General features: G+C 45.7%; 1 protein-coding gene and 1 pseudogene across 2 annotated transcripts; both read right to left on the bottom strand.

Moving 5' to 3' along the window:
* Positions 1 to 38,553: 38,553 nt before the first annotated feature.
* LOC123131539 (probable LRR receptor-like serine/threonine-protein kinase At3g47570) lies at positions 38,554 to 41,986 on the bottom strand (annotated as a pseudogene).
* Positions 41,987 to 44,513: 2,527 nt separating this feature from the next.
* LOC123131825 (disease resistance protein RPM1) lies at positions 44,514 to 48,692 on the bottom strand. Of its 2 annotated transcripts, none has more exons than XM_044551506.1 (2): positions 48,404 to 48,692; positions 44,514 to 47,471 (listed from the first exon to the last, which is right to left on the bottom strand). In XM_044551506.1, the coding sequence occupies exon 2, from the start codon at positions 47,381 to 47,383 to the stop codon at positions 44,801 to 44,803; it is 2,583 nt and encodes an 860-aa protein (XP_044407441.1). In that variant the 5' UTR covers positions 47,384 to 47,471; positions 48,404 to 48,692; the 3' UTR covers positions 44,514 to 44,800. The 2 variants fall into 2 exon arrangements, with proteins under 2 accessions (XP_044407441.1, XP_044407440.1); XM_044551505.1 differs by having other exon boundaries at positions 44,514 to 47,468.
* Between the last annotated feature and the right edge of the window lie 23,397 nt (positions 48,693 to 72,089).

Here is a 72,089-nt window from a genome sequence, read left to right as displayed (position 1 = left end):
ATAGATACGTTGGAGACATATCAAGGAGCAATAAGGGCTGCCCTAGTGGCGTACCCTTTGGCGAGAATCCGAAATATCACATTAAGGACTGTGATAGGACAGAATTGTCTAATGTCCGCCACTCCCGGCACCTTGGGAATCAAGGAGATAATCCCATAGTTAAGTCGGGACATGTCTAGGGTGCCCCTAGAAAACTCGTTGAAAAGATCAAGGATGATATCCTTGACCATCGGCCAGAAGGCCTGGAAAAAGCGAACCGGCAAGTCATCGGGGCCTGGGGCCGACGTCGTGTTCATAGCTTGGACAAAGGTCTCCACTTCCGCAGCATCAAAGGGGGCCAGCAGGGTCGCATTTTCCTCGGGGGAATCTATTGGTCGCGTGACCAGATGTGGTTGGCAAGGGCGACACCATTCCGCGGACGACCCTGAAACAGTGACTTGTAGAAGTCGTCAACTAGCAAGCGGATAGCCTGAGGGTCTTGGAACAACTGTCCACCCTCCCAAAGGAGGGGGATGGAAGAACGTCACCTACGGCCATTAGCGATGGCCTGGAAGTAAGCAGTGTTGGCGTCCTCGAATAGCACCCAGTTAATGGAACCGCGTTGGCGCCAAAACTCTTCCTCCTTGGAGTAAATCTCCATAAGGAAGTCCTCCAATTTATATCTATGCATCCATTCCTCCGCGGAGATCCCTGCGATATCTGCATGGAGGTCAAGGTCCCGGATATCCCCGAGGAGGGAGGCCTTCTGAATACGAAGATCTCGCCCAATGTTTGCCCCCCATCCCTTCATAAACTGTCGGGATCGTTTGGACAAATGATGCCATTCTTCGAGGATCAACATCTGCCTATGGGGCTCGGCACGAGCCGAGACCCAGTGGGTCTGGACGGCTTCCACAAAGCCTGGTTGCCGGAGCCAGAAGTTCTCGAAACGGAACCGCGGGGGAGGGCGCGGTCGTTCATCCATAGAAGCTAAGAGGAGAGGGACGTTGTCAGATCCAATACAGGTAATAGCCTGGAGAGAGGCCAAAGGGAACTGAAGTTCCCAGTCGGGGGAGACAAACACCCGATCAAGCATGCTAAGGGTCGGGGAAACCTGTCGATTAGTCTAGGTAAATCGTGCCCGGCCCTGTCTAGCTCAAGAAGCCCCAGATCCGCGACCCAGTCATTGAAACGACGCATCTCGGCCAAGTCCACCCGTGAGTTATTCTTCTCTTTGGCGGATCGAAGGAGGTTGAAGTCGCCTCCAACCACGACCGGGAGAGTCGCCGAGGAGATCTTGGCATGAAGCTCCGCCAAGAAGGCGGCGGATCGACTGTGATCGGCCGGGCCATAGACCACTATGATCTCCCATTTGAAGTTCACGTCGCGTTCCCAGACTTCCATACTAACAAAGTGGGCTCCACGGTCCATAGAGCCCACCTCAAAGGTGGCATCCTTCACTACTAAAAGGATGCCACTGGAGTGACCTGTCACCCCACTAGATGGCAACCAGTGCCAGGCGAAAAGGTGTCTGCTAAGACGCTCAAGTGCCACTAGAGAGAACTCAATGCGCATTGTCTCTTGGATCGCCACCACATCTATGGCTTCCTCACGCATGTATTCTATGAGCTGCCTGCGGTGGCCATCAAGGCCAAAGCCCCGCAGGTTCCAAAAAAGAGCGCGCATGGTCACTCACCTAACGGGTCCTCCCTGGACCCAACAGTGGAAGCAGCGCTAAGAGCACAGCGTAATTGAGCAGTACGAGACCGAGTCCGGCCACGAACCTCACCTAGGTCAGCCTCAGGATGGACACGACCATGGGGACGGCGAGGTGGAGGGGTGGGGGCTTCCGCAGCTGCTGCCGCCTCGCGAGCCCTAATGGCTGCAAGGTGGCCCTCCAGGATCTCTTTTGCCTGGAGGGACGCAAGATGCTCAAGGGTTGGGCCCTTCTCGCCACGGAACACAATAGCTGAATCAGCCGCAACCTTGGCAAGGTGACCAAGGGGGGCCCAGCAAGAGCGGAAAAGGAAGCATCACATAAATCATCGGAATCGGAACAAGGGGCCTGGGAGGCAGACGGACCAGTGTCGAGGTTGCGGATGGCGGCACGTCGCGAAGCCTTCTCCACCGTGTTCGGGGACGCCCCGGAAAGTCCCGATGCCGCCCCAAGCCTGACACTATTCCGGGCAAAAGAAACCGGAGTAGAGGCCGAATGAGGACGACCCCGGGACCTGGGGAGCCTGGAGGACGGGGGAGGATCGGCGTCGAAGGAGCTATGACCCACATCGTGAGTGGTCGAGGGGTGGGAGGAGCCAGCGGGAGGACCATCATCCTCCGGATCAGTCGAGTCGTCGTCGGAGGCCTCATAGTGGGGAGAGCGGCGATGAGGACCACGGGGGGAACCCGGAGCATCAGCCCCCCCATCTGATCCTGGAGTAGCGCCACCTCCCGCCTCCGGGTTGAGGGGATCAGTGGGAGTCCCACCCTCAATGGAGACGTGCAGGTCGTAGCCAACGTCGTTGAAGAACATGCGGATCGTCGTCTTGAGCTTGGAGGCGTCGGGGGATTTGATCTGCATCCGCAAAGCCGGGCCCTTGGGTAGAGAGGTACTGTCAATGGCCACAAACTTGCCCAGCAGGCGGGACAAGCCACGGAGGACACCCTTGTCGCGGGGAGCGGCGGGGATCCCACAAATCTGCACCCAAACCGTGGACAGGGAGGCCACAGCGAGAGGGTCCACCGAAGGGACCGAGATGCGGACTGGAAGCTGGTTGAGGGCGAGCGTGAGTCTGGCGCTGTGGGTGCCATACCGAAGGCTGACGGGGTCGGGGAAGATCACCAAGAACTCCCGGTCTGAGATCGGGGTGACCTCCCAATCCCAGTCCGGGTTGAACAGGTGGCGAAGCTCGTCGGAAATGATGGTCGGGGACGCCGTCTTGCCGTCCAGGACCGAGATGAGAGCGGACATGGGCGGAGCGGCCCGGGCCTCGGGGAGGTCCATCTGGAAGAAGCCCAGATCGTCAAGTGCGTAGTCGAACAGCCCAAACACCCCAATGGGCTGGTGGTCGGGGCAAAGTGCGGCAGGGTGGTCCGTCCTCGAGCAATGGAAGCAGGACAGAGGCTGAGTGCAATCCACCTGGCAATGCCCGGTCACCCTGCAGTTGAAGCATGTAGCCTCCGACGCGACTGGTGGAGGGACGGCCGAAACCGGAGGGTGGGTGACTGAGGAGGCCGGACCACCCGGCTGGGGCTGCGCAGCATGCTTCTTCTTCTTCTTGGCAAAAGCTCCACGACCATTATGGTTGTTGCCGTTGTTGGGGCCAGCTGGAGGGAACTGGGCCTGGCGGCGGGGAGGGTCATAGCGCCGCGGCGGGGAGGCCTCAGAGCGACCAGACCGAGGCGGGGACCGAGACCGACGGGGAGAGCGATCCCGATCCCGGCCGCGGCCGCGCCATGACGAGGGGGAACGCTCCCGGGGACGCGCCGCACGCCAGTCAGCGCCCTCGGCCGGAGCCGCATCCTTGCCGCGCACCAGGGAATCCCGCAGCTCGGCCTCCCGACGCAAGCCCTTCGGCGAAGGCCGAGCGGCCACATCGCGGCCCGGCGCGCGGCGTTTGGGGCGAGGCGCGCCGTCACCGGCATCGCGAGCCATCGGGGGCTGGCAGACGAGAGCTGGGGCGAGGCCGTGAGGTGCGGGAGCCGGAGCGGGCGTTGCGGGGAGGGAGGAGGAGGCGAGATGGGGTGGCGGCGGGGAGGAGGCGGAACAGGGCTGGGACGAAGAGCCCACATCTCAGGGTAGCCCTAAAAAGGGTGGCTGGGTTGGGCCGGGGGAGGGGGAAGGCCCGCTCGGCCTAGCATGGGCCAGCCCAACCGAGGAGGGCCTAGTAGAGGGGAGGAGCGCCCCTGATGTGGCCGACCCACATGGCCCACATCGGCCCAGCCCACCACACAGGGACTCGTGGGGGGAGGGAAGGGTTTCCACCAGAGGGTACGGCACCGCCGCCGTTGCCGAAGGACGCGGCACAACCATGATCGGCCAGAAAGCGCGGAACTTAGGACCCCCACGCACCGTGACGACCGGAGCCGAGCAGGAGGGGGCCAATCCCGGCAGCAAAGACCGACAAGCACCGGAAGGATGCCGCCAAGAAAGCGCCACCACCCGCAAATCGGCCCGTCCGGCCACACCCCAGTTCAAGGACCGGGCCCCATGCCCCCGACGACCAGCACCATTGCCGGCGCCAAGGGGAGGTGAGGAAGGTGGTGCAGACGGGCGGGAGCCGCCGCGCTGCAAGGGACAGGAAGGGGAGGGGATAGGGGAGTCCCTCGGGGGTGCAGGGAGGCGGAGGTCGGACGAGGGTGCCGCGCCACGAGCCGGGAGGGCGGCGGGGAGAACGGCGGCGACGGCCTCGGCCTCGGCGAGGCGGTCACCGAAACGCCGGGGAGGGAGGGGGGCGCCAGCCACGGGGAGGGCTGGGGCGGCGTCGCGGAGGAGCCGGGAGGAGCGCGGGGGCGGGCCGCCGGACGCCGGCGAGGGAGGCGGGAGCGGGGCCGGCGCGGTCGCCCATCTCCTCGCCGATTCGGCCCCCCTTTGGACTTTCTTGGACTGCCGTTTCGTCTATGATTACGCCTGCTCAGAGTCGCTATTATCCATAGGTCGAGATCTATACTTATGGACCCCGCAGATTAACCTAGTACGATTGTTTCTCTTGACAGTGACAATTTGTGGATGATTTGACTAATACTAGTTTTGTGCAGGGATGAGAGAGACCCCAACTCCATCGTCCACGCTCGCAGTCACCATCACCAAACCTTGCCACAGAGCCTATGTTTCCTATCTGAATTCTGAACTGAACCCCTTTCCAAACTCACTCGCTGTTCTTGTCATTTTGGATGATCTTGCTCTCTCACACTATAAAAAGCATATGGCCCAGCAATCATCAGGACATCGCCACACGATCGAACACCATTCATCAATCATCAAGCCACAACCTCCCGTGCTACTAGCTACGCAACACATAAGCAGAACAGAGCAGCAGCAGCAATGGCCGCCTGGCTGAGGAAGGAGACCTACGCATTCGATATCGCCTATGAAATAACTGAGTTGGATATGTTCGTACCTCAGCGAAGTAGTCCTTCATGAGCATCTTATCGCCGAGAGCTCGGTTGCGAGGAATGCATAGCTGGCCACGGTGGATCCACATCCCTTTTTCTTTGGGCCCTTCTCAAATTCTTCGACGAGATGCAACAAAACTAGATTGTGGACATCGTCGTTGAGGATCATCCCTTCTATGTCCGATCATCCGACGAGGACGAACTCCAATCCATCTAAAAAATGCACGCCCGTGAATTTCATCGGGACCTCACCTATCAATATTGAATGAAAATAACCGGGAAATGCATAGGCAGGCGTTGAACATACCTTCCCCGAAACAAAGTCGGCCGCCCTTTTCTTCTTCCCCGTCGGCCGAAGCAAATCCGGCAGTCCTTTCTTCTCCCGCAATCGCTGAAGCAAAACCGGCTGAAATCCCGTCCTCTGGCGCGCACGGGCGACCCCGACCATTTTCGAGGCTCACCAGCGCCGGAACCAACCGGATCCGCCGGCTACAAGGCTGCGAGCCCGCAGAGACAGATGGCCACCGCAAACCGGCGGTTATTTTGCCGGATGGTTTCGGTTTATGGGATCTGCTAGAGTCGCTCTTATCCATAGGTCGAGATCTATACTTATGGACCCGCATGCAGATTAACCTAGTACGATTGTTTCTCTTGACAGTGACAATTTGTGGACGATTTGACTAATACTAGTTTTGTGCAGGGATGAGAGAGACCCCAACTCCATCGTCCACGCTCGCAGTCACCATCACCAAACCTTGCCACAGAGCCTACGTTTCCTATCTGAATTCTGAACTGAACCCCTTTCCAAACTCACTCGTTGTTCTTGTCATTTTGGATGATCTTGCTCTCTCACACTATAAAAAGCATATGGCCCAGCAATCATCAGGACATCGCCACACGATCGAACACCATCCATCAATCATCAAGCCACAACCTCCCGTGCTACTAGCTACGCAACACATAAGCAGAACAGAGCAGCAGCAGCAATGGCCGCCTGGCTGAGGAAGGAGACGGCCGAAGCATACTACCTCGCTGCCCCTAGCGACGGAGGAAAGGTCCCAAAGGGGTACCTCCCGCTGGCGCTGGTGGGCAAGGAGGGTGACGGCGACGAGCGGGTGCTGGACGAATGCATTTGTGGTCCTAATTGCACCTCTTTACATGCAACCTTCCCTCATGCTCATCCGCTGCATTAAGACACTGCCAGATTGTTGCGATGAAAAGTAATGTCATCAATATCTTGCAATAAAAATAATATGTTGTAATGATCGCATGCTTAGCTTGATGTCATTTGAATGGGAAAATATTTTACTTTGCATGATTAAGTTTCCCTACTGGAGGCTGGAGTATATGCATGAACTATTTGGAATGTGATTTCTTTAAAAATTAATTTTCTAATGAGAATAAGAAAACATTAACCGGTCTGTGCATGAACTATTGGGAATCTGATTTCTTTTAAAATTAATTTCCTGATGGTGATAAGAAAATATTAAGAGAAATGATTCACATCAGTCGACAGATTATCACGCTCACGTCCGCCGACTCGGTTGCGCGCCACATGGCCACCTGGACCACCCACGTCTCTCTCCCTCTATCATCTTATTTCTTCCTCAACCTATATTCCATACGCAATTGCTCAGCCTTATCTAGTGGAGCAACACGAGGTGTCTTCTCATAGTTGTTCTCTTTCCTTTGACTTTCTCAATCTCTCTCTTCCCACACAACCCAAGTACCCAACTCACTGCCAAGGCACTATACAAGGTCGCAAAGGAGCGCTGCTGCAGATGACCGCTGACACCATCTGACACCAACGCTCTCCTCGGCCATGGCCGGCCTTGGCCGCCACCATCTCAAGCTCTTACGTCAACACCCGTCTCATTGGATCTAGCCTCGGTGAGGTGACAGAGCGGACTGAGGCGATGAGGCATTGGCAGGGTGTCGTCGCCCCAGAAAATGATTGACCGGAGATGTTTTATTTTGCAACAAAGGGCGTGTTGCAACTGCAACAAGCCTCTTGTTGCAAACGGGCACTGTTTTAGCCTCGTAAAAAAATTCCACCATTTTTTCAGCAACAAGGTCTTTATTGTGAAAAATTTCTACAACAAGATGTTTGTTACGGAAATTTTCCACAACAAGGCCTCTCTTGCAAAAAATACTGCAACACCACCATTGTTGCAAAAGGGTGGCTATTCACGTGGGCACATCGAACGGCCAATAGAGTTTCCATCCAATGCTCAGCGAGGCGACGGATCTTTTCTCATTATCCGCCAGCCGATGCATAGCTCTGCCCAAATATTAAGCATTCTAGATGCGCAAAAAGGGTTGCACTCCGCATTGCGGCTTTTCAAATGCAATCTCCCAGATGCCTACCTAGGACACGCTTGCAGGAATGCCTATTAGCGGCGGGAATAAATTACGCAGGTTACCACTACTGGGCGCCCTGCCCGCCACCGGTAACTTGTTACCAGTAGCAGGCTACTTCCCACCCACCATTGGTTTCTAAAATACCAGTGGTGGGTAGAGGTAACAACTGTTGCCGGTATGTGTCAATGTCTTTCCAATGTCGGGCACATGTCCCTACCAGCCAATAGTAAACTCTGCAGGCAAAAGAAAAAATGTTGCCACGACAATGGTTTGATGTCAAGGACATGCTTTTAAATAGCGGATTGTGGACTGGTTGTGGATTGGAATCGGCGATGCGGGATGCAGATTACATGCGATATTGCGGACTCTATGTCTGTATAGAGGATTTGTAAAAACACTCCTAAATTTGAGATCATTGTGTATATTTCTTGGCATTGACATATAACGAAAGGGATGGAGTTTTTCTCGCTTTTGACGTAGTAGGCCTCCCTTTGGGAGGCCCGCGCGACAGGCTATTAACTCAGTGGTAGAGCGCGCCCCTGATAATTGCGTCGTTGTGCTTGGCCTGTGAGGGCTCTCAGCCACATGGATAGTTCAATGTGCTCATCAGCGTCTGACCCGAAGATGTGGACCATCCAAGGCACATTAGCATGGCGTATTCCTCCTGTTTGAATCGGAGTTTGAAACCAAACAAACTTCTCCTCAGGAGGATAGATGGAGCGATTCAGGTGAGATCCCATGTAGATCTAACTTTCTATTCACTCGTGGGATCCGGGCGGTCCCTTGAGCAACCATTATTTATATGAGCGTATAGACTATAACTAAACAATATTCAATCGTACAACCATGCAAGAAAGACACAATTAGACAAATAGATTACACGGCTGAATATTAAGCACTTAATAGCCGAACATTTCGCGGATTGCAGGGGATATTGTGCTTTGTAAACCGATTTTGCATCTGAATCATGACAAAGAACTAGCACATCCCGAGACTAAGAGTGGCAAGGTGGCACTACCGTTATTGCGTCTGCAATAGCGGTGTGACCGTGTGAGCTCTGCTATTTAAAAGTTTGGCCATGGCAACTTTTTACTGTTGTGGCAGCATTTGGGCCAGCAACTACCACAAGTGCTCGTACAACAACATTTTTCTATCCTGGCAGTACTTTTGGACAATTTTTGGATTTTCTCAATATTGAACATCACATAATTAAATAGCAACAAAAAATAGACAAGTAATCATAAACGAGTAACAAACAATACATAGTCGAGAAGTGTGTAGCAAAACAACAATGGACAAGTGTATTTTTTATTAAAGTAAATGTATCTAAGGTTGCATGTCTTGCCAGTTGCGCTCTTGATCGGGGCAAGCGGTGAGTGACTGGGTCATACAAGGCCAGCATATCATTGTCAGGTGCCTTCAAGCGCGTCTCTCGTTTGTTCGGCTCATCTTCACCTACTTGTAGGGGCGGACCCACGACAAAAATGACCCGGGGTCCTATGGCTATCACATATACGTAGATGTCATAATATACATAAAAGTAGCACACTTAGCAATACAATATACCTAGAATACGATATGACCATGAAAATGATTACCAAAGTTTCTCAAGTACAATATACCTACAATATAATATCACGGTGAATATGAATACGATTTGCCTTGGGCCTTTTGTCTAAAAAGATTATGTTAATATGCCTTGGGCCTTTTGTGTAAAAAATATTATGTTAATGTGGCATGGTTCTCCTCTTTTTTAGAGTCCTTTCCATAGAGCTTCTCTAATTTGTAATTATTTAGATAATTATATTTTCCGCAAATGGAATCATGTGCACATACATAACATGAATTGCAATTGCACCACTGTAAAATAGAACTTACTTGACATGTTGCCGCTGCTTCCAACCGTCCTTGTCTACTAGAGTAATTGCAATATTGTTCTCCACTGACCACTACAAGTCTACAATAGCCAAATAGTCCAATATCCAATATAATCAAAATTTATAGTCTTATCCACTAGCCCTAATTTCCTAGGGTTAGAGAAATAAAGCAAGAACTGATCCAAGATACCTATTCTTTCTTTCTTCACAGATTGGGCGAATTGGGGCGATCTGGCGATAGTCGGCGACTGCGAGCACGTACGAGGTACAGGCGGCACGCGAAGGCATCGTATGTATTGATGAATTGATCCATTGATGTACGTGATGGGCCTTTGCCAGGGCAATGCGCGTTGCTAGTCAGCTGGGCTGTATGGGGACTAGTTGGCTAGTTGTGGCCTTTTCGTCTGCACGGGGTGTTCCCGCGAGATAATTTTTTACCCGGTGTCATGGGCTACCTGCAGGGCTAATATGGGCCCGCCCCTGCATACTTGGGCATGGAAGAACACGGTTGATGAGTGGACAGGGCCGGCCCTGGGTAGGGGCAAGAAGGGCGATGCCCTAGGGCCCAGCCTGCTGAGGGGCCCCGTGCATAGCCTCTCATTACTAGGAAAAGGCCTACTAATGGCGCATCACTGATGCGCCATTAGTATCACGCCACTAGTATTTATTACTAATGGTGCATCACTGGTGCGCCATTAGTATCTGGTATACTAATGACGCACCACCTAGTGTGCCATTAGTATATAACACCATGCGCCATTAGTATGCCTCCCAGGGCCATATTTAATCATGTGCTTTGACACACTAATGGCGCACTCTGTAGTGATGCGCCATTAGTATGAATATTAGGTTTTTTTACTTTTCTGTTTTTTGCATAGGTTACAAAATATATTATTTGGCAGAATATAGGCAGTAGCACACAGCAACAACAGATTCATCGAATACAATAGAAGATTAGTCTCCGAATATAATTCATCATATTAGTCTCCGAATTCAAAAGACCAAACAAAGATAAAACATTACAAGTCTCGTGACCGCGAGTATCGAGTTTGTCGGAAGTAATACTAATCCTAACAAGTCCTACTAATCATCATCATACAACTTCTACTCGTTATTCATAACAAGTCATGCGATCATCATCTTGATATTCATCGAACCAACCCTACTAAATTGATCTTAGCACATGATCATCAGTATTAGGCAGGACCTAAATACCCTATTTAAGCTAAAATAGCATAAAACAATATAGACCCCGACTCTCCATTATGGAGAATGGAGAACATCTTGTCTCCAATTCTTGCGCTTCGTTTCCTTTTGCTTCCAAGAAGCTCCTTACGACTGTCCATACATTTTTTTCATCCTTTGATTTTCATGTCTCCACTTCTTTTAGAAATCTCGTATGGACAGTTGAGATTCGTAGGATGACCTGGCTGTATGTTCAACACATTAAGACTACCTTTCTGATACATCATATGAGGCACACAATTCTCTAGGATTATTTGTTGAAAAACATAATAATAACTTCATAGTTAGCAATGATGTACTAATTTTAAAAGTATGCAAAAGATGCACGGATGTCGTAATAGTAAAAATCTTACCAGGGTATCTCCATAGTAGTTACCGTAGTTGAACACATGCACTAGTGGCATGTATTTACCATAATGTTGAGGAGTTTGATTGTGGATATTGTAATTCTCAATGTCAGTACAAAATCCGAACAGATGATTTTTCTCCTTGTAAGTTGTTAATTCGGAGCTATCGATGTAGTGGGTTTTGTCTACCATATCCTGCACATTCTTTGAACAATAAAAATAAGCTGTCAATGCAAATAAGCAGTCAACTATTTTGAAATAAACAATATAAATTAGCTAATAACTATGTTTGAGAAACTCACATAGCGGTAGAACTGGAGGCGTATCAACAAGGACCCAAATGTCAATATTGTCTTGGTTGATGTCAAGATTGCCCAGATCCATGGTGATAAGCATACCCTCATCAAAACCATACATCTTGCAAAATGCTTCCCAATTTTTGCAACCAAAATGGGTTATGCTCTCAGAATTATATAGATTTACTTCAAAGTCCACATCGTGATGAATCCTTAGGTGAATTTTCTTTGTTTCAGAAATTTCATGGTCTTCAAAATCCATTCTCTCCAAGACATAGAGTCTTGCATGGCATGGGATAAGCTATACTCGAATTATAAAAGATAAAAATTACACGTTGAAATAGTTGAAGTCATGCTTAATTATGAAAATAACACTTGTCGTCGTTGTGTACCGTTTCAACTTCAAAGGTCTCCTCGAGCTTAATGCTGAAGCGCCAATCATCGTCCAGGTGAGGCATGTCGCACAGACCTCGATCGTCGTGGCACCAGTTGCACTCCCCCGGGAGACTTTCGTCGTCCGATGATGATGACGACATATCCTATGTTCATAATTCAAAACTACATCATTTAGGGTTTGCCGACACCGAGGCATCCTAAAAGCTAAGCTTTTATCATTTAGGGTTTGTCAACGCTGAGGCACCCTAAAAGCCTAAGCTTTCATCATTTAGGTTCTTATCAACACCGAGGCACCCTAAAAGCCAAGGTTTTATCATTTAGGGTTTGTCGACGTCGAGGCATCCTAAAAGCTAAGCTTTTATCATTTAGGGTTTGTCGACGCCGAGGCACCCTAAAAGCCTAAGCGTACATCATTTAGGTTCTCATCGACACCGAGGCACCCTATAGAAGCCAAGTTATGTTTTCATCATTTAGGGTTTATCGATGCTGAGGCACCCTAGCTAGGTTGGGCCTAATCACTTGGCACTAATCACTTGGCTCTATTGCCACCTATGTTGGGTTTATCATCTAGGGTTTATCGATGCTAAGGAGAATTCTAAGTTGGGCCTAATCACTTGGCTCTATTGCCACCTATGGTTTAATGCAGCAAGAATGGCGGGGCAGTTGATCCTACTTAACTAAGTACTACGATACCCCAGCCCATGCATTAGTCGCAAGTACCCCATATGTCCTATTTTTAGCAAAGTCATGCTAAAATTCACGGAAAATTTCAGCATGACCTTTGCTGAAAATAGGACATATGGAGTACCCGAATTTGCCGGAACAGAAGTTAATCGACATTCCGGCAAACTCAAGGGCCTCTCGGGGTACCTGCAAATTCATCACGACACAATGGTCGGAGACAAAACCCAGCCATAGACCATATGGTCCTCTGCTTTCATATGGAAAAAAATCAGCTCAACTTATGTGAGCTTCCATTCTAGATATAATAGGTCACCAAACAAAAAATCATCCAGATTTAATGGTACAGCAAAGAAACAGCTTAATCCATGCCTCAGCTTATGAACAGTCATTACTTCAAATACAGAAGAAGGAACAATTTATTTGTGACATAGTTACAAATGATGACAGAATAAAGCAACACCCTGCACTAGCCTAAAAACAAGTGAAGTTTCACCCATATAAGAACAACTTTATAAAATCAGAGAAGTTGCTAAATTTTTTGTATCCTTCATATACACTGGAGTACAATGCTTTATAATGTTCCATCATCATTACAGAAAATTGACAATTGTCCATAACAGTTAACTGAAATTTTTGCCTCATAGCTTGGGTGGGTTAAGTACTAGGAGACTTTCTAATGTGCAGTACAGGTGCAGTAACAGGCTTCTGAGTTAAGAAAACATTTTTGTTTGATTTTCAAACCACACACTTACTTTCAACTATAAACAAAACTGACTTGTTGTTAATGAAACTCATGGTGGAAGTAACTACTAGCAGCATGTCATTATCATGGCAGTCCACTATATATTTTTATGACAAAATACATCATTATCAGGGCACATTATGGCCATTTTCTTACATGATGCTAACTGTACCTAACTGATTTTTTTGACAATAGCTCAAGTTTTTGACAGTAGCTCCTAACTGTACCTAACTGAATTTTTTGACAGTAGCTCAAGTTTTTGACAGTAGCTCCTAACTGAATTTTCTGCTTAAAGGGAAGGCATCTTAATATAACACCATCTCCTAACAGAAATAGTATCCAGATCTACTAGGGGGCAAAGTAGAACTGATATTCTTTTGCTGACCTCTAGTACAAGGTATAGAAGAGGAGGTAAGAGAAGAAATAGTGACATTTCTCTTAGCAGGAGACTTTTTCTTTCTTCTAGAAACTACAGTAAATTTCTCCTCCTCTTCCACTACAGTATCATGCCAACTTAGACACAGGGAGGCGACATTTCCATTCGAGTCATGAATATCTAAACAGTGTTCAGTTTTCTTACTAATTTGTTCCCTGGATAATTCCAATTCCTTAAGAACATGAATAAAATCAAAATTATCCAGAGGTATATGTCAACACCCATCATTGATGCTCTAAACATAATCTCCTTAGCTACTTAATTCCCCAACCCTAGCTACTTAATTCTCCAACCCCTTTTCTTGTCCAAAATTCTCCAACCCTTAACCCTAGAACACATCAGAAGGAAATCAAGAGGGGGAAGAGGGGGAAGCGGCTCGGGTGCTCACTGGGGAGGTCGAGGGCGACTCGGGGTAGCCGGAGCTAGTCGAGGCGGCGCGAATTCAGCGTCGAGCGGTGGCGATGGTGGCCGAGGCAGAGGAAATCGGCGGGCGTCCGAGCTCGTCCGGGTCCTCGTAGTCGAAGAGGAAGACAACGACGGTCCTCCTGGGCAGGCCGCACGGTGTTGGACGTCAACCACGAGGTTGACGCAGGCGGGGCCGCGGGGGAGGGGGCACTTGGGCGGGAGGACGTCGAGGGCGCGGGCGCGGGCAGAGGGGGGACGACGAGGGAGGCGGCGCTCGGCTCGAGGAGGCGCGGGGGCGGCGACGGAGACGGAGGTGCGGGGGACGGCGGCGGCGTGGGTCGGGGCAGTAGGGGGAATTAGCTAGGGGGGCGAGGGAGAGGGACGAAGGGGATCTGGCGAGGGGGAGGGAATTAGCTAGGGGGGAATCTTACTAATGGCGCACCCGCGGTCGGTGCACCATTAGTAATCTTTTTTTTACATAGCAATGGCGCACTAGGCAGAGGTGCGCCATTAGTAATCTTTTTTACATAGCAATGGCGCACCAGGCAGAGGTGCGCCATTAGTAATCTTTTTATATATATATAGCAATGGCGCACCAGCCAGAGGTGCGCCATAAGTAATTTTTTTTGTTGCATGTAATAATTTTTTAGAAAATGAATATGAAACAGTAATATTTTTTTATAAAAACAGTAATAATTGTTGTTTAACAACAATTGTAGTCTACACTTTTTTATTATTATATTTTAAAAAATGAAGAGGGAAGAGGAGGCGGAGCTCACCGGGGAGCGGGGGAGGGTGCGGGGGGTGCTCGTCGCTGGTGGTGAAGCGGGGGAGGGTGCGGGGGGGGGGGGGGGGGTGCTCGTCGGCGGTGGTGGAACGGGGGAGGGTGCGGGGGGTCGGCGGTGGCGGCGGTGGTGGAGCGGGGGAGGGTGCGGTGGGTTGTCGGTGGCGGTGGAGCTAGCGGGGAAGGGTGCGGGTGTGATCGAGATCGAGATGGAGGGGGAATCGAGATCGAGATGGAGGGGGATCGAGATCGAGTGTCCTCATGAATATTCAATATTTTATCATATTGAATATGAAAAAATATCATCAAATTTGAAAAAATATTCATGAATTCAAAAAGTGCCCATGAAATTTAAAAATATTCATGATATCAAAAAGTGCCCATGAAATACAACCAAGAAATGAAGGCTACGATTTAAATACAGTCGATCTTAGCTAGCTATCTGTTCATAATCTTCTTGCCCTTCTTTTTTCACAAATAGAGTTCTTATGTGGAACGGACGTCCTTTAGGTAGGGTGGTCCTGCTTCTTCTTGTGGTGTATGCTGCTACTTCATCGTTGTCGTCATGTTCGATCTTCGTGTCACCGTACTTGTCGAAGTCTTGCTCATTGGCTACTCCATCCATTCCGATGATCTTCCTTTTGCCTCTCCTCACGACAACACGACTGGGCTTTGATGGGTCGGTAATGAGGAAGCATTGGTCCACTTGGGAAGCCAGTACCCATGGCTCATTTTTCGCGGTGACATTTGCGCCAGGCCCGGCCCATAGGTCGGGCAAACGGGGCGCCCGCCCTGGGCCTCCAGAAGGCAGGGGCCCCAGCCCAGCTAGTGTTTCCGTACGTAGGAGGCCCCACAAAAACAACGAGCAGATTCAGCGTCTTCCGGTCAGTCCATGCTCATCGACTCCTCATCATCCCCAAATCCAGACTCCTATAACTGCGCCGCCGTTCCCCTGGGTCTCGTTGCCTTCGATTCCAAGGTCGCCGCTAGCCATTAATGAGGCTAAAGGCGCAAATCTGCTCCCCAATCAGCTCTCCTTCCTTTCTCGATGTTCTACTCGTTCCCCATCAACTAGACATTGGAGAGGCGGTACCTGTTCTTTTTGAAGGAAATATGCCCTAGAGGCAATAATAAAGTTATTATTTATTTCCTTATATCATGATAAATTTTTATTATTCATGCTAGAATTGTATTAACCGGAAACATAATACATGTGTGAATACATAGACAAACAGAGTGTCACTAGTATGCCTCTACTTGACTAGCTCGTTAATCAAAGATGGTTATGTTTCCTAACCATGAACAGAGAGTTGTTATTTGATTAACGAGGTCACATCATTAGTTGAATGATCTGATTGACATGACCCATTCCATTAGCTTAGCACCCGATCGTTTAGTATGTTGCTATTGCTTTCTTCATGACTTATACATGTTCCTATAACTATGAGATTATGCAACTCCCGTTTACCGGAGGAACACTTTGGGTACTACCAAACGTCACAACGTAACTGGGTGATTATAAAGGAGTACTACAGGTGTCTCCAATGGTAGATGTTGGGTTGGCGTATTTCGAGATTAGGGTTTGTCACTCCGAGTGTCGGAGAGGTATCTCTGGGCCCTCTCGGTAATACACATCACATAAGCCTTGCAAGCATTATAACTAAGATGTTAGTTGTGAGATGATGTATTACGGATCGAGTAAAGAGACTTGCCAGTAACGAGATTGAACTAGGTATTGGATACCGACGATCGAATCTCGGGCAAGTAACATACCGATGACAAAGGGAACAACGTATGTTGTTATGCGGTCTGACCGATAAAGATCTTCATAGAATATGTAGGAGCCAATATGGGCATCCAGGTCCCGCTATTGGTTATTGACCGGAGACGTGTCTCGGTCATGTCTACATTGTTCTCGAACCGTAGGGTCCGCACGCTTAACGTTACGATGACAGTTATTATGAGTTTATGCATTTTGATGTACCGAAGGTTGTTCGGAGTCCCGGATGTGATCACGGACATGACGAGGAGTCTCGAAATGGTCGAGACGTAAAGATTGATATATTGGAAGCCTCTGTTTGGACACCGGAAGTGTTCCGGGTGAAATCGGGATTTTACCGGAATACCGGGAGGGTTACCGGAACCCCCCGGGAGCCAAATGGGCCTACATGGGCCTTAGTGGAAAGGTGAGAGGGCTGCCCACAAGGGCTGCGCACCTCCGCCCTCCCCCTAGTCCTATTAGGACTAGCAGAAGGGGCCGGCCACCCTCTCTCTCTCTCCCCCCTTTAAGGAATCCTAGTTGGAATAGGATTGGAGGGGGGAGTCCTACTCCCGGTGGGAGTAGGACTCCTCCTGCACCTCCAAGCTTGGCCGGCCAGCCCTCCCCCTCTCATCCTTTATATACGGGGGCAGGGGGCACCTCTAGACACACAAGTTGATCCTTGAGATCGTTCCTTAGCCGTGTGCGGTGCCCCCTGCCACCAAATTCCACCTCGATCATACCGTTGTAGTGCTTAGGCGAAGCCCTGCGTCGGTAGTACATCAAGATCATCACCACGCCGTCGTGCTGACGGAACTCTTCCTCGACGCTTTGCTGGATCGGAGCCCGAGGATCATCATCGAGCTGAACGTGTGCTAAGAACTCGGAGGTGCCGGAGTAACGGTGCTAGGATCGGTCGGATCGGGAAGACGTACGACTACTTCCTCTACGTTGTGTGATCGCTTCCGCAGTCGGTCTGCGTTGGTACGTAGACAACACTCTCCCCTCTCGTTGCTATGCATCACCATGATCTTGCGTGTGCGTAGGAAATTTTTTGCAATTACTACGTTACCCAACAGCGGCATCCGAGCCTGGTTTTATGGTTTGATGTTATTTGCACGAGTAGAACACAAGTGAGTTGTGGGCGATACAAGTCATACTGCCTACCAGCATGTCATACTTTGGTTTGGCGGTATTGTTGGACGAGACGACCCGGACCAACCTTGAGAAGGTTAAAACGGAGTCTATTTGACGAACTATCGTTGTGGTTTTGATGCGTAGGTGAGGTGAGTTCTTACTTAAGCCCGTAGCAGCCACGTAAAACTTGCAACAACAAAGTAGAGGACGTCTAACTTGTTTTTGCAGGGCATCTTGTGATGTGATATGGTTAAGGCATGATGCTGATTTTATTGTATGAGATGATCATGTTTTGTAACCAAGTTATCGGCAACTGGCAGGAGCCATATGGTTGTCGCTTTATTGTATGCAATGCAATCGCGACGTAATGCTTTACTTTATTACTAAGCGGTAGTGATAGTCGTGGAAGCATAAGATTGGCGAGACGACAACGATGCTACGATGGAGATCAAGGTGTCGCGCCGGTGACGATGGTGATCATGACGGTGCTTCGGAGATGGAGATCACAAGCACAAGATGATGATGGCCATATCATATCACTTATATTGATTGCATGTGATGTTTATCTTTTATGCATCTTATCTTGCTTTGATTGACGGTAGCATTATAAGATGATCTCTCACTAAATTATCAAGAAGTGTTCTCCCTGAGTATGCACCGTTGCCAAAGTTTGTCGTGCCCAGACACCACATGATGATCGGGTCTGATAAGCTCTACGTCCATCTACAATGGGTGCAAGCCAGTTTTGCACACGCAGAATACTCAAGTTAAACTTGATGAGCCTAGCATATGCAGATATGGCCTCGGAACACAGAGACCGAAAGGTCGAGCGTGAATCATATAGTAGATATGATCAACATGACGATGTTCACCATTGAAAACTACTCCATCTCACGTGATGATCGGTTATGGTTTAGTTGATTTGGATCACGTGATCACTTAGAGGATTAGAGGGATGTCTATCTAAGTGGGAGTTCCTAAGTAATTTGATTAACTGAACTTAAACTTATCATGAACTTAGTACCTGATAGTATCTTGCTTGTTTATGTTGATTGTAGATAGATGGCTCGTGCTGTTGTTCCGTTGAATTTTAATGCGTTCCTTGAGAAAGCAAAGTTGAAAGATGATGGTAGCAATTACACGGACTGGGTCCGTAACCTGAGGATTATCCTCATTGCTGCACAGAAGAATTACGTCCTGGAAGCATCGCTGGGTGCCAGGCCTACTGCTGGAGCAACGCCAGATGTTATGAACGTCTGGCAGAGCAAAGCTGATGACTACTCGATAGTTCAGTGTGCCATGCTTTGCGGCTTAGAATCGGGACTTCAACGACGTTTTGAACGTCATGGAGCATATGAGATGTTCCAGGAGTTGAAGTTGATATTTCAAGCAAATGCCCGAATTGAGAGATATGAAGTCTCCAATAAGTTCTATAGCTGCAAGATGGAGGAGAACAGTTCTGTCAGTGAGCATATACTCAAAATGTCTGGGTATAATAATCACTTGATTCAGATGGGAGTTAATCTTCCAGATGATTGCATCATTGACAGAATTCTCCAATCACTGCCACCAAGCTACAAGAGCTTCGTGATGAACTATAATATGCAAGGGATGAACAAGACTATTCCCGAGCTCTTCGCAATGCTGAAAGCTGCGGAGGTAGAAATCAAGAAGGAGCATCAAGTGTTGATGGTCAACAAGACCACTAGTTTCAAGAAAAAGGGCAAAGGGAAGAAGAAGGGGAACTTCAAGAAGAACAGCAAGCAAGTTGCTGCTCAGGAGAAGAAACCCAAGTCTGGACCTAAGCCTGAAACTGAGTGCTTCTACTGCAAGCAGACTGATCACTGGAAGCGGAACTGCCCCAAGTATTTGGCGGATAAGAAGGATGGCAAGGTGAACAAAGGTATATGTGATATACATGTTATTGATGTGTACCTTACTAGAGCTCGCAGTAGCACCTGGTATTTGATACTGGTTCTATTGCTAATATTTGCAACTCGAAACAGGGACTACGGAATAAGCGGACGCTAGCAAAGGACGAGGTGACGATGCACGTGGGAAACGGTTCCAAAGTCGATGTGATCGCGGTCGGCACGCTACCTCTACATCTACCTTCGAGATTAATATTAGACCTAAATAATTGTTATTTGGTGCCAGCGTTGAGCATGAACATTATATCTGGATCTTGTTTAATGCGAGACGGTTATTCATTTAAATCAGAGAATAATGGTTATTCACTTAATGAAACACAAGTCTGAAACATTTGAAAAGTTCAAGGAATTTCAGAGTGAAGTTGAAAATCATCGTAACAAGAAAATAAAGTTTCTACGATCTGATCGTGGAGGAGAATATTTGAGTTACGAGTTTGGTGTACATTTGAAAAATTGTGGAATAGTTTCGCAACTCACGCCACCCGGAACACCACAGCGTAATGGTGTGTCCGAACGTCGTAATCGTACTTTACTAGATATGGTGCGATCTATGATGTCTCTTACTGATTTACCGCTATCGTTTTGGGGTTATGCTTTAGAGACGGCCGCATTCACGTTAAATAGGGCACCATCAAAATCCGTTGAGACGACGCCTTATGAACTATGGTTTGGCAAGAAACCAAAGTTGTCGTTTCTTAAAGTTTGGGGCTGCGATGCTTATGTGAAAAAGCTTCAACCTGATAAGCTCGAACCCAAAGCGGAGAAATGTGTCTTCATAGAATACCCAAAGGAGACTGTTGGGTATACCTTCTATCACAGATCCGAAGGCAAGACATTCGTTGCTAAGAATGGATCATTTCTAGAGAAGGAGTTTCTCTCGAAAGAAGTGAGTGGGAGGAAAGTAGAACTTGACGAGGTAACTGTACCTGCTCCCTTATTGGAAAATAGTACATCACAGAAAACTGTTTCTGCGACACCTATACCAATTAGTGAGGAAGCTAATGATGATGATCATGAAACTTCAGGACAAGACACTACTGAACCACGTAGATCAACTAGAGTGAGATCCGCACCAGAGTAGTACGGTAATCCAATTCTGGAAGTCATGCTACTAGATCATGATGAACCTACGAACTATGAAGAAGCGATGGTGAGCCCAGATTCCGCAAAGTGGCTTGAGGCCATGAAATCTGAGATGGGATCCATGTATGAGAACAAAGTATGGACTTTGGTTGACTTGCCCGATGATCGGCAAGCAATTGAGAATAAATGGATCTTCAAGAAAAAGACTGACGCTGATGGTAATATTACTGTCTATAAAGCTCGACTTGTCGCAAAAGGTTTTCGACAAGTTCAAGGGGTTGACTACGATGAGACCTTCTCACCCGTAGCGATGCTTAAGTCCGTCAGAATCATGTTAGCAATTGCCGCATTTTATGATTATGAAATATGGCAGATGGATGTCAAAACTGCATTCCTGAATGGATTTCTGGAAGAAGAGTTGTATATGATGCAACCAGAAGGTTTTGTCGATCCAAAGGGAGCTAACAAAGTATGCAAACTCCAGCGATCCATTTATGGACTGGTGCAAGCATCTCGGAGTTGGAATAAACGCTTTGATAGTGTGATCAAAGCATTTGGCTTTATACAGACTTTTGGAGAAGCCTGTATTTACAAGAAAGTGAGTGGGAGCTCTGTAGCATTTCTGATATTATATGTGGATGACATATTGCTGATTGGAAATGATATAGAATTTCTGGATAGCATAAAGGTATACTTGAATAAAAGTTTTTCGATGAAAGACCTCGGGGAAGCTGCTTACATATTAGGCATAAAGATCTATAGAGATAGATCAAGACGCTTAATTAGACTTTCACAAAGCACATACCTTGACAAGATTTTGAAGAAGTTCAAAATGGATCAAGCAAAGAAAGGGTTCTTGCCTGTGTTACAAGGTGTGAAGTTGAGTCAGACTCAATGCCCGACCACTGCAGAAGATAGAGAGAAAATGAAAGATGTTCCCTATGCTTCAGCCATAGGCTCTATCATGTATGCAATGCTGTGTACCAGACCTGATGTGTGCCTTGCTATAAGTTTAGCAGGGAGGTACCAAAGTAATCTAGGAGTGGATCACTGGACAGCGGTCAAGAACATCCTGAAATACCTGGAAAAGACTAAGGATATGTTTCTCGTATATGGAGGTGACAAAGAGCTCACCGTAAGAGGTTACGTTGATGCAAGCTTTGACACTGATCCGGACGATTCTAAATCGCAAACCGGATACGTGTTTACTTTAAACGGTGGAGCTGTCAGTTGGTGCAGTTCTAAACAAAGCGTCGTAGCGGGATCTACATGTGAAGCGGAGTACATAGATGCTTCGGAAGCAGCGAACGAAGGAGTCTGGATGAAGGAGTTCATATCCAATCTAGGTGTCATGCCTAGTGCATTGGGTCCAATGAAAATCTTTTGTGACAATACTGGTGCAATTGCTTTGGCAAAGGAATCCAGATTTCACAAAAGGACCAAACACATCAAGAGACGCTTCAACTCCATCCGGGATCTAGTCCAGGTGGGAGACATAGAGATTTGCAAGATACATACGGATCTGAATGTTGCAGACCCGTTGACTAAGCCTCTTCCACGAGCAAAACATGATCAGCACCAAGGCTCCATGGGTGTTAGAATCATTACTGTGTAATCTAGATTATTGACTCTAGTGCAAGTGGGAGACTAAAGGAAATATGCCCTAGAGGCAATAATACAGTTATTATTTATTTCCTTATATCATGATAAATGTTTATTATTCATGCTAGAATTGTATTAACCGGAAACATAATACATGTGTGAATACATAGACAAACAGAGTGTCACTAGTATGCCTCTACTTGACTAGCTCGTTAATCAAAGATGGTTATGTTTCCTAACCATGAACAAAGAGTTGTTATTTGATTAACGAGGTCACATCATTAGTTGAATGATCTGATTGACATGACCCATTCCATTAGCTTAGCACCCGATCGTTTAGTATGTTGCTATTGCTTTCTTCATGACTTATACATGTTCCTATAACTATGAGATTATGCAACTCCCGTTTACCGGAGGAACACTTTGGGTACTACCAAATGTCACAACGTAACTGGGTGATTATAAAGGAGTACTACAGGTGTCTCCAATGGTAGATGTTGGGTTGGCGTATTTCGAGATTAGGGTTTGTCACTCCGAGTGTCGGAGAGGTATCTCTGGGCCCTCTCGGTAATACACATCACATAAGCCTTGCAAGCATTATAACTAAGATGTTAGTTGTGAGATGATGTATTACGGAATGAGTAAAGAGACTTGCCAGTAACGAGATTGAACTAGGTATTGGATACCGACGATCGAATCTCGGGCAAGTAACATACCGATGACAAAGGGAACAACGTATGTTGTTATGCGGTCTGACCGATAAAGATCTTCGTAGAATATGTAGGAGCCAATATGGGCATCCAGGTCCCGCTATTGGTTATTGACCGGAGACGTGTCTCGGTCATGTCTACATTGTTCTCGAACCGTAGGGTCCGCACGCTTAACGTTACGATGACAGTTATTATGAGTTTATGCATTTTGATGTACCGAAGGTTGTTCGGAATCCCGGATGTGATCACGGACATGACGAGGAGTCTCGAAATGGTTGAGACGTAAAGATTGATATATTGGAAGCCTATGTTTGGACACCGGAAGTGTTCCGGGTGAAATCGGGATTTTACCGGAATACCGGGAGGGTTACCGGAACCCCCCGGGAGCCAAATGGGCCTACATGGGCCTTAGTGGAAAGGTGAGAGGGCTGCCCACAAGGGCTGCGCACCTCCCCCCTCCCCCTAGTCCTATTAGGACTAGGAGAAGGGGCCGGCCACCCTCTCTCTCTCTCCCCTTTAAGGAATCCTAGTTGGAATAGGATTGGAGGGGGGAGTCCTACTCCCGGTGGGAGTAGGACTCCTCCTGCGCCTCCAAGCTTGGCCGTCCAGCCCTCCCCCTCTCATCCTTTATATACGGGGGCAGGGGGCACGTCTAGACACACAAGTTGATCCTTGAGATCGTTCCTTAGCCGTGTGCGGTGCCCCCTGCCACCAAATTCCACCTCGATCATACCGTTGTAGTGCTTGGGCGAAGCCCTGCGTCGGTAGTACATCAAGATCGTCACCACGCCGTCGTGCTGACGGAACTCTTCCTCGACGCTTTGCTGGATTGGAGCCCGAGGATCGTCATCGAGCTGAACGTGTGCTAAGAACTCGGAGGTGCCGGAGTAACGGTGCTAGGATCGGTCGGATCGGGAAGACGTACGACTACTTCCTCTACGTTGTGTGATCGCTTCCGCAGTCGGTCTGCGTTGGTACGTAGACAACACTCTCCCCTCTCGTTGCTATGCATCACCATGATCTTGCGTGTGCGTAGGAATTTTTTTGAAATTACTACGTTACCCAACACTTTTCTTCCTGCCCATAATCATGTTCTTTGTCGATTAAATAGCTCTGCCCTCTTAGAGATTACACATCTGCTTGGCCTGCTCCCCTGCATAGTTCTTCTTCTGTAGTTCACCTTTTCGATAGATCTACGTGTGGAAGAGTGTTTAGGAGTCAGGGTATTAGGAGAACTGGAGATGGGGGGGGGTCATTCGTGTTGACTATTACGTACAACATGTGGATCTGCTGATCTGCCCACCTACATCCACATCAAAATCTATATCCAGGTGCGTTTGTTCCCTGTATTGATCGTTTTATGCTGCTTTTTCTTATTTAGTGGCATGTCCACTAGAAAGTATTTATCCGGTAGTAATAAAAGGAAGAGAAAAAAGCAAATAGATGAAGGGGTAAAATCCCTAAAGGGAGCACTTGACAAAATTTTTAGAACTAGTATTGAGAAAGATAAGTTAGATGACATAAATATTGATGCAATAATCGACGAATTTGCTTCTAGAATTGATAGATGAATTTCCAAGTTCTAGTATAGACGTGAAATCAGTTTGCTTTACAATGCCTTGTGCAAGAATGTTTGGAAGAATTGAGTTATTATCTGATTGAGGAAATTTGGAGTGAAGGACATGGCCAATTGGGGAGGATCCATAAACAAATGCAAGTTCATGCCTAAATTTTTATCTGATGGTAACACAAAAGATCTAAGTAGCAACCAATTTTGACAGGATTTTTTGTTTTGCAGAACAAAATGAAGTCTCCTTTCAAATTTAGGAATGCGGGCTTTTGTGGAAAGAGAGCTTTTGTCGAACTGCATCATTTCATTACTATCCTAGTTCACTTGATCATTTCATTTCAAATTGTACTGTCAGTTTTAGAGTCCAAATGAAGATCATCTGGCTATGTTGTGTACTGGATATTTACTTTGCTTTTGAAATAGAAAATGTTTTGAGTTTTTGAGTAAACAAGGCCCCCTTCTTACTGTCTTGCCCTTGGGCCCTATATATCTATGGCCCGGCCCTGGTTTGCACCCGCGGTCTTGGATTTGGCTTCGGGTATAATCATTGCGGTGAAATACCGGTCTTATTTTAGGACGCTCTTGGCCCATCTGACACGGAACATCGAGACCTTCTCTCCAGCGTAGCTCAGCTCCCAGATCTCCTCGATCCTTCCGTAGTATCTGTCCTTGTCGTTACCGGTGTAGGATTCCATCGTTACCCCAGAGTTCTGATAACCATCGGTCTTCATGTCCTCGTCCTCGGTGTAGAATGTGTAGCAGTTGATATCGTACGCCTCATAGGTCATCAGGTTGTGCTCGGCGCCCTATGACAAGGCGAATATGAGTTGTTCTTCCGCGGAAGAATCCTCATGTAAAGGGTACGACCGAAGCTTCTGCTTGAACCAACACGTGAAACATGAGTTGTGCTCTTTGATTATATCTCCGTCCGTCCTCTGTTGGCCTCGGTCATTGTACGTCTTCTCAATAAAGGTTTTGTGCTCTAACACCCAAGGATCGACCACGTCTATGTGTTGTAGCACGACTAGGTTTGCTCTTTCAAAGTCGGCGAGTCGACCCTCAAAGTCGACATGCATTTCACGGCGACCCTCACGGTGACCCCATCCAGCGAGCCTGCCGAGGTGCCTGTTGACGGGCAGACCAATGGGGTTCTCGATGCCTAGATAATTCGTGCAGTAGGAAAGCCCCTGGCTATACTTCCCTCTAGACGTGACATGTTGCGAACGTATCCTTTGATGACACCATTCATCCTTTTGAACGGCATCATGCTGTGCAGGAACGTCGGCCCGAGTTGGATGATATCCTCCATGATATGGACCAGCAGATGCACCATAACGTCGAAGAATGCGGGCGGAAAGTACATCTCAAGCTCGCATAGTATCACCACGATCTCTTCCTGTAGCCTTCTGAGTTGCCTCATGCCAACCGACTTCCGAGAGATGACGTTGAAAAAGTTGCATAGGCCAAATAGCGTTTCGCGGATGTGCGTGTCCATGATCCCACGGATTGCAACTGGAAGTATCTGCGTCATCAGCACGTGACAGTTGTGAGACTTCATCCCGCTGAACTTTTGCTTCGCTGGGTCTAGGTATCTGCTTATCTTCCCCGCGTAACCGTAAGGAAGTTTTACTCCTACGAGGCAGGTGAAAAACTGCTCGATCTCCTCCTGACTTAGAGTGAAGCACGCAGGAGGGTAGTTATTCCCGGTCTTCTTGGCCTTTTTGCCTTTGCGACAACTTTCTGTGTCCTGCTTCACCTCATCATCATCATCATCATCATCATTAGCATGAAGCTCCTGCCTGATGCCCATTGATTTCAAGTCTGCCCTTGCTTTCGGCCCATCTTTGGTCCTCTCTGGCATGTTGAGCAGGGTAACAAGCGGACTCTCGCACACGTTCTTCGTGATATGCATGGCATCAAGGCTGTGAGGCACACGGTGGATCTTCCAGTACGGCAAGTCCCAGAAAACAGACCTCGTTTTCCATACCTTCAGCAGCGGCTCTGGCGCCTTTCGCTTCTTTCCCGGCTCTGGCGCCTTTTGCTTCTTTCCCGGCAGTGGGCAATCTTTCCAATTTTTCAATAGCCCGTCTATTTCCTCGCTGCTCCTCGTACGCGGGCGTCTTCGGAGTTCGGTTTCACCATCGAACAGATCCTTGCGTTTCCTCCACGGGTCATCGTCGTGAAGCCACCTTCGATGTCCCATGAACATGGTTTCCGAAGACCCGGGATCTCTATCTAGCTGGCGATACGTTGTGTCATCCATGCACCTGACGCATCCAGAAAATCCATGGACCACCTGCCCCACGAGATATCCGTAACCGAGATAGTCGTGCATCGTCGTGAGCAGTGCGGCTCTCATAGGGAAATATTCTTTCTCTGCGGCGTCCCACGTATTGGCTGGCATTTTCCACAGCGTCTCTAGCTCCTCTTTCAGCAGCCCCAGATACAGATTGATGTCGTTCCCTGGTTGTTTCAGCCCTTCAATTAGCATACTCATGTGAATGTACTTCATCTTCATGCACAACCAGGGGGGAAGGTTGTACATCCACACAAACATAGGCCAGGTGCTATGTGTGCTTCTCTGGCTGCCAAACGGATTGACTCCATTGGTTCTCGCGCCCAGCACGATGTTCCTTGGATCCTTCCCAAATTCTGGGTGTTCGAAGTTCAACGCTTGCCACTGGCTCCCATCCTTAGGGTGACTCAGCATCTTGTCTTTTTTATTTATCTCCGGATCATTTGCGTCATCTTCTCGCTTCTTGTCCTCCCTATCTGCGTGCCAATGCAGGAGTTTTGCTACCTTAGGGTCCGTGAAATACCGCTGCAGACGAGGAGTGATCGGAAAGTACCACACCACTTTTCGAGGAGCTTTCTTCCTCTTCTTGTATCGAGTGACGCCGCACACCGGACATATGGTAGACTCCGCGTGCTCGCCCCGATAAATGATGCAATTGTTCATGCACACATGGTATTTCACGTGCGGTAAATCCAGAGGACACACGACTTTCTTCGCCTCCTCGAAACTGGTCGGGCACTTGTTCCCCTTGGGAAGACATTCGTGCCAGAATGACATGTTCTCGTTGAAGCATGTGTTGGTCATTTTGTGTTTTACCTTCATCTCCAAAGCCATGAGAGTTACTTTCAGGCGGGTATCCTCGGTTCTGCATCCTTCATATAATGGAGTAACCGCGTCTATCTTCAGTTGATCCAGCTTGGCTTTCTCTCGGGCGGCAGCTCTTGCGTTATCCGTCTGCTTAAGAAGAAGCTCTTGAATATGAGGGTCCTGCACCCAGCCCATCGATGGTCCATCGTCGTCTGCTCCTCCGACATCTAGATCTTCATGATCATGCCCTTCGTCTGCTCCGGCATCTTCCTCATCATCATGTCCGGCATCTTCTACATGATGACTGTGCACAGCATCACCGTCGTGATCATGTCTTGGAGATTCTTCGTCTTCTCGCCCGCCCAAGCCGCGGTGGTTGTCTTGCTGCCCTTCCTCATTTCTTGCCCGGCCCCCATGGACGACTTCATAGTCATCTTCATCACCTTGCCACCGATAGCCATCCATGAAACCACGCAAGAGTAGGTGGTCCCGCACCTGCCCGAAATCTGGGTCCGCAATAAGGCTCTTCAGCTTGCATATTCGACACGGACATCTTATCTCCGTCTCGTTCTTTTGAAGCATCTCGGCCTTCGCGGAGCTCAAAAACCTATTCACAATGCCTTCGGTCATCGTGCGGACCATGGTCGCATGGAGGGTAGAGCAAAACGATATTTTAGAACCAAGAAAAAATTTGGCATGACTTTCCCTAAAAATAGGACCAAAAAGAATGCATAGTGCCAAAATTCTCGCCAAAACGGAAATGAATCAACATTCCGGCAAAATATTGGCAACTATCGCATTTTAAATACCGGTACCTGCAAACACAAACATATATGCAACACCACAAACATATGCAACACCACAAACATACATAGATCTAGCTAGGCCACACAAAGCGCATGTGCACGTTGTTGGAGCGAGCTAGGAACAAAAAAAGTAGATCTACAACATGAAGATAGCTTTCCTCTTACTTGCCTATAAAAAAGGTAATTTCAACACTTAATTTTGATGAATCTATGGTGCAAATGAGGTGAGGAGGAGGAGGCAGCCGACAAGCTTAGAGAAGGAGGTGGGGGGAATGAAGTGGGGAAAGTGAGTGTGTAGATGTGGCTGTCCAAAAATATCTAGCTGGTCCCAGGTTACTAATGGCGCACCACAGAGACATGCGCCATTACTAACCCAATATACTAATGGCGCACCACAGAGACATGCGCCATTACTAACCCAACATACTAATGGCGCATCACACAGACATGCGCCATTAGTAGTTTTGCAAAAAAAGTAAAAAATAATAATTTTTATACTAATGGCGCACCGTGGCATAGTGCGCCATTACTAGTTTAAATTAGTAATGGCGCACTATGGTGCGCCATTAGTAGTTTTGCAAAAAAGTAAAAAAAAATACAGTAGTGGCGCACTCTATGGCTGGTGCGCCATTAGTAGTTCTAACTACTAATGGCGCACTCTGCCCGGATGCGCCATTAGTATGCTTGAAAAAATGAAAAAAAAAACATTTTATTACTAGTGGCGCACCGTGTGCCTGGTGCGCCATCAGTGTCTTTCACACTAATGGCGCACCAGCGGATGGTGCGCCATTAGTATATGGCGCACCATCTGCTGGTGCGCCATTAGTGTCAATTCCATCTATATCCCTTTTTCTAGTAGTATCTAGCCCAACAACTAGCTTATTATTAATAGGTCACCTGTTTCTGAAAAAAAACAGCTATTAGGTTCTTTATTGTGGAAGGCACTAACCCAATTTTGATTCGATGGATTCATGTCGTAACACCAGCCGCCGTCGTTTCTTCTTCCTCTGTCTCTTCGTTCCCCATTCTGCTCTTACTCCCGAAGCACGCAGCATGCCTAGCAAATTACTAGTAATGGCTACTGCCGTTGTAGCTGAGTTTTTTTATCCACTTTCAATCTCTCCATCTCACTCCCTTAGGCCCTTCCCAGTGCTCCACCATGGACAGGTGCTAAGCATGCCACATAAGCGGAAAAATGACATGGCACATCATTTAAAGAGGGGAGAGAGCACTTTGGTGACCTCAGGAAGAACCAATGCCAAGCGCGAGAACCTAGGCAAACCACTTAAATGAAACAATTTGACCAATGCATGAAAGACTTTAGGTGTTAACTCATTAAATAAAGTATGCTTAGCAACAACAAGTTAAGCACCTATGCATTGGGGAGTTGAGTTGCTAAGGTATTTAATGCACTTAGCACCTCATCTAAGCACCATTGCATTGGGAGAGGTCTTATGGATTAGCCTATAAGTATTCTGCTTGACCAGTGGACGGCAGCACGCTGAGGCAACACTTCATCAGCTCAGTCACTTTACAAGTTGCAACTTGACAGTTTCTTGGGTCAAAGGATTACTAATTTCTTGTAATTTCTGAGTCTTTTTCCGCTTGATCTTTGTACTGTTTTTTTGGTTTCCTAGTGATTCCTTGACCGATCTTTTATTTTCTGTACAGGTTGCTCATTTGAGGATACGAGGACCCTAGCTGCCTATCAAGATCCGGCATGCTTGGATTTGGATAGCTGTATTTCTTCTATTTTTCCTCTGCCAAATTCAGGTATTAACGCTCCTTTCTTGTAAAAATGTTGCCTAAAAACATTCATCTCGTTTTGATAAAAGAAGAAAGAAAATGCTAGCAGATAAGTTTTGGTAATGAAACAAAAAGATACTTTGAAGAGAAATAAAACATTGCGCTTTGTATCAATATAATTGATTTTTTTCACTATTGGGCCCACTTTTTAAGTTCGTCCCGGGCCTCTAAAAAGTCAGGACCGGCCCTGCGAGCAGACGTATTTGTTGATGACATTCACAAACATATTATGGATGGATTCAAACTCTCTGCGTGGGTCGAACAACGCCTGCTCTAGGCATGTACTCCACTTGATGGCATCATCATGATGATTAAACGTTACGCTTGGTCATATGCACTCCTCGGTGAGGAGGCATACGTATAGAAGCCATGGGTCAATGTACCATCCATTTGTTGCCTGCAACAGAATTAAGTGTTGTGCTGGAAGGGGATCCGTCTATCGATATGGTAGATCCTTATGTTTTTCCCCTTCGATGGAACCCTAGTCTAAGAAACAATCATCTAGAAGTTCCTTCAGATACGCCCAGTTTTTGTCCGGGCTCTTTAGGGAATCCATGAAGTAAGAATGGGGCCTCTTCGGCTCTACCATGAGAGGATCTAGTGGTCGCTGCGTCAACAGGTGGAAGTATCATGACACTGCTGCAAAATTGGTTACTAGCAGTGGCATGTGCAAAATGCCCATTAGTGGTGGTAAGGGCGCTCGCCACTGGCGCCCAGCGACTCATAATACAGTTATTAGTGACAGGCAATTTTTTGCACTCGCCAGTGGTAAGTTAGGTACTAGTTGGCGGGAAATTCCTTCCACCAGCGACAGTCTATTGGCCTACCATCGGCAGGACCTTAAAAAATTGCCTGCCACTAATAACTGTATATATATATATATATATATATATATATATATATATATATATATATATATATATATATATATATATATATATATATATATAATTACCTGCCACTAATAACTATATATATATATATATATATATATATATATATAATGTTGTTACTATTCATCATCCGGGGTGCAGAATAAGTTATTCTTCACCCGATGTAATTTTACAAATCATTTCATAATTAACTTACGTTCATATTTCAAATAGTTACATTTCTATTGATTCATTACGTAAAATTTGGCATAAGAAAATAAAAATATAGGTCATAAAATAAGAAAATTTGCAGTTTATGTGTATTTTACACTATATTTTTACGTTTGTAATTTTACATACATAAAATATTTTTTATTATGATTATATATTTTATTACGGTCTCTTTTTACGTTAGAAATAAGATAAAACTTACGAAACGTAAAATTACGGTGCACTGATGGCAATATATATATATATATATATATATATATATATATATATATATATATATATATATATATATATATATATATATATAGTGATGCTATTCATCACCCAGGGTGCAGAATAGGTTATTCTTCACCCGAGGTAATCTTATGATCACTTCATAATTAAATTACGTTTAGAATTCAAATAGTTACATTCCTATTGATTCATTAAGTAAAATTTGGTATAAGAAAATAAAAATATAGGTCATAAGACAAGAAAATTTCCAATTTATGTGTATTTTTCACTATGTTTTTACGTTTGTAATTTTACATAACATAAAATATTTTTTACGGCGATTATATATTTTCTTACGGTCTTTTTTTACGTCAGAAATAAGACAAAACATACGGAACGTAAAATTACAGTGTATTGATGGTAAAATAGAGGGGGGTGAAGAATAACTATTCCTCACCCAGGGTGACGAATAGTCAATCCTCAATATTATGTATGTAGTCCCATCCTCAATATACCTCATATACGCATTAATTATACCTCTTTATTACTCTCAATATACTTCATTAAATATTCTAAGATACCCCAATATGAGTTTAGTTGAAAAAATATCATCTGCGACGTACTTTTTGTAATATACCTTTTCATGTACAAACACATCAGTATATACGTAAATATTTAAAAATACGTAGATTCACATGAATTTTTTCATGAAACTCATTTTGGGGTATCTAATAATTACTAATGAAGTATATTAAAAATAATAAAAAGGTATAAAAGATTCATCTATGTGTAACATGAGGAGCGGGAGTATGTACTCCCAGGAGTACACAACCATTTTCTATATATATATAGGAAAATTGTTGTATAGTCTTGAAAGTACGTACTCCCGCTCCTCATGTACCACATAGATGAATCTTTTATACCTCTTTATTATTTTTAATATACTTCATTATTAACTACTAGATAACTTAAAATGATTTTCATGAAAAAAATTATGTGAGTCTACATATTTTTAAAGGTTTATGTATATATACTGATTTGTTCGTATGTGAAAAAGGTATATTGCAAAAAGTACATCAAAAATGATATTTTTTCCATAAAACTCATATTGGGGTATTCTAGAATATTTAATGAAGTATATTGAGAATGATAAAGATGTATAATTAATGCGTCTACAGGGTATATTGAAGATGAGAGAGAGAGAGAGAGAGAGAGACATTTGATATTTGAAATACATGCATCACATTACATTGATGGTATTCATTTTTTCGATAAAGGGTGAGTTTTATTGGCTCAAATTAATGGTATATATTCATCATTACATCATCGACTACAAATGCGAGGACCGATGCCACGAGGACCAACTAACATGACTCCTATTCCGAAGCCCCCCCCCCCCCCCACCCACACCAACCCGGATTTCCCAACAAACTACTCCCTCCGTTCCGAATTACTTGTCTTGGATTTGTCTGAGGACGATGGTATGCTTCGTTGTAGCCTTAATACTTTGCTGGAGCATCAACAATTAATTTTTTACCATTTAGCAAACAATTTCATCGGACCCCATCGCAAGTCCTCCTCGTCGAAGGGCACGTTGTGAGTGATGTTTTTGCTCTCCTCACGTTGTTGTTTAAACCGGATAATCTCAAAATTTTCGAGAAAATCACTTTGTTGATAATTATGACTGATGAAAGGAATGTGAGAGATCACGAAATTCTTTGGTTATTATGTTTTCGCGGGAAAAGGACCTAAATATGGAAAGGAATCACCCATCCCTCCTACACCTGTGGCGCCTACCACTCCCACTCCTCCAGCCACACCTTGAACTCAGCTTGTGCTTTTAGCTCCTGTTGGCCCTCGAGTCACCAACAACACTCACTCCATGTTTACGCATGGAAAGCGTGGCATGTCTTTACCCATTGATCGTCTTAATCTTCTTGCTGATATCCTTAGTCTACTAACCAAGAGCTACCGAAGTGCTCTAAAAGATACTCGCTGGCACTCTGTTATGGTAGAGAAATTCGGTGCCCTACAAACAAATCAGACATGTCATCTTATTCCCGGTCCGGCCGGTGCCAATGTCGTTTCTGTCAAGTGGATCTTTCGGCAGAAGCTTAAGCCGGATGGGTCCATGGATCACTACAAAGTACGATAGGTCCTCCACAGCTTTACCGAGCGCGCCGGCATCAACTATGGCTAGACTTTCAGCCCCATTGTCAAGCCGACAACAGTTTAGACTGCCCGTTCTATTGTCGTCTCTCAAGACTTGCCGGTTTACCATCTCGACATCAACAATGCTTTTCTACATGGTACCCTCGGCAAGACGGTCTACTATGCACAGCCATTGGGGTTCGTCGACGTCTCCAAGCCCACGACCATGTCTACTGCTTCAATAGTCTCTCTATGGGCTTAAATAGGCGCCGCGTGCGTGGTACAGCCGTTTCGACTTTCGCCGACCATCTTCCTTGGCTCGGCTTCGTTGGTTCTCGTGCGGACCCCTCGCTCTTCATCTAGAACCGCAACGCTGAGATTGTCTACCCGCTACTATACGTTGATGATATAGTCCCGACGACCTCATGGCTCTCAAGTGCGAGTTCTCTCTCAAAGACCTTGCAACACTACACTGCTTCCTCTGTGTTGCCATCACTCGGTCCTCCGCCTCCATGTTCCTCTCCCAGTGATAGTACATCGTCGACATCCTTGGTTGTGCGGGCATGAGCGAGCTTAACCACTACTCCACTCCCATCGACACACAGTCCAAGCTCGATGCCGCTGGCACTACCGTCGATGATCCATCCGCCTATCGGAGTCTGGTGGGTGCTCTCTAGTACATGTCCTTCACCAGACCAGACGTCGCCTATGTCATGCAACAAGAATGCCAGTACATGCACCACCCACGGGAGCCGCACCTCAATGTGGCGAAGCAGATTCTCTGGCATCTTCGCGACATCATTGACCATGGATTTCATATACGTCTAGTGAGCCAAAATCAAGGAGAACTTTTTAATATTCCGTTTCGTTTATTTCTTTATCTATAACCTCCTTGTACTATATAATAATCTCATCAAGGGACTCAATCAATCTAAGTCCAACAATTACAATTGCCTTCAATGTCCACTCGGTGATGATGAAGATGGCCGTGCAGCAGTTCGGGTACGGCCAGCGGGGCGTCCTCAGGATACCTTGAGATGGCCGGCAGTTCCACGGCATGTGCGCCATGAACAAAGCAAAGCCAGCAGAGCAGATGCTTGTGATTTGTTTATGGCCCCGCCTACTAATCAGTTGCCTGAGAAGAAAAACTAAGTTTGAGCAGATTGTTTATGAACCGTTGGATTGAAATTCAGTGGCTGGCACATCGTCTTCCTCCTCTAGTAGATGGTCTTGTAATTCGGGTTTCCTGCGCTCATTCGGTGTTCGGGTATTCTGCGCTATTCGGTCTTTGGTTTCCGATGGCCAGCATTGATTTCCCTCGCCACTAGCGGTGCGACGCCCCAGAATCGGTCACTCATTCCCCTACCCAACAAGAGTACAAGATAGAAGCCGTGTTGCAACCTTCACGCCCACCACCTATGTGGCCATGAGCTGCAGTGCAGCCTCGTTTAGTAGTTTGGCGCGGCCGCCGGGGAGGAGTTGGTCGGCATGACGGATGACACCCCTCTACCTCGGCGCGGTCATTGGGAAGACCCCGAGCCAATCGAGATGGATGATGCCATCCCACCTCTCTCTCTCACACACACAGACACACACATCGTTGTCCCGACACCCTTGTCATAGAGCCGGTCGTGCCGGTTGTTGTTTGGGCACGAGCATGGCCATAGGTGGGGAGTTTTCGCTACTGCCAGACAACATGAAGGAGTGCACAGAAACCATAAAGCTATCGCAAAGGTTGGCGAGAGTGACACAACCCTAGCAGCAACTACAAGTGGGTAGCAATTGGACATTGTGCGATGTGTCGTTCTGCTACTGTGGGGTCAGGCTAAGATGATCAATCTACTCTCCTCGCTGGAGCTCAAGCCATCATGCCACTAATGGCCTACAAATTCGAAGTTATAGGACTGAACTGACACACATCCAATAGTTTTAGGACCTAAAACTTCAGTTTTCAAGTTATAGGACTGAACTTACACACATCCAATAGTATTAGGACCTAAACTGCAGTTTCAAAGTTATAGGATTAAACTAACACACAGTCAATAGTTTTAGGACTTATGATTCATTTTACTCAAATATAAATCTAGTCTTATAACTTTGCTCATGTGTTAAAGTCTCCTATGGCCAAAATGAGGAAATTAGACTGCAAACAATGCATAGCTACAGCCTAGATCAAAATTTTACTGTTCAACATCCAAGTTTCAATTGTTTTGGATCAAGGTCCACCGGAGACACCTCTGAGATTTGGGAACCAGCTCCCACGGCTCACGAGGCGACAGCCGCTGCCGCCCCAACAACCACCTCCTTCGTGCTCCCCTTCCTCGTCGTCGCCACCAGCGGCGGTAGGGCGACCCGTCACCCGCCTCCTTCTTCTTCCCTGTGCTGCTCCCGGGTGTGCCGTCTTCCTCACAAGCAGTGACTCGCCTCCCTCCCTCCCCGTCCTGTCCTCCGTGGCCTTGCTTGGGGGTGACGCGGCCGTAGGCGGGTGCAGGGACGGTGCGGGTGGCGGCCTAAGCCCTGGTGATGCGGCTCCTAGCGTGGGGGTCGCCGGTCGTGGATGGGTTCCCGCTGCTGCCGGATTTGGTGCTTCTTGTTGGTCTTCATGGGCACGGCCCTCTTCTCGTCAGTGGCCCTTGCGGCTGCTATTTTGGGCATCCAACAGCACAGATCTTGGTCGTGATTCGTCTCCATGCGGGAAAGGTGCGAGTTTCTCTTTGGGTGGCCGTGGTAAGTGGAGTGGCGCTAGTGCGGCAGCAGGGGAGGCTAGCTGCGTGCTTGCGGTCCACCACCCATGGGTGCTGGGTGAGGGTGGATCCCCTCGGCCGTCAGAGCGGAGGCTCTGGATGGTAGGTGTGGCGGCACAATTCCGGCAGGTGTTGTGGGGCGGGTGCTTGCGTGTCCCCTCGGCTGTTTCGCCGGCGAGGTGGTTCACTTTGGAATTTGGAGGCGTTCGTCGACCGTGTGTGGTCTTTGCCACTACCCCACTCTGCTTTGGTCTGTTGGAACCGCAGTCCTCTCTTACTATCAGCTAGAGGTAGAAGAAGACACAAGAAATTCCGGGCCAACGCACGAACGCCGCCGTGGACGCACGCACGCCCCAATCTTCTTTATCTTTTCAATGGCTACATGGCTGGCTCTCACTACAAGCAGTATAAGGGGGATGGAGTTTATACGGATGCACACGCACTACTCCGTACCCAACTCCTCCGGATCACCCGGCCACGATCCGCATGTGCTGCTGCGCACAGGACGCGCTCCTACTCGCCCACGCTGCTGCACTCCAACAGATCGACAAGCCTATCCCGTGAGTCTCACTAACGACCTGAGCCAACTATCCATACGACTCCTAACTCGAGCACGCCTCGGCCAAACACCTGCGTACCGACCTGGACTAGACACACACGTACACACACGCGCAAACACCCGCCATGGACTCGACCGTGCACTGACACCGGTCGCCACCATCACGAGGCATGGCTTGATGCTAACATGGTCATCGTCTACATCTCTTCTTCATCGGCCATGGCGGATGGACCTAGGTGATGGTGGCCATGTCCCGAGCGAAAGCTTTGCCTGGCGGTGTCGGTGCCAGTGATAGCGAGGCTCTTGTGCGCCGTTCCCCTCCTTGGAGTTGTCACTGTGTGTGGCCTCCATCCTCATTGGGCTTTAGGTGAAAACCTTTGGCTGGCTTGTTCCAGACCGAGCGGTGGCGGTGCAGTGGCGTCGTTCCCTTCTTGGAGGCCTCGTCTTGTGAGCAAGGTCCCATTTTGCTAGTCGCCAAGGTGGGTTCATAGATGGCAGCTTCTTCTCTTTGTGTGATGGTTTCGTGCTTCGACGGTGGTGCTCTCTCGAGGAGCTTGGTCCGGTGAGGTGGTTGTGTTCGAAGGCCTCCATTTGGGGTCTTGGCATTAGTGTCCTGCTGCGCTCTAGGGAGGTGAGCATTTCATTGTCTGACGGTGTGACACCCTTCGAGCCAGGGCGAGGAACAGGGGACTCCTTTCGGCGATGGAACAAGTTGGTGTTAGTGTGCCGGATGTCCAAGCGATAGCGATGACATAGCCTCTGTCCATGGCTGACCTCCTTTGTGAGGTGGCCTCTTTCTCGGCGTCGGTTCTTCGATCATGTTTGAGGGCTTTCTGGGCTTTGTTGCTGCTCCTGGGCACCCATGTATTATGCCAGAGTTTTTTCTCCAAGTTTACTTGTTTCGCCTTACAACCATTCCGCACCAGTACTCGGCACGATTCAGTTAGTGCATGCTGTGCGTTGTAAACTCGTGTATAAATCTCCAAGCTTTTTTATTTTGAAGGTATAAATCTCCAAACATTTTTAAGGCAATCTCCAAGGTTTTTTAAGGTAATCTTCAAGCTGATGATCATTACAAGTGTTGTCGGGATATAATTTCTTCTTTAGATATATAATTGAAGTGCGTGTGATCATGGGGTCGGAGCCTCTGCCTAGTGATACACCACATTGGGCGTTCTGAAAATAGAATTTCTCATACTTCAAATCTAGCTACAGTATCAAAATTTCAAAGAAAATTTCAAGTCTTATTTTAATGATAAAACATATTCTTACTTCTTGAGTAACTACAACAAATTAAATTTGCCTCGGGATAGGAGCAGAGAAAAAAACATGATGTGGTTTTTTGGATAGAGAATATATTAACATCGTCAAGAAGGCCCCAATTACACTAAGTTCTAACTAAAATTTTGGTGATCCGATGGCTAAGGTACATTGAATTGTGCAGCTCCCATTGCTCACAAGTCACAACTCATTACCATATCGTGTTGACATTCCGTTTAAAAGACAGGCATATTAGTTGGCTTGTGAATTGCAGCAACAAAGTTTGTACCACCTTCTGTTTAGATTTAATATGATGAATACTAATCACAATGAAGCGAGGGCCATCAAGCATTTAGATGGACCCACCTCTACTCAATAGGTGCGTGCGGTACGTGTCTCTGATCGTCAATAGCTCTCTCATAGCATCCCCAATCTGCATGCGATCAGTTGGCAGTTCCTTCGAACATAATATCCCAATGTGCAGAACTGAAGTGATGCATGGAGCTCTCATTTCTGTTCCTTCCCCCGGTGAAGATAATAAGCACAGATCCACCAGGTTGGTGGCTTGGTCCCTCAGTGCTATCTCGACGTAACTATGTAGGTTAAGATCTTGCAGAAACCCACCATCAGTTGGCCTTTTACCAGTGAACAACTCTAACAACATTATTCCGTAGCTATAGGTATCACCATAGACCGAGACTTCATTTCCTTGACCGTACTCTGGGAAAGAAATGCATGTGAAATTAGTTTGGAATGAGAAATTGGTACATAAAAGATGAGCAACAGTGGTGATTGGTTAATGGCAAACCTGGGGCAGCATATCCAGTTGTTCCCCTTCTTGTAGCCCAACCACTTGATATCTCTAGGAGGCTAGTATCATCCTCAGGCAAGAACCTTGCAAGTCCAAAGTCACCCACATGGGCAACCATGTCATCGTCGAGGAGAATATTGCTTGGCTTAAGATCACAGTGAACTATTGGCACTGGCTTATTGTGGTGCAGATATTCTAGTGCTGAAGCTACATCAATGGCAATGTCTACCTTTTGGGTAAGACTGAGCACCCCATTGCCCCCATCTTCCACGAGACGGCTGTGTAGCCATTGATCAAGATTTCCATTCGGCATGAACTCAAATACGAGAGCTTTGAAGTCTAGACCCTTGAAATCAATACTTGAGCAGACTGTCAATATCTTCACAAGGTTTCGATGTCTGATGCATCTTAAAGTCTCACATTCTGCAACAAAGCTTTGAGATGCCCCTCGCTGCTGGAGGTTGAGCACCTTGACAGCGACAATCACTTCCTGATCTTCATTCATCATTGTTCCTTTGTACACTGAGCCGAAGCTTCCTGTGCCTAAGAGATTCTCAGAAGCAAAACCACTTGTTGCTCTCACTAATTCACCATAGGTAACCCTCATATGTTGTCCACTATGGAGCGATGGAACCTGTCCTATCTCTGTAAACTTGCTTTTCAATTTCCGTTGTGCAAATAGTACTACTAAGATAATGCAAATAACTGCACTGCCTACTGAGATCAACACGACAAGCTTGTGAGACCACTTCTTGGATGTATGATTTGAGCAGGGATGCAAGTTAAATTGGGAGATTCCTCCACATAAGCCATAGTTCCCTTCAATCAGAGCTGCACTTGCATTCAGAAATAATCCATGTTTCGGAACTTCACCCACAAAATTGTTGAATGATATATTGAGGGTAGCGAGCCCCTGCATGTCCCCAAGGAAGAATGGGATCTCACCGGACAAGTTGTTTCTTGAAACATCAAGAACTAGAAGGCCTTTCATCTGTGACATTGATGCTGGAATCGTGCCCTGAAATAGGTTTCCTTCCATACTGAGATACTGCATACTTCCACACTGAGCTAGAGAAGCAGGAATTAATCCAGTTATCCTGTTGTCAGACACATCCAGAGATCCAATATTCACCAGATTACCAACTTCTAAAGGAATTTTCCCAGTTAACTTGTTGCCCTGAACCTCCACAGAAACAGACAGTGTCGATATGAGGAAAATCTCTTTTGGTATTGGACCAACAAGCCGATTGAATGCTAGGCTCAGCACCATCAGAGGGCAGCTTCCAAGGCTGGATGGTATGGGGCCAGTAAGCACATTTTGGGCGAGGGCAAGTATACTTAATGCTGTTAGATTTCCAAGCATTGGTGGAATTGGTCCAGATAAACTGTTGTTGTACAAGTATAGTTCAGCCAGGATCCCAAGGTTACCAATCGATTCAGGAATTTTTCCATGTAGGAAATTGCCACCCATCTGCAAGAGTTGCAAGTTGACAAGGTTTCCAATTCCTTCAGGTATATTTCCATGCAGCATGTTGCCTGTCACGCTAAAATATTCTAAGTTTGTGGAAAGATTTGCTATTGAATTTGGTAGCACCCCTTCTAGTTTGTTATTGTCAAGAGCTAGGTATGATAGCATACTACAGTTTGTCAAGCTAGAAATGAAATCCCAATCGGCATCATTCCTTGCCTCTAGTTGGGTATTTGAGAGAAGCAGTCTCGATAAGCTCTTCATGGTAGCTCCAAGACATTTTGGTATTACTCCGGAAAAAAAGTTGTCAGACAATTGAACTAGTTCAAGCATTGAAGCATTACACAAAGACTCCGGGATGGACCCATGAAATCTGTTATTGTCCATGGAAAGTTGCTGGAGTTGTGTAAACTTATTACCCAAGTCATCTGAAATGGATCCACTCAGGTTGTTGTATTGCACACTGAAAAATTGGAGTGATGAAAGATTATATACAGAAACTGGTATGGAACCCTCGAGTTGATTCCCGTTGAGATAAAACTCAACAAGAGAACTGAGTTTCCCGAGAGTGTGAGGAATTGAGCCTGTAAGATTATTAGATGTGAGAGAAAGCACGTTAAGGAGATTCAGATTTCCTAATGATTCAGGGATGCTACCGGTTAGGCCATTTGACTGGAAATCTAGAATTAGTAAATTAGATAGATTTCCTAGGGAAGCTGGAATCGGTCCTGAGAGTCGGTTCGTGGCTAGATACAAAATCTGTAATTTTTGGAGGCCACCAAGAGAGGCAGGAACAGAACCTGACAGACCATTAATGTTAAGGTATAAACTGGTCAAGTTTCTAAGATTTGCAATCTCTGTAGGAATTTCTCCTACTAGCATGTTTGATACCAGATGAAGAACGATCAGACCTTTCAGGTTTCCAATCTCCGCGGGAATGTTTCCTGTAAGGTTGTTGTGCCCAAGAGCCAGCACCTCTAGATTATGCAGGGATGACAACTCCCGCGGCACCGAGCCTTTATGCATGTTGTGACTCAGATCAATAACTCGAAGCTGGACACAAGCTGCCAGTGTCGGTGGGATCTCCCCGCCGATGGAGTTCCTACTGAGGTTCATATACTCGAGTTCTACGAGATGTCCAACCTCTGAAGGTATGGTACCGGAGAAGCGGTTCTCTTGGAGGCCAAAATGCCTGAGGTAAGTTAGGTTACCTATGGAAGAGGCAATGGAGCCAACAAGGTTGAGCCCACCAAGATCCAGTGCTACGACACGGCCGCGGCAGCGGCCCCGCATGCCACATGCCACTCCGCGCCATTGGCACATAAGGATCGACTGGTTTCCCCATGCATTCAGTGCTTGGAATGGGTCTCCATTGATCAGAGCCCTCAGTGACATGAGCGCTTGGTGGTCAGTGGTGCTTGTTGTGGCAGTGTCAGCAATGGACACCAAACACGGGAGGCAAAGGGAGGCAAACACCAAAAACTCCATGGCTATCATGATGGACATGTTTAGGCGATGCAAACAATGGCTGGTTTGCAGGCTAGAAGCTTTGTTGTGCTTATATATATAGTGATTCTTTCCTTTTCGTTTCTTCTTTTGCGGGGAACTCAGATGGTGATTTGCTGAAAAAGAATTCTATGAGACTAGGTCTCACGCGAGACCCATTCTGATAGATGACACGTGGCATTTATAAATTTCAAAGATGCTTTAAGATTTGTAAATGTCACGTGTCATCCATCAGGACGGGTCTCTCCTGCTAATCGTGAGATCTGGTCTCATATAATTTTTTTCATGATTTGCTTCGGCCCGTCGGTTTCATTCTTGGCATTTTCTGTCCGAAAGATCCTGGATATATTTCCGAAGGATCCAACAAGTTGCTGTCGAAACAAGAAAAATGATTTGATTGGGTCGAGCAATTGCTCAGCAACTTCTGAACAGCCTCCAGTTTATACCCAGTGTCACATCAAGGACTAGAAAGTCCATTAACACAGCCGGCAAGCAGTTGATCCAGTCTCGAGTGTCAATTTTCTAATACAAGCAAGAAGTTGATGGGATGATGGGTCGAGCCTCTCTGATTGACTAGTTACCATGGTTAGGTGACATTAATTATTGACAACACCAAGTGTCTAATAAATAACGGTAGAAAGATGGTTCGAATGTTTTTTGAAAAAGTTTAAGCAGAGCACAGGCGCACAGCTTGATCATGGAACAATGCTATTCTACATGCGGATCTTATAAAAACTTCTTACACATTAGTTCAATGTGGTGACGGTAGCTAAAATCACTCGACTATGATGGTGTGCATCGTTGCACCCGTCCATTTTGACGAAAAATAGAAATACTCTTACAATTATTGAGAAAACATATCGCCTGAGCCTGATTAGCTAGTTGGCTGCTTCTTCTTTCTTTTTAGGGTTTTGTTGTGTTGTGCCCCCAGCTGAACCTATTTGCACTCTTCGGCTTTGCTTTGCTTTTGTTTTTGCCTGAACCTTGAACTCGGTGTTGTTGTCGGATGTTGTTGGTGCGGTTGCTTTATAATCTAAAGCAGGGGAAACCCTTTTTCGTCTATTGAGAAAACATATGACCACATAAACATGTTTAGAAAATACTTGATACCACATTTCCTCCTTTAAACCTGCAACACCCAAACAAACTTCAAATTCATGTGACATTATAAAAGATGGTAACTTTCCTTCCTTGATTGCAATGGATAAGGTAGCTAGACCAAATATTTCTGATGTTCAGCGAGTTTATCCTAGTTGTTCCATCATGCAAAATATAGTAAAGCCTCATATGCTGACCCCGTCGCCCTGATGATCTCCAAGATTATTCATGATACGGCGATCTCCTTGGCGCCCCCTCCTACCTTTGACTAACTTCCTAGTTATTGTCTCCTTGCTATGTGCCCTGCTACCGTTTGCTTATTTGTGGCATGCGTGTCCTGGACCTTCTAAACTTTACTATCGTCTGTTGGATGATGGTGTCATGATGGCTTTATTTATAAAGTCGGGCAAGATGCCTTTATATCTAAAAAAAGAAACACATAGTGTGCAATTATAGTCTGGTCCTGTCAAATTTTCTGATGGTTATGGCTCCTCTGTGTGTTCCTGGCTGGACTGGTGGTCGGGAGAGGGCCCCCCCTCTGCCATTCCTTCCCTGTCTTGTTCTCTTACTGTGCCAACCAATCAATCTCCATTTCAGAGCTTGCACCCGCTAATTTGGACCTTGGACTGCGCCAGACGTTGTCTCCTGAAGAGCTTGCTGATTGGCAGGCCCTCACTGCCCTTCTTCCGTCTCCTCTCGGAGAACCCAGATCAGATCTCTTAGCTTCATAGTCACTCTGGCAAGTTTTCTGTCAAGTCGTTATACCTCAAACTCTGAGTGAATTGCAAAAAACATCAACACTTCAGGCAAGATTTGCAGGAACCACACATTTATGGAATTGTGCCAAAAAGCACTAATTTTTTTCATAATTTTTTGCAAAAAACACTAGTCGCCGGTTTAAGCACGATTATAACAGGTGGGTCCCGCCAGAAGAGGTGACGTGCCAAAAAAACGTCAATTACATCCCGCTACAATTTTATTTTGCAAAAGGACCTCTGAAAGGGCCTAAGAGGATAAAGTTTATTTTTTATTAAGAAAAGGGTGGATAAGGTTTCATCTCCTCCCACTGTTGACTGTGTCGGCTGGGCCTCCCTGCGCCGGCCAGTGGAGCTCGAGCTCGCCAGCGTGCAAGCCAGCAGCAGCTCCCCTGCGCCAGTCGGGCCACGAGCTTTGCCGTGCCCCACTCCGAGCAGCTCACCTGGAGCTTTGCCGCCTGGCCGCCGGCGTCGCTGCTCGTGCCCGCGCGCGGCCGGCGCGGATGCTGCTGCTCTCTGGCAAGTTTTCTGTCAAGTCGTTATACCTCAAACTCTGCTTGGGTTCTGTGCAGTAACACATATCACCATCAGGGAGATACAATTCGAGATTCATGATTGATTAGCCAGAATCAGATCTAAGAAAAAATCAACAACACATAACAGGACAGATAAAACTATCCCTATGAAACTCCGAATTTCCATGGCCCTGGAGGAGCCAAAATTTCAAATGCACGCATCACTTTTGCCTTACTAAATTATTACATCACACGGTACGTGGCTGAACGTATGTCAGCAAATGTAAACAGGGATAAACCAAGATGGGATAGCAGCATCAATGCCAGTCCCATGCATTATTATACAAGCCACCGGTTGCTGAGATAACTGAACAAAGACATATTAATACATAAAGGGTAGATAGGACATTATCTGGTATGACGTCAATCTTTATCAAATAGCTCCCTCAAGTCGAGTCTGCAGGGAGCTCGTCTCTCAGTTTAGATATTTCCGAAGCATTTGCAACCACGGGTCGTGCCTGTCCAATATACGCACTTCGGAGAACAATACGGCTCAATTTCGCCAACCTGTAGAGGCGTGGCGTTGGATCAACCACGAGCTGGGAATAATACAGCTCTAGTCGAACAAGTTCATCTCCATGCTTCGAGAAAAATGGAGATTCCAGAAAGCCTTGGGACAATCCCCCTACCAAAGTGAGCTTGTCGAGACGCTTTGGCAGTGTCAAATTATCCAGCTGTAGCACTTCCTCACAGTAACTGGCTCTTAATTCTAATCTTGAAAGGTGACGTAGCTTTGATATAGAGTCACACAATTGTGGACAGTAACTGCTCTTCACCTCAGTAATGAGAAGGAACCTCATCTGAGACAAATTCCCTAGTTTTGCAACAAAAACCTTATTGGCTCCAACTGTATGCAGAGATTGCAACTCCTGCAAATCCCACATGCCCTCAAATGGCACCATAGATTCATGACTTCTAAACCTACTCCATGTTTTATCCAGCATTTTGTAGATAAGTATGTGTCGCAGTCTCTTGAGTCTCTGGGACCCTCGAGGCAAACTCAGGCACTGTCCATCTCGAATACTCAATGTCTCTAAATTGTGAAGCTTGGTAACAGAACTTGGGAGTTTCTTCACATTGGTGCGATCAAGGCCCAAATACTTGATATTGAAAAGCTCCCCAACTGAATCTGGAATAGTGTCAATAGGCAAGCCTGATAATTCCAACACAGCAATGTACTTAGATTCCGAGGGAAACAATGGAGCTGATGATCTCACGGTGCTGTCAAATGCTATCAAGGAGCGAAGCCTGGCTGCTGGATGTATGCTTGATCCAAGGCCATTTTTGCATCGCAGCACCGACACACGACGAGAATCCAACCCCACATGTTGGTCTCTCACATGAGTGTCATCATAAGTTGTACTGAAACACTCCTTTTTAGACTGGGAAATGGCTAGTTCGCGCACAATATCATGCATCTGGACACGCCGAAGCCTACCAGATGAGTTCCTCTCTACAACATGAAGCATGCTTCGTTGGACGAGTTCTTCCAGATAACCTTCAGCAACTTCTTCCAAGAACAACGCTCCTGCTTGTGGAACAAACCCTTCTGAGATCCACAATCTAATCAATCTTTTTCTCTGGATCCAATAGTCTTCTGGGAACATTGCACAATACAAGAAACAACTCTTCAAATGGTTGGGCAGATACTTGTAGCTGAGGTTTAGTATTTTCTCCACATGGGATAGGTTCTCATTGTTGTGCAGCTCCCAATTAAGCTGCTCATAGAATAGCCTCCACACTCTAACATTGCGCACTTTAAGGGACAATATGCTCCCTATTGCCACTAGCGCTAGCGGCAAACCGCCACATTTATTCACAATGTCCTTACCACACTGGACTAGCTCTGTTGGGCAGATGTTGTTTTCAAACCTTGGGAAAGCTTTCCTGCAAAACAGACGCCATGCATCATCAGCCTCTAGAGGCTCTACTTTGATCTTACAGCCAGCCTCAGCCAGTTCAGCCACTTCAGCAACTTCCTCACTTCTTGTCGTGGTTATTGCTCTGCTACCCAAGCCATTATCGATAAGAACCTGTTGAATTTCCTGAAGATGTTGAGGTCTCCAGACATCATCCAGTACGATCAAGTACCGCTTTCCCCCCAGGATTTGCTTCAATTCAGCCTGCAGTTCTTCACTGCTCATCTTTTCCACTTTCTCTACAGTACTGTTCATATTAGAAGCATCAGATTCTTCCTTGAAATTTTTACGGAGTCCTCTCAACATGTTTCTCCAAATATCCTCCAGTATATATGACTGGGACACAGAAACCCATGCATGGCAATCAAACTTGGATGCCTCACTTTTGTACAAACTGTTGACTAGAGTGCTTTTTCCAATTCCTCCCATACCCCACAGAGCAATGAGCCGCCGTCCAGGACCACCTTCAAGAAGCAATGACTTGATCCAGATTTTTCGATCTTTATCAATTCCTACAAGCTCATCATCAGCAATCGAGTAATCTTGTCCAGGAGCATAATGACTGTCATATTCCGTTGCAAGAATATCATTACGCACACCACCTATTGGCTGAGTCCAGTCTTTATTTTCTTTGAGCTCTCTAAGCTGTTGCTTTATTCCACCAATTGCAGTAGCAATCTGATCTAATGTAAACAAAGATTGAGGTTTTTTGGCAATTTTCTTCATACAACACCACCATGATCCTTCCTGCACATTGTGTTTACCAACGACATAGATAAACTGATCCACAATGTCTTCCATATCATAGGCCAATTTTCGTGCTTGCCCTGTCCATGCTTCTATGACTCGATCAGTGCAGCCTTTCCTGCCGGTATCCTCAAGAAACGCGCGTATAAGCTCAAGTTGATTCCTTATCATTTTCATGTCATTTGGCAGTGCTGCCACGGCAGCAGATTTCCTTGCAAGTAATGGTATAGTGAAGTTGAACGTTTCTGCTGCCACGGCTGTGCCAATCTTTTGTATGACAAGAAGCAGAGCAGACTCCGCCATTTCTCACCATGCAGTGTATCTCTTCAATATTTCAGCAAAATAAAGCTGCAATTTTGAGTACCAGTTCCATACTTGCTCACTGAATCTGCTAAAGGAAATGGAAACAAATTAGATTGATTTCAGACTGGACTAGCGTGATGGTTGCCTGACAAAACAAAATATATAAGTTGCTTGATGGTCACCAAGACCGAATGAAACAAGGGGTCGAGTGTAACAGGATGCACACGATGCTACTAAAAGGAAACCGCTAGTCACTGTCTATTTGGTTGCAACATATTCAGGAGAGTGTCGATCTAATTAATCACATTGTATTGAAAGTGGAATGCTCAAGTTTAAATTAATAAGTTCCTCATTGGTACACGGTCTTTTACCGTACACTGGAATGCCGATAGCATCACCATTTTTGTAAAATCTGATGTATGATATTAAACGGTACTCCAAGAGAGGCGCCACATAAAAAATCCAAGGAGTACCCTAGTAAAAGGGTAAGATTAAGATTAAGACTAAGAAATCAAATCTGAACAACAGTTTCAAGGCTCTGTTCAGAACGTAGGACAGCAAAACAAAGGAATGCAAGAAGTCATAGGAATAGAGTGGAGTCGAAAGGGGAAACCTAAGGGATGCCAAAACATAGAATTAGGCTTTCCCTCCGATCTTGGTGAATGTGTTGTTTCCTATAAAAAAAACGTAGGAAAGTTTCCCTTTCCTGAAGAAAGGATACAGTTCATTCCTTTATCCCGAACGTCTTCAAAGAAAAAAATTCCGTAGGAAATCAAAACTGTACTATTCCTATAGGAAACCTGTGAACCGAACAGGGCCCAAAGGGTGATTTGGTACTTATTTTGTATCCACATCTTGTTGTGGTGATCCCAAAAAATAAATATTCCAAAACATTTGGATGGCTAACATGACAACAGGGTACCTACAGGTGCACCTAACCTACGTGCTGAATTCGCTGAATAACGAAACGGCACAGCAGGCATGAGGAACGCAGCGTACTACAAGGAGCGCTCAACGTACCAGTGCAGGAGGCACAGAAAGCTGTGCAGTGGACAAGGCGCCACCGGCAATTCTTCTGGCGAGATGAGGAGGACGCACAGGGGCCTGTGCTCTAGACTGGGACAAGAGCGTGTTTGGCAGCAGCACGTGGAGGGTTTTGGGGATGGGATAGAACGAGCTGGGAGAAGCTCCGACTGACCCGAAGCTCATTTCATTGAAGAAGAGAACTGGACAAGATTCTTTGCTTAAGCCTCTGGTTCCTGCTATTCCAGTACCATCCTCACAAGAAAAGGTAATGAAGAGGAGCAAGGGCGAAGGCACCTTCTTTGCTTGTTGCTGCATCATATGAATGGGGTGCTGCTAGCTTTACACTTCAGTTTCCTTTCTTTTGGTAAAGAAGGATTTGATTCTTCCTGTCTGATTTCCTTTTTCTTTTTTCTCTGGCGCGTTGTCAATCTACAATGTACTACCTACTTGACACTGTTCTTGAGGCACCAATTTTAAGCATTTTCTCTTACTCCTGAGATATGCAGATGACTAACCTCAAATAGCTCAGAAGTGATAGGTGCTCGGACTGTACTATGCAGAATCTAATACCGATCACAGCAGACATAGTAGGTTACTACAGCAAGTTACCTCAAACATGTGAGAAATTAGCTTAGTAATTATGAACAGCAAAAAAAAGGGTAAGATGCATGATTGCCTGTAGGAGAATATTATTTAATTAATTGCAAACTATAAACAGCATATCAGAGATTACATTACCATTCATCACTGTTTATACTACATATAAGAGAAAGACAAAAGGTGACTTTAAGCAATTTAACGGACTAAGGTGAGACTTTCTTGAAATTAACCGTAGATGGTAGAGTTTCAAATGTATTACAGACAAATTTTAATCAATTCAGCCAAAGTAGCAATGCCCCCACTAAACTGGGAAGAACAAAGTGCTTTACTGAACTCACATCACAATATCACATGACTGTACCGATCTGAAATCTTCTAATGCAATAGTTTATGATGCTGATGATGACAGAGCGGTCAGTAACTAATGCTGGATTGCCCTGAGTCAAACAAGCAACTTCAATATTTACTATTAACTCTTTTGGCTGAAGCGTGGTCCAAACAAGTTGACACCAGGGCAAGCGTGAAAGAATAACCTGAAGCGCTGCCAAACAAGATGCCTTGCTCGTGGCTTGAGTCAGCAACATCTCCCCAGCGTGGCCAATGGAAATCGGTTAAGAATGAGAAGCTGAGATGCTGCCAGCTTGAGTTGGACGAACAAAGCAATCTCCTGATCGTGTCAGAATGCCGCCAGGGAGGAAGCTGATTATGTTGGTGACTCACATCTTTTTTATACTTAACAATTGATCAATCGATACAGAAATTGATCAGCATGAATAATGTCAGCAACTGTATAACCAGAAATAATTTGAAGAGGAAATTGAAGGACATAAACTACTGAGAAAGGAAGAGGAGGACCTAGCCGGTGGTCTCCATGGAGTAAACTCGCAATACTTGTGTCGACATACCCTATCTTTCCTCTCTGGTGTTCGGTCAATATATCAGTACAGAACATTTGAAACATGCATGCATGATAAAGCACTGCTGCCATTGCTGGTCGAAACGCTTTCTATGCAGTAACAAATAGCTCCAGGAAGGCAAGTGTGTTCCAACAATCATTAGCTAAAATCAAATCTCCTGACCAAATACAACACGGAACATAATCAAATGGAAACAGAGAGAAGAGGCAGGCACGCGCACACACACACACGCACGCGCGCACACACACACACGCGCGCGCACATGCACACTCACACGCACGCACGCAATATAGAGGGTTGATCTTCGGGTGAAGCATACAAAAGGGAAGAACCTACATGGAAGAAGCCATTTCCTGCATCTCGGCAACCAGAGTACAAATCTAGGTACCTGTGGAACAATCAGTGTCATCAGTCAAACCATTTGTACTATTCATCCATGGAAAGACGTTGAAGTTATGCAACCTCACAACTTATAATGATTCAAACAGTAAATATTAACTCCGCCATAAGGAGATTGTACTAAAAAACAAAGTTGAATCATCTCGATATTGTTGGAAAAAACAGCAATGGAAACAGAGATTATCAATAGGTAATTTGTGATATAGTGGCACACTTTCAACTTCTACCTATAGCACATTCTTGAGTATCTTCGCCATCTTCTCTCACTAGAAGCTAAAAGACCAATTGTTCAAACCCCTACTTCAGAGGCAAATGCTAAACCATTTAGCTTATGAATTTAATTGAAATTTTGAAATATTCTTCATTATCATGGACATATGATGGGCTCATGTGGAGTAGAAAAGCAGAAGCATCAGGTTAGCTCATAGGCATATCTTTCAGAAATGTATGAGCTCGCTAGTCACCAACTAATTGAAATTAATCAAACTATCATGTAGAATCCTCAAGCAAGGGGTCTTACTAATTAAAACTTCCCTTCGGTACAAAATAGATTTCATCTTTTTTACACTGCATGGCATAAAAAACAAAGCTCTGAGCACTCCTTCAATCATATCATGTTACTAAAAATAAAAGTAGTAATTCATAATGAATGCACTTTTAATGATAAATCTAGTCTTATAACTTTGCCCATGTGTTCGGTACAAAGTCTCATATCATGACCCAATTGAAGAAATTAGACTGTACACAACCCATGGCTACAGCCTACAGTTGTTCAACTTTTAGGTTTCAGCTGTTATATTTCTATATCTTGAGAAAGAACTGCACTACAGCTATGCACTAGCACTATAGTTTTACCATTCTTGCATATGTCAATAGACAAGCAACAATCAAATTTAGTCCAATTATTATACAAAGAATTTGCCAACCTTGGATACAGAAGCAAAGCTTGTGACATAAACTAAACTAAACCAGACACCGCGAGAAATTTATTTCCAGATCATAACAATTACATAAACACCAAACAAGCATGGGAAGAAAACACTACAGAGCGCCATTGCTCTATGTTCAAGTCAACAAGCAGCAAAAGAATAATTGATACAACACTACTTACAGTTATTGGCTTAACATGAAAGGATGTGTGAAAGGCATTCCATCAACCAATTACAGACAAATAACTTGGTTTTGTTATACCGGCCGTGCAAAGGCACACCATTACCTGCGTCTTTTTACAGTTCATAACCATTACATAAAGCACCACCACGCGACTGTCCTAAAAATTTGTGAAGTTCTTTCTAGATGAGATTCAAACTAGTTTTATATGTAGTTGTCTCCAACAGTTATACATCTCGTCTTCTAGAAATAACTTCACAAGAATGTTGACTATACTGATGGGGGAATGTAGTAATTTCAAAAAATTTCCTACGCACACTCAAGATCATGGTGATGCATAGCAACGAGAGGGAGAGTGTTGTCTACGTACCCTCGTAGACCGAAAGCGGAAGCGTTAGCACAACGCGGTTGATGTAGTCGTACGTCTTCACGATCCGACCGATCCAAGTACCGAACGCACGGCACCTCCGAGTTCAGCACACATTCAGCTCGATGACGTCCCGCGAACTCCGATCCAGCAGAGCTTCACGGGAGAGTTCCGTCAGCACGACGGCGTGGTGACGGTGATGATGTTGCTACCGACACAGGGCTTCGCCTAAGCACCGCTACGATATGACCGAGGTGGAATATGGTGAAGGGGGGCACCGCACACGGCTAAGGAACGATCACGAAGATCAACTTGTGTGTCTAGAGGTGCCCCCTGCCCCTGTATATAAAGGAGCAAGGGGGGAGGCGGCCGGCCTAGGAGAAGGGCGCGCCAAGGGGGGAGTCCTACTCCCGGAGTAGGACTCCTCCTTTCCTTGTTGGAGTAGGAGAGAAGGAAAGATGACGAGAGGGAGAAGGAAAAGGGGGCTGCACCCCTTGTCCAATTCGGACCAGAGGAGGGGCGCAGGCCTCCTTCATTTTGGCCTCTCTCCTCTATTCCCGTATGGCCCAATAAGGCCCATATACTCCCCGGCGAATTCCTGTAACTCTCCGGTACTCCGAAAAATACCCGAATCACTCGGAACCTTTCTGAAGTCCGAATATAGTCGTCCAATATATCGATCTTTACGTCTCGACCATTTCGAGACTCCTCGTCATGTCCCCGATCTCATCCGGGACTCCGAACTCCTTCGGTGCATCAAAACACATAAACTCATAATATAACCGTCATCGAACTTTAAGCGTGCAGACCCTACGGGTTCGAGAATTATGTAGACATGACCGAGACACGTCTCCGGTCAATAACCAATAGCGGAACCTGGATGCTCATATTGGCTCCTACATATTCTACGAATATCTTTATCGGTCAAACCGCATAATAACATACGTTGTTCCCTTTATCATCGGTATGTTACTTGCCCAAGATTCGATCGTCGGTATTCCAATACCTAGTTCAATCTCGTTACCGGCGAGTCTCTTTACTCGTTCCGTAATACATTATCCCGCAACTAACTCATTAGTTGTAATGCTTGCAAGGCTTAAGTGATGTGCATTACCGAGAGGGCCCAGAGATACCTCTCCGACAATCGGAGTGACAAATCCTAATCTCGAAATATGCCAACCCAACAAGTACCTTCAGAGACACTTGTAGAGCACCTTTATAATCACCCAGTTACGTTGTGACGTTTGGTAGGACACAAAGTGTTCCTCTGGTAAACGGGAGTTGCATAATCTCATAGTCATAGGAACATGTATAAGTCATGAAGAAAGCAATAGCAACAAACTAAACGATCAAGTGCTATGCTAACGGAATGGGTCAAGTCAATCACATCATTCTCCTAATGATGCGATCCCGTTAATTAAATGACAACTCATGTCTATGGTTAGAAAACATAACCATCTTTGATCAACGAGTTAGTCAAGTAAAGGCATACTAGTGACACTTTGTTTATCTATGTATTCACACATGTATTATGTTTCCGGTTAATACAATTCTAGCATGAATAATAAACATTTATCATGATATAAGGAAATAAATAATAACTTTATTGTTGCCTATAGGGCATATTATGGATGCCGACGATCGAATCTCGGGCAAGTAACATACCGATGACAAAGGGAACAACGTATGTTGTTATGCGGTCTGACCGATAAAGATCTTCGTAGAATATGTAGGAGCCAATATGGGCATCCAGGTCTCGCTATTGGTTATTGACCGGAGACGTGTCTCGGTCATGTCTACATTGTTCTCGAACCGTAGGGTCCGCACGCTTAAGGTTTCGATGACAGTTATATTATGAGTTTATGAGTTTTGATGTACCGAAGGAGTTCGGAGTCCCGGATGAGATCGGGGACATGACGAGGAGTCTCGAAATGGTCGAGACATAAAGATCGATATATTGGACGACTATATTCGGACATCGGAAAGGTTCCGAGTGATTCGGGTATTTTTCGGAGTACCGGGTAGTTACGGGAGAAGTAATGGGCCTTGATGGGCTTTAGTGGGAAGAGGAAAAAGGCTGCTGCGCCCCCCTCCCCTCTAGTCCGAATTGGACTAGGGAAAAGGGGGCCGGCCACCTTTCCTACTCCTCCACTTCCTTTTCCCTTCCTCCCCTCTTGGTGGACTCCTACTAGGACTTGGAGTCCTAGTAGGACTCCACACCTGGCACGCCTAGCCTTGGCCGGCCTCCTCCTCCTCCATCCTTTATGTACAGGGGCAGGGGGCACCCCATAGACACACAAGTTAATCCACGTGATCGTTCCTTAGCCGTGTGCGGTGCCCCCTGCCACCATATTCCACCTCGGTCGTATTGTAGCGGTGCTTAGGCGAAGCCCTGTGACAGTAGAACATCAAGATCGTCACCACGCCGTCGTGCTGGCGGAACTCCTCCCCGAAGCTTTGCTGGATCAGAGCCCGGGGATCGTCATCGAGCTGTACGTGTGCTAAGAACTCGGAGGTGCCGGAGTAACGGTGCTTGGATCGGTCGGATCGGGAAGAAAACGTACGACTACTTTCTCTATGTTGTGTCAATGCTTCCGTTGCGATCTACAAGGGTACGTAGAACAGACTCTCCCCCTCGTTGCTATGCATCACCATGATCTTGCGTGTGCGTAGGAAATTTTTTTGAAATTACTACGTTCCCCAACAAGTTGATCTTCGTGATCGTTTCTTAGCCGTGTGCGGTGCCCCCCTCCACGATATTACACCTCGGTCATATTGTAGCGGTGCTTAGGCGAAGCCCTGCGACGATTGAACATCAAGATCGTCACCACGCCATCGTGCTGACGGAATTCCTCCCCGAAGCTTTGCTGGATCGGAGCCCGGGGAGCGTCATCGAGCTGAACGTGTGCCAAGAACTCGGAGGTGCCGGAGTAACGGTGCTTGGATCGGTTGGACCGGGAAGACGTACGACTACTTCCTCTATGTTGCATCAACGCTTCCGCTTCGGTCTACGGGGGTACGTAGACAACACTCTCCCCTCTCGTTGCTATGCATCACCATGATCTTGCGTGTGCGTAGGAAAATTTTGAAATTACTACGTTCCCCAACAAACAGAACAACAATTTATTCTCTTATTTAAATGAATAACTGTATTGCAATAAACATGATCAAATCATATTCATGCTCAATGCAAACACCAAATAACACTTATTTAGGTTCAACACTAATCCCGAAAGTATAGGGAGTGTGCGATGATGATCATATCAATCTTGGAACCACTTCCAACACACATCGTCACTTCACCCTTAACTAGTCTCTGTTCATTCTGCAACTCCCGTTTCGAGTTACTACTCTTAGCAACTGAACCAGTATCAAATACCGAGGGGTTGCTATGAACACTAGTAAAATACACATCAATAATCTGTATATCAAATATACATTTGTTCACTTTGCCATCCTTCTTATCCGCCAAATACTTGGGGCAGTTCCGCTTCCAGTGACCAGTCCCTTTGCAGTAGAAGCACTTAGTCTCAAGCTTAGGACCAGACTTGGGCTTCTTCACTTGAGCAGCAACTTGCTTGCCATTCTTATTGAAGTTCCCTTTCTTTCCCTTTGCCCTTTTCTTGAAACTAGTGGTCTTGTTAATCATCAACACTTGATGCTCTTTCTTGATTTCTACCTTCATCGATTTCATCATCATGAAAAGCTCGGGAATCGTTTTCATCATCTCTTGCATACTATAGTTCATCACGAAGTTCTACCAACTTGGTGATGGTGACTAGAGAATTCTATCAATCACTATTTTATCTGGAAGATTAACTCCCACTTGATTCAAGCGATTGTAGTACCCAGACAATCTGAACACATGCTCACTGCTTGAGCTATTCTTCTCCATCTTTTAGCTATAGAACTTTTTGGAGACTTCATATCTCTCAACTCGGGTATTTGCTTGAAATATTAACTTCAACTGCTGGAAGATCCATATGATCCATGACGTTCAAAATGTCTTTGAAGTCCCGATTCTAAGCTGTTAAGAATAATGCACTAAACTATCAAGTAGTCATCATATTGAGCTAGCCAAACGTTCATGACGTCTGCATCTGCTCCTGCAATAGGTCTGTCACCTAGCGGTGCATTAAGGACATAATTCTTCTATGCAGCAATGAGGATAAACCTCAGATCACGGATCCAATCCGCATCATTGCTACTAACATCTTTCAACTTAGTTTTCTCTAGAAACATATCAAAAATAAAAACAGGGGAGCTAAACGCGAGCTATTAATCTACAACATAGGTATGCTAATACTACTAGGACTAAGTTCATGATAAATTTAAGTTCAATTAATCATATTACTTAAGAACTCCCACTTAGAAAGACATCCCTCTAATCTTCTAAGTGATCACGTGATCCAAATCAACTAAACCATAACCGATCATCACGTGAAATGGAGTAGTTTTCAATGGTGAACATCACTATGTTCATCATATCTACTATATGATTCACGCTCGACCTTTCAGTCTTAGTGTTCCAAGGCCATATCTGCATATGCTAGGCTCGTCAAGTTTAACCTGAGTATTCTGCGTGTGCAAAACTAGCTTGCACCCGTTGTAGATGGACGTAGAGCTTATCACACCCGATCATCATGTGGTGTCTGGGCACGACGAACTTTGGCAACGGTGCATACTCAGAGAGAACACTTTTATCTTGAAATTTAGTGAGAGATCATCTTATAATGCTACCGTCAATCAAAGCAAGATAAGATGCATAAAAGATAAACATCACATGCAATCAATATAAGTGATATGATATGGCCATCATCATCTTGTACTTGTGATCTCCATCTCCGAAGTACCGTCATGATCACCATCGTTACCGGCGCGACACCTTGATCTCCATCGTAGCATCGTTGTCGTCTCGCCAATCTTATGCTTCCACGACTATCGCTACCGCTTAGTGATAAAGTAAAGCATTACAGCGTGATTGCATTGCATACAATAAAGCGACAACCATATGGCTCCAGCCAGTTGCCGATAACTCGGTTACAAAACATGATCATCTCATACAATAAAATTTAGCATCATGTCTTGACCATATCACATCACAACATGCCCTGCAAAAACAAGATAGACGTCCTCTACTTTGTTGTTGCAAGTTTTACGTGGCTGCTACAGGCTTAGCAAGAACCGTTCTTACCTACGCATCAAAACCACAACGATAGTTTGTTAAGTTGGTGATGTTTTAACCTTCGCAAGGACCGGGGATAGACACACTAGATTCAACTAAAGTTGGAGAAACTGACACCCGCCAGCCACCTGTGTGCAAAGCACGTCGGTAGAACCAATCTCGCGTAAGCGTACGCGTAATGTCGGTCCGGGTCGCTTCATCCAACAATACCGCCGAACCAAAGTATGACTTGCTGGTAAGCAGTATGACTTATATCGCCCACAACTCACTTGTGTTCTACTCGTGCATATAACATCAACGCATAAAACCTGGCTCGGATGCCACTGATGGGGAACGTAGTAATTTCAAAAAAATTCCTACGCACACTCAAGATCATGGTGATGCATAGCAACGAGAGGAGAGAGTGTTGTCTATGTACCCTCGTAGACCGAAAGCGGAAGCATTAGCATAACATGGTTGATGTAGTCGCACGTCTTTACGATCCGACCGATCCAAGTACCGAATGCACGACACCTCTGAGTTCAGCACACGTTCAGCTCGATGACGTCCCGCGAACTCCGATCCAGCAGAGCTTCACGGGAGAGTTCCGTCAGCACAACGGCGTGGTGACGGTGATGATGTTGCTACCGATGCAGGGCTTCGCCTAAGCACCGCTACGATATGACCGAGGTGGAATATGGTGGAGGGGGGCACCGCACACGGCTAAGGAACGATCATGAAGATCAACTTGTGTGTCTAGAGGTGCCCCCCTGCCCCTGTATATAAAGGAGCAAGGGGGAGGCGGCCGGCCTAGGAGAAGGGCGCGCCAAGGGGGGAGTCCTAATCCTACCGGGAGTAGGACTCCTCCTTTCCTTGTTGGAGTAGGAGAGAAGGAAAGAGGAGGAGAGGGAGAAGGAAAAGGGGGTTGCACCCTTTGTCCAATTCGGACCAGAGGGGGGGCGCAGGCCTCCTTCCTTTTGGCTTCTCTCCTCTATTCCCGTATGGCCCAATAAGGCCCATATACTCCCCGGCGAATTCCCGTAACTCTCCAGTACTCCAAAAAATACCCGAATCACTCGGAACCTTTCCGAAGTCCGAATATAGTCGTCCAATATATCGATCTTTACGTCTCGACCATTTCGAGACTCCTCGTCATGTCCCCGATCTCATCCGGGACTCCGAACTCCTTCGTTACATCAAAACACATAAACTCATAATATAACCGTCATCGAACTTTAAGTGTGCGGACCCTACGGGTTCGAGAACTATGTAGACATGACCGAGACACGTCTCCGGTCAATAACCAATAGCGGAACCTGGATGCTCATATTGGCTCCTACATATTCTACGAAGATCTTTATCGGTCAAACCGCATAACATACGTTGTTCCCTTTGTCATCGGTATATTACTTGCCCGAGATTCGATCGTCGGTATTCCAATACCTAGTTCAATCTCGTTACCGGCAAGTCTCTTTACTCGTTCCGTAATACATTATCCCGCAACTAACTCATTAGTTGCAATGCTTGCAAGGCTTAAGTGATGTGCATTACCGAGAGGGCCCAGAGATACCTCCCCGGCAATCGAAGTGACAAATCACAATCTTAAAATACGCCAACCCAACAAGTACCTTCAGAGACACCTGTAGAGTACCTTTATAATCACCCAGTTACGTTGTGATGTTTGGTAGCACACAAAGTGTTCCTCTGATAAACGAGAGTTGCATAATCTCATAGTCATAGGAACATGTATAAGTCATGAAGAAAGCAATAGCAACAAACTAAACGATCAAGTGCTATGCTAACGGAATGGGTCAAGTCAATCACATCATTCTCCTAATGATGTGATCCCGTTAATCAAATGACAACTCATGTCTATGGTTAGGAAACATAACCATCTTTGATCAAGGAGCTAGTCAAGTAGAGGCATACTAGTGACACTCTGTTTGTCTATGTATTCACACATGTATTATGTTTCCGGTTAATACAATTTTAGCATGAATAATAAACATTTATCATGATATAAGGAAATAAATAATAACTTTATTATTGCCTCTAGGGCATATTTCCTTCATATACTTCACCTTTATACTCCCTTCGTCCCAAAATTCTTGTCTTAAATTTGTCTAAATACGGATGAATCTAATACTAAAACATGACTTGATACATCTGTAAAACGTGACTTGATACATCTGTATTTAGACAAATCTAAGACAAGAATATTGAGACGGAGGGAGTATTAAATTTCACAAGTTCCCCAAAGTGGTGCATATGAGTGTCGGTGAATCGTATAATTATGCCTCAAAAAAAAGGACGTGGCTAGCGGGCGCCCGAGCGCCCGCTGGTGGGAACGAGCGCTCTTCCAAATATGGAAGGAGCAGCCGACGCGCCTTATGTGATCCACCAAGAAAAGGAATCTTGTCCGCACGTTCATTTATTTGGGTGTTCAAAAAAATTAAAAAACTGTAACTTTTGATTGAAGCGTCCAAATTCAGTTTCGTTTTCACATCCCGGTTTCTCGCAACGAGTTCTTCAAAACTAGATCTCATATCGATAGGTTTCGTCAAACTTTTTTTCGAGGCAACTTTGGGTCCGATGGAGGCAACTTTAGTGCTATAGGAAGGCAACTTCATTTTTTTCCTAGTATGACTACCTATTAGGTTGGTTAGTGTAAAAAAAAGAGAAAATCACACAAAATATGAGGCACCTTTAGTGCTACATATAAGGAACTTCATTGCACTACGTGTATCAATGAATTTTTCTAACATTATCACAACTTGGCTACCATAGCTGCTCAGTTGCCTACCCTGGATGTTTAGTTGGCTATCATTGATGTCCAATTGCCTACAATACTATGAAACTGACCTACCATTGATGTCTAGTTACCTTCTATTGGTAATTAGTTACCTACCATTGCTTCTCTGTTGTCTAACTTTGTAATTAGTTCACTACAATATTATGGCATTGCTTATCATTGCTTTTTTTTCTAAGTTGCTTAGAAACACTATGAAGTTGCCTATCAGAGATGCTCAGTTGACTGCCATTACTATTTCAGTTGCCTAATATTAAAAAGTTGCCTGTCAATGTTGCTAAGTTTCCTATATATGAAACTAAGTTGTTTACCATATCGAACAGGTATTTTATACAACATAGGATAATGTTAGACTACTCACTAATCATGATAGGCAACTTAGGACAGGCTACCTCAGAAAGTAAGTTTCCTATAGCACTATCAATATGGAGATGAAGCTAGTTATGATAGAATACTTGCTGGTTGTGGTAGAAAACTTTGAGATTGTTATGCGCTCGAGCGGTACACAAAAAGAGTTAGCAACTTTTGGGGTGTATTTATACGACTACAGTGCACTCACCAAACAACTCATGTGTACTCTGAGTTGGTATCTAGAAAAAAGCAACCACATGTGGAAAAGTCTAAGTTCACCATTGATGGGGCTATTGGAGGCAAACAAGAACAATAACTTTAAGATCGTTATGCACCCGAGTATCACACAAAAAAAGTTAGCAACTTTTAGGATGTTTTGTGCAACTCCAATGTATTCAACAAGCAACTCATGTGTGTTTTCCATTATTATATCCAGAGATTCAAATTGTTTTTGCTGGCAACTAGTGCCAAACACTGGTAGAAAACGAGGCTTCCATACGCCCCCATTAGTCCCCAAAACAATCGAACCGCGACCAAAGGGGTCTTTAGTCGCGGTTCGGGAGAAGACCCGCGACCAACTACCTGGGCCCAGCGCGCTCGGTCGACAGCTGGCGGACGGGAGGGGCTTTAGTCCCGGTTGGCGTGGCCAACCGGGACTAAAGGTCCTAGAAGGCCTTTAGTCGCGGTTGGCCAGGCCAACCGGGACTAAAGCCCATCCAGCTGGCGGACGGGAGGGGCTTTAGTCCCGGTTGGCCTGGCCAACCGCGACTAAAGGCCCATCCCTATATATACTCAGCTCACTTCACTTCACTCGGCTCACTTCACAATTTTCAGAAGGTGGTGGTGGGGTGGTGGTGGGTTTGCTTTTGGTTTCTCCTATGCACACAAGGTGTTTGATGAAATGCCCGAGAGCCTGAAACAAGCCACACTTGAGCTTTCTCATTTATTTTTCCTCCGCGATCGCGGTTAGCAACTCGAACCTTTCATGTGTCATTGATAAAATACGCATGTGTGTAGTTCATTGTTTAATTTGTATTATTTCTAGCTAGTTAGTTTAACAAATGCATGATGGTTAATTATATACTTTATATAATAATAATGCAGATGAATCGGCAATGGATGTACGGTTCCCGACTCTCCGGCGAGTTCACTACGGGTTTGAAAGATTTCCTCGTAGTGGCAAATGCGAACAAGCAGCAAGGTTTTATTATCTGTCCATGTGCTGTCTGTAAGAATGAGAAGGGTTACTCCTCCTCAAGAAGAGTTCACATGGACCTGCTTAAGCATGGTTTCATGCCAAGCTATTATTGTTGGACCAAGCATGGAGAAAGAGGGGTTAGAATGGAAGAAGATGAAGAAGGGGATGATATCGATGACAACTATCGTGATCTTTTCGGTGATACTTTCATGGAGGATGATGCTGAAGGTGTGGAAGGGTTAGGTGAAGGTGAAGAAGAGGCACATGATGAGCCCGCTGATGATCTTGGTCGGACCATTGCTGATGCACGGAGACGCTGCGAAACTGACAAGGAGAGGGAGAATTTGGATCGCATGTTAGAGGATCACAAAAAGTCGTTGTATCCAGGATGCGATAATAGTCTGAAAAAGCTGGGCTGCACACTGGATTTGCTAAAATGGAAGGCACAGGAAGGTGTAGGTGACTCATCATTTGAAAATTTGCTGAAAATATTGAAGAATATGTTGCCGAAGAATAATGAGTTGCCCGCCAGTACGTACGAAGCAAAGAAGGTTGTCTGCCCTCTAGGTTTAGAGGTTCAGAAGATACATGCATGCATTAATGACTGCATCCTCTACCGCGGTGAATACGAGAATTTGAATGAATGCCCTGTATGCACTGCATTGCGTTATAAGATCAGAGGCGATGACCCTGGTGACGATGTTGAGGGCGAGAAACCCAGGAAGAGGGTTCCCGCCAAGGTGATGTGGTATGCTCCTATAATACCACGGGTGAAACGTCTGTTCATGAACGAAAAGCATGCCAAGTTGTTGCGATGGCACAAAGAGGACCGTTTGTCCGACGGGCAGTCGAGACACACCGCTGATGGAACGCAATGGAGAAAGATCGACAGAGTTTTCAAAGATTTTGCAGCTGACGCAAGGAACTTAAGATTTGGTCTAAATACTGATGGCATTAATCCTTTTGGCGAGCAGAGCTCCAACCATAGCACCTGGCCCGTGACTCTATGCATCTACAACCTTCCTCCTTGGTTGTGCATGAAGCGGAAGTTCATTATGATGCCAATTCTCATCCAAGGCCCTAAGCAACCCGGTAACGACATCGATGTGTACCTAAGGCCATTAGTTGAAGAACTTTTACAGTTGTGGGCGAAACCTGGTGTACGTGTCTGGGATGAGCACAAAGGAGAGGAATTTGACCTACGAGCGTTGCTTTTTGTAACCATCAACGATTGGCCTGCTCTCAGTAACCTTTCGGGACAGAAAAATAAGGGATACAATGCATGCACGCACTGCTTACATGAGACTGAAAGTGTACGTTTGGTTAATTGTAAGAAGAACGTGTACCTGGGTCATCGTCGATTTCTTCCCCGAAATCATAACGTAAGAAAGAAAGGCAAGCATTTCAACGGGAAGGCAGATCACCGGCCGAAGCCTGCGGAACGTACTGGTGCTGAGATATTTGATATGGTCAAGGATTTGAAAGTCATCTTTGGAAAGGGTCCTGGCGGACAATCAGTTCCGCGGGGAGTTGACGGGCACGCACCCATGTGGAAGAAGAAATCTATATTTTGGGAGCTAGAATATTGGAAAGTCCTAGATGTCCGCTCTGCAATCGACGTGATGCATGTTACGAAGAATATTTGCGTGAACCTGCTAAGCTTCTTGGGCGTGTATGGGAAGACAAATGATACAAAGGAAGCACGGCAGGACCAGCAACTTTTGAAAGACCCAGATGACCGGCATCCGGAATGGTTTCAAGGTCGTGCCAGCTACGCTCTTACCAAAGAAGAGAAGGTCATTTTTTTGAATGCCTGAGCAGTATGAAGGTCCCGTCTGGCTTCTCGTCGAATATAAAGGGAATAATAAACATGCCGGAGAAAAAGTTCCAAAACCTGAAGTCTCACGACTGCCACGTGATTATGACGCAATTGCTTCCGATTGCTTTGGGGGGGCTCCTACCGGAAAATGTTCGAGTAGCCATTGTGAAGCTATGTGCATTCCTCAATGCAATCTCTCAGAAGGTAATCAATCCAGAAGATCTACCACGGTTACAGAACGATGTGGTCCAATGCCTTGTCAGTTTCGAGTTGGTGTTCCCACCATCCTTCTTCAATATTATGACGCACCTCCTGGTCCACCTAGTCGAAGAGATTTCCATTCTCGGTCCTGTATTTCTACACAATATGTTCCCCTTTGAGAGGTTCATGGGAGTATTAAAGAAATATGTTCGTAACCGTGCTAGGCCAGAAGGAAGCATCTCCAAGGGCCATCAAAATGAGGAGGTAATTGAGTTCTGTATTGACTATGTTCCTGACCTTAAGCCGATTGGTATTCCTCAATCGCGGCACGAGGGGAGACTAAGTGGAAAAGGCAAGATCGGAAGGGATACCACGATATGTATGGACGGTCATTCTATGACTGAAGCACACCACACAGTTCTGCAAAATTCCAGCTTGGTGGCTCCGTACTTCGAGCAATACAAGAATATTTTACGCTCGGACAACCCGGGGAAGCCTGAATCCTGGATTAGAAAGGCCCACATGGAGACTTTCGGCAGTTGGTTGCGAAAACATTTAATGAATGACAATGATGTTGGAGATCAGCTGTACATGTTGGCCAAGAAACCATCTTCGACTATAACGACTTTCCAAGGGTACGAGATAAATGGGAATACATTTTACACCATCGCCCAAGATAAAAAGAGCACCAACCAAAACAGTGGTGTCCGCTTTGATGCAGCAACCGAGAATGGGCAAAAGGTCACATATTATGGTTACATAGAGGAGATATGGGAACTTGACTATGGACCCTCCTTTAAGGTCCCTTTGTTCCGGTGCAAATGGTTCAAGCTAACAGGAGGTGGGGTAAAGGTGGACGAGCAATACGGAATGACAATGGTGGATTTCAACAATCTTGGTTACCTTGACGAACCATTCGTCCTTGCCAAAGATGTCGCTCAGGTTTTTTATTTGAAGGACATGAGTAGCAAACCGAGGAAACGGAAAGATAAGAAAACGATCAGTACATCATGCGATGATCCAAAGAAGAAAAACAAGAAAAAGGAAGAAACAAACAGAAGAAAAAAACAGAAGAAAAAAGGAAGAAAAAAACAGAAGAAAAACAAGAATTTAAAATGAATTAGTTTTATTTTCTGATTTTTTTGATATATAATTGTATTTTTAAGATTTTAAAATGAATTAGAAACAAAATAATATAAACTTTAATAAAATAAAATAATTATCATAAATTAAAATAAATAAGTAATTATCATAAAGTAAAAATAAATAAGTAATTAGAAACAAAATAAAATAAAATAAATAAGTTTTTTGTTGTAAGTAGAAACAAAACAAAATAAATAAAGCAAAAATGAAAACAAAAAACAGGCAAAAAATAAAGAATATGCCACCTACTGGGCCACCACGGCCTGAATACGACTAGAAACCCATTAATGGGCCAGGATTCAGGCCCGCAGAAGGCCCAGTAGGCCCACAGGCTCATAGTAACAGAATAGGCCCGTAAGCCTGCATTCGAGAGGAGCTCGAAGTGGTGAGCGCAGCCGCGCTTATAAACCACTGTCGAAGCCTCTCGGCTAGCGAGGTGGGACTAAACATCCCACCGCACCGCACCAGTTCAGCACAGACCCTTTAGTCCCGGCTGGGGAGGCGGACCGCGACTAAAGGGTACCCTTTAGTCGCGGTTGTTGTCCCCAACCGCGACTAAAGGGTCTTTCTGCGCGGGAAAGGAAGCGGCGCCAAAACCCTTTAGTCCCGGTTGGGGAGAGGGACCGCGACTAAAGGGTACCCTTTAGTCACGGTTGTTGTCCCCAACCGCGACTAAAGGGTCTTTCTGCGCGGGAAAGGAAGCGGCGCCAAAACCCTTTAGTCGCGGTTGGGGAGGGGGACCGCGACTAAAGGGTACCTTTAGTCGCGGTCCTCCTCCCCAACCGCGACTAAAGGTGCGTCTATATATACTGCACTTAGCAGTTTTGCCGCGGCATTCTCCTCTGTCTCCCCAACGCCGATCGACGCCGACGCCGACGCCCCCGTCGCCAACGCCGACGCCGAAGCCCTGCCCCGACGCCGACGCCGAAGCCCTGCGCGCCGCCGCCCCCGTCCCCAGTGAGCGCCGCCTCCGCCCGTGCCTGCCCTTGCTCGCCGCCCGTGCCCTGCGCGCGCCCTTGCCCGCCGCCCTGCCGCTCGCCGCCCGACGCCCTGCCGCCCGCCGCCCGACGCCCTCCGCCCGCCGCCCGACGCCCTCCGCCCGCCGCCCGACGCCCTGCCGCCCGCCGCCCTGCCTGCCGTCCTCCGCCTCCCCAGAAGAAAAAACAAAAAAAGGAGGAAGAAGAAAAGAAAGAAGAAAAAAGGAAGAAGAAAAAACAAGAAAGAAAAGGAAGAAGAAAAAAATGAAAACCAAATAAAAACCAAATGAAAACCAAAAGAAAGAAGAAAGAAAAGGAAGAAGAAAAAAGAAGAAGAAAGGAAGAAGAAAGGAAGAAGAAGAAAGAAAGTAAAAAGAAAAGGAAAGAAGAAGAAAGAAAGAATAGAAAGGAAGAACAAGAAAGGAAAGAAGAAGAAAGAAGAAAGAAAGAAAAAGAAAGAAAGAAAAAGAAAAGGAAGAAGAAGAAAGAAAGAAGAAAGGAAGAAGAAGAAAGGAAGAAGAAAGAAAGAGAAGAAGAAGAAGAAGAAAGAAAGAAGAAAGGAAAAAGGAAGAAGAAAAAACTCAAGAAAAACAAAAGAAAACAAAAAACAGAAGAAAAACAAAGGAAGACGAAAAAAAACAAAAGAAAACAAAAAACAAACAGAAGAAAAAACAAAAAAAAGGAGGAAGAAGAAAAGAAAGAAGAAAAAAAGGAAGAAGAAAAACAAGAAAGAAAAAGGAAGAAGAAAAAAATGAAAACCAAATAAAAACCAAATGAAAACCAAAAGAAAGAAGAAAGAAAAAGGAAGAAGAAAAAAAGAAGAAGAAAGGAAGAAGAAGAAAGAAAGTAAAAAGAAAAAGGAAAGAAGAAGAAAGAAAGAATAGAAAGGAAGAAGAAGAAAGGAAGAAGAAGAAAGAAAGAAGAAGAAAGAAGAAGAAGAAGAAAGAAAAAGAAAAGGAAGAAGAAGAAAGAAAGAAGAAAGGAAGAAGAAGAAAGGAAGAAGAAGAAAGAAAGAAAGAAGAAGAAAGGAAAAAGGAAGAAGAAGAAAGGAAGAAGAAGAAAGAGGAAGAAGAAAGGAAGAAGAAGAAAAAAAGAATTTTTACATAAAGAATCTTATTTTTTAATTCCTCCTCCTCTATGTCCCCTTAATCTTATTTTTTAATTCCTTTATACTTAAAGAATTTTTACTACATGCAGGAGTGACATATGGCGGACGACAGAACCGAGCCGCTTAGGGATCCGGAGGCTGAACGTTATTTAATGGACATCATCAACAACGAGATTCCTTATATGCTGGGCTCAGAATATGAGCAACAAGAGGATGTAGTCTCTTATTATATGAACCTTGACGGTGACGATGATCGAGAAGGTGAAGGAACGGACATTGTCGACGGAGGTCAACCGTCAACAACCGACGATCTCCAATTGCAAGTAGCAACCACCTCCGGCGAGGTATATATATACATTGAGAGCCTCTCGTGATACAAACTTACTGAAATGTGAATACATATGTATTAACGCGCGCGACTCTCTTTCTTTTTTTAGCCCTCCGGATCGAGTACGACAAAGCAGCGTGGCAAATCCAAGGCGATGAAAACAGGAGAAACATATGCCATTGAGTCTGTCAGTGAAACCGGCAAGCCCCTACAGCACACCTCAAAGTTTGTCAACCAATGCGGAGTCGTTGTTAGAGACAACGTCCCGATCACCGTCCAGGAATGGAAAGAGCCAAAGAAGGCACGTCTTGGTTTCAGTTTTGTCGACAAGAGAACGAAAAAGGATTGCTGGAGAAAGCTTATGGAACATTTCATTCTACCTCCGGAATACAACAAAGTCGATGAATTCGGTAACGAGGTTCCGGGTGGACGTCAGAGGAGGAGGCTAGTTAAAGAGTTCGCTCTTCAGAAGATGGCCGATGCATTCCGGAACTTCAAGAAAAATTTAACCCGTGACTATGTCAACAAGGGCAAGACTCCGGATTTCAATGGACAATATGAGAAACTGAAAGATGATTGGCCAGAATTTGTGAGGCAAAAGCAATCGGACCATTTCAAGGAAATATCGAAAAAAAATAAGGATAATGCGGCTAAGAAAAAGTACCATCATATTATGGGGCCAGGAGGATACCGCCTTGCGGACCCTAGGTGGCAGAAGATGGAGGAGGACCTGAGGGTGCGAGGAATCCCTCTAGGTACAGAGGGATGGGACCCAAGGGCCAAAAGCTGGTGGTACGGGCATGGGGGATCGCTAGACCCGGAGACAGGGGTGTGTGTTCACTGGCATCGACACTTTGCTCCGACCCAAGCCCTTATTGACGCAATGACCCAAGCTCAATCGGGCTTGATCAAGTTCAACAAAGAGAAAGACGCACTGACTTTAGCCCTCGGGAATGATGAACACGGAGGACGTGTACGAGGCAAAGGCAAAGTTTCGTGGAAGGTAGGGTTTTCCCAGGACAATGACCCGTACGGTTACAGAAGCCGTAAGAGAAAGACGGACTGGGATGCAGATCTTATGACGAAGTTTGCATCGGAACTCCATGAGTTGAAGCAGACCGTGCATGAACTATTGAAAGAAAAATCGGCTGCAGGGCCGCATGAAGATCATGAAGCGGATTGCGGAAGCCAGCAGCGGAGAAGCAGCGTGGCTTCCACGGATGCCCTGCCTGGTGCTAGTGCACCGATGATCGAGATTCGTGCACCGGAGCCTCACTACCCCGTGGATGATGTAAAGAAGATGAAAGACTGTGATCTGCATTATCCCGTGGGGAACGTTTCCACGAAGGTAGCTAGCGGCAGTGCTTTACCCTGTAAACCTGGAGCACTCCACCACAACAACCCCATTCCATATGGCTATGCTTGTGTCACGGTGGAAGACATAGTCCAAGGGTTTGAGGACCTGGAGATTGACAAACCTACACCCGAAGGGGATAGCAGACTTGGAGATGTCAAGCGCCAGTTCATTCTATGGAAAAAGAAGTACATAGTGTTTCCAGACGAGGCGCCAAGGCTAGCAAGTCCACCCCCCTCCGATGGTGGTGGTGGTGGTGGCGGTGGTGGCGGTGGTGGTGGTCGTGGTGGTTCACCTACACCTCCTTCACGCCATTCGACGCCGTCCCCCGATCCACAACCTCCGGCGGGTACGACGCCCCCCAATCCTCCTTCGGCGGGTACGACGCCCCCCAATCCACCTCCGGCGGGTACGACGCCCCCCAATCCTCCTCCGGCGGGTACGACGCCCCCCAATCCACCTCCGGCAAAGAAGCAGAAGCAGGCGGACAGCAAGGAAACCTGCTCCTGGACTATTAACCCAGACCCTTATGTACCTAAGACCACAAGGGTACCGGAGCCATCGCTGAAGCCTCTCCTCCCAAGGCCTGGGGAACTTAGTGAAGCTGACCTCACATTGGCCGCGTCTACTGATTATGAGAAATGGAAGGCGGATATGAAGGCGAAAAAAGTGCCTGAGCCCAAGCAAGTATTCACTGAGAAGCAAAAGAAGTGGGCTAAGGATTTTTTGACGACACCGTCCCGAGCCGAGCTGAATATGCCTGACGACTATGGACATGAACTTCGTAGGCAAGCAAAAATATTGAAGGAGGAAGAAAGTAAAAAAAGCGGGAAACAAGTTGACCAGCTCGGGATGCAGAAGAAACAATCGATCCCCCCGCTCATAGTGAAAGCCGGTTCGGAAGAGGACCCCGAGATCATAGCAGCTGCGGCAGCACTTGGATTGACTGTAGCGGCTGCCATGAAACAAGCGTCCGAGATGGGTTTGACTGTTCGTGCCTTCTTAGACCTTGAGGATGCGCCTGCAGGTGAGATAACATTACAATATGTGCGGAAGGGGCCTCTCGTCGAGCCTGAGAAGGAAAATAGTCTACCAACACAAATGCGAAATCTGCTACGTTGGTACAAGCAATTCATAACATGGGCCGACAAAGAATATGTTTATGCGGATGTTACACATGAGCATCACATCAAACGGTACTCTGTAGAAGTTCATATGAGTGAATTATTCCAGCTGTTCAATCTGCGCGCCCTCGACAAATCTATGCTGAGTTGCTACGTTCTGTAAGTGATTTATTTCTACCTCATCTCGTTCTTCATTGCCTGCACTATATATATATATATTGTCCTAACTATATTGTTGCGTACGCTATTATGCAGATTGAAGATTTGGGAATGCAAAATAAGAAACATCCATGATGTTGGGTTCATTGACCCACATATCGTTAATGGACATGTGTTAGAACATCACCACAAAGACATGGAGAAAGACCTGTACAAGTTTCTTAGAAAGCATCAACTCAAAACTCATATTCTATTTCCTTACCATTTTGGGTGAGTGTTTCTCTCTTGTGCCCATTCTATTTTGTTTACTCCATGCATGGTATGTCTAATCGATGAGTTATGCATGACTGTGCATGTAACGTGTCCGCAGGTTCCACTGGATTCTGCTAAATATTGAACTTCACACCTCCACAGTTCTAATCATGGACTCTCACTAGTAGAAAACAGGGCTATGGTCCAGGCCGGCTCAGCCCATTAGTCCCGGTTCAGTCTAGAACCGGGACTAATGTGAGCATTGGTCCCGGTTCGTGCGGCTAAGGCATTAGTCCCGGTTCACTAGGGCCCTTTAGTCCCGGTTTAAGCCACGAACCGGGACTAAAGGGTGCGATGACCTTTAGTTCCGGTTCGTGCCTCAAACCGGGACTAAAGATTAAACCTTTAGTCCCGGTTTGAGGCACGAACCGGAACTAATGGGGTTGAGACCTTTAGTCCCGGTTCGTGCCACGAACCGGTACTAAAGGTCCCATTTTCAAACTCTACCCCCCCCCCCCCCCCGTGGATCGCCTTTTCAGTTTTTAAAAAAATATAAGAAAATAATGGAAATGTCAAAAAAATAAAAGAAAATAAGTTTCTCATGTGATATGTGGTCTAGTTGTTGGGAAAATTTGCAAATGTGAATTTTGACTTTATTTGCAAAATCTCTCTAAAATTTGTAAAAATGGGCATAACTTTTGCATACTAACTCGGATGAAAAAGTTTTTTATATGAAAAATCATCTACTCGAAAAGTTACATCCAAATTTAACGGGGGGAACCCCGTTAAACATTTTCAAAATCCTCAAAAACCTAATAGAAAAAAAGTTACGGGGCTTTTAAGATTTAGAGTGGAAAAAATTGAAAAATATTCAAACAGTGGGCAAACTATGGTCAAACAATGGTCAAACTAATTATTCTAGAATATTAGTGTTACTAAATAATTATTTTAATTTTTTCAATTTTGGTCAAATCTGGTCAAACTGTGGTCAACTGTGGTCAAACTGTGGTCAAACAATGGTCAAACTAATTATTCAAGAAATATTAGTGTTACTAAATAATTATTGTTTTTTAAAACAATAGTTTCAAACTCAAACAGTGAAATGTGTCACTTCATGCTCAAGCAAAATTCCTAAAGGTTAATAGGATTGACATCTTACTATTGTCAGGAAAACAACAAGTGCAGACTTGGAGCGTGGGAGAATAGAACCCGGAAGTTAAGCGTGCTTGGGCTAGAGTAGTGAGAGGGATGGGTGACCGGTCGGGAAGTTAGATGATTTGGAATGATGAGGGGTGATTAAAGGATAAATTGAGAAGTGATGAGGGGTGGTGATTACAGACTAGAGGTTAAAATAATTCAGAAATTTAAAAATAAAAAAATTTCAAAAAAAAATTTCAAAAAAAAAATCATAAAATTTCCTTTAGTCCCGGTTGGTGTTATCAACCGGGACTAAAGGTGGAGCTCCACGTGGCCGCGCCCTTTAGTCCCGGTTCTGGATTGAACCGGGACTAAAGGGGGGAGGTATTAGTACCGACACTTTAGTCCCGGTTCCTAGTCCCGGTTTTGGATTGAACCGGGACTAAAGGGGGGAGGTATTAGTACCGAACCGGGACTGTAGGCCCTTTTTCTACCAGTGTCTAAGGATTCGGATCCAAAGCGTTGGGCCGACATGAGAAAAATGCTGCAAAAGTAATTATTTTCAATCATTTGAGCTCTATATCGATCGGTCTCTTCATTTCCTAATATCAACTAACTAATAAATACCTTATTCATTTAATTTTCTTTGCCCTGTAGGGTTTGGAGACGGTTCTCAGAAGAAACTGTCGGTGAATTCAAACATGAGCTAGATTTCAGAAAGTTAGTTAATGTGGATGAGCAGCCATCGGGGACCGATCTATGTGGATACTATGTTTGTGAGAACATCCGGAGACAAACCACTGAGCGGAAGGCATCAGCTAGCGTGCGGAACGCGACGAATAACTTGCGGAGGAGGCTTAGTCCAGAAGCTCGCTTCCGACCAATTCAAGAAGAATTAGCAGGATTTTTCATGAGGGAAGTCATCAATCCTAAAGGACAACACTATACCGAGGACGAAGAAATTTATATGCATACCCGAGATTGAAACTTGTTCGAAGTTGTATATGGTCATCCATCCTAATTGTGTATGGAAACTTGTTCGAAGTTGTATATGGTCACCCGAGATTGAATATATATTATATATTCCTCTTGAATTCTTCTTGTTTGAAATTTCATATGCATGTATATAGAAGCGTAGAATATGTGTACTGAAACTTCATCAA

This window comes from Triticum aestivum, chromosome 6A (genome assembly GCF_018294505.1).
Source record: "Triticum aestivum cultivar Chinese Spring chromosome 6A, IWGSC CS RefSeq v2.1, whole genome shotgun sequence".
Taxonomy (NCBI): domain Eukaryota; kingdom Viridiplantae; phylum Streptophyta; class Magnoliopsida; order Poales; family Poaceae; genus Triticum; species Triticum aestivum.
This window is presented reverse-complemented; position numbering and strand designations above follow the sequence as displayed.

Excerpts from the sequence above, each read along its gene's own strand:
- LOC123131825 (XM_044551506.1), bottom strand. The coding sequence starts at position 47,383 with ATGGCGGAGTCTGCTCTGCTTCTTGTCATACAAAAGATTGGCACAGCC.